The sequence below is a fragment of the Cavia porcellus genome, unplaced genomic scaffold (genome assembly GCF_034190915.1).
Source record: "Cavia porcellus strain 051 isolate PalLab524CR breed Dunkin Hartley unplaced genomic scaffold, mCavPor4.1 scaffold_7, whole genome shotgun sequence".
In the NCBI taxonomy this organism is placed as follows: domain Eukaryota; kingdom Metazoa; phylum Chordata; class Mammalia; order Rodentia; family Caviidae; genus Cavia; species Cavia porcellus.
This window is the reverse complement of record NW_026947490.1, coordinates 53,845,634-53,917,722: the sequence shown is the minus strand read 5'-3', so window position 1 is coordinate 53,917,722 and position 72,089 is coordinate 53,845,634. Positions and strand designations below refer to the sequence as shown.

The window sequence follows — 72,089 nt, the reverse complement described above, 5'->3', positions numbered from 1 at the left end:
TGTTATATAGTACTCGGAGTCGAACTCAGGACCTTGTGTTTATCAGGCAGGCACTTATGCCACTGAGCTATATCCCTGATTTGCCCAATCTCAATTCTTGAGGGACAAGAAATGGAAACTTTAGAGTAAGCCACTTTCTCCAATCCAGTGTGAATGGGAAGTTGTGCACAATAAGGCCAGAGTTATATTTTACTGCTTATTTGTATTCTGTGTATCTCACATGGTTAGAACCAGAAGGTGGGTAGTATAGATTTATATGTCTATATTATAAGGACTTCCACCTCCATAATAGTTGTAAATACATTTTCTCCTTTACTTTTTATATTCTATATTCATTTCATAATGGAGTGAACAGTTCATTTAATTTTGGAATAATTCTGAGCACATGTTTAAGTTTATTAATTATTACAATGTGTCCAGTGATATGATTCATTCTTTTTTATTCTATCTTAAAATTAATGCATATTTGTTATTTTGAAAATCATAAAAAATCTAAAAGAAAAAATAAAATTGTATATTCTGACAATCCAAATCCAGAGATTATTCAGCACATGTAATTTAGAAACTATATCTCTCACTTTGTCTTTGGGCATCTCAGTATGCATATATAAATGTAAGTATATAAAATATAGATAGATACTTGAACATAGTACTTTAGTACATCATCTCTGTCTCTACCTCCCTGTATGTCTATCTATAAGTTGAACATCATATTTATAGTATGTCACTTATTTCATTATCTAATAATTTTTGAGAAGCTCTAAGAAAGAATTTCTGAATTAATTTTAGTGGTTTTGGAATTTTCTATTACATGATTTTCAGTTTCACATTTTAGATTTTTCCACATTTTCTCTACTATAAACAAAGGATACGTCTCAAAATAGGTTTTTCACTGCAAACATAGTTACTTCATTCTGTTTCTAATCAGCTGGACCTTCTTCATTTGCTCCCATCTTTCTGGGGCTATGTCAACACAGGCATCTCTTTTTAAATGATCCCTGGGACATAGTACCTCTTCTGTAAGCAATACATAATGTAAAAACCACAACACAAATATAAAAACTGAAATGGAGTGGGGGCTTTGGTATGAAATATCAAATTCCTGTCTGACTTTTAGATTGTCTCCATACAGTTTTATGTAGTCTTCTCATTTCATTGTCCATGACCCCTGATTTTTCTCATTCCTTAATTTCATGTCTGAAGAAAATTTTGATTCAAAGAACTAATATTAAACAATGATAAGGTGAAGTAGTTGTCAGACACAGAGGTTGTATACAATGAGGAATAAGACTTCATTCTGACATCAAGGAATTTAGTGTCCACCAGGAAAACAAAGGCCAACATTATAATATGTGTGACACACAGAAATAATATAAAAGCTGTGTCTATAATTGCTTCATTTCCTGAATAAAATATTTTCATTCAATAATTAATGTCCAAATCTAGGATATGGGCCATGGATATAGCTTAGTGGCACAGTGCCTGCCTGGCAAGAACAAGGTCCTGAGTTTGGTTTCCCAGTACAAAAAACAAAACAAAAAACAACAACAACAAAAAGCCACCCTTCCAAAAACAAAAACCAAGCAAACAAATAGCCAATTAGTGTTCCAAGTGGTTCAAATCTAGGGCAAAAGATCAAGAAATCCTAACAATTCCAGGATACATTGTTGCTACTGGTTCAACCATTGTAGTAGGAGTTTGGGGAGGAGGCAATGGAAGAAAGCAAAAGATCAATATCCCCAGATTACTAACCACAGTCTTCTTATGTCCTGGAGGAAGGAGTGTCCAACTCACAATCTTCTGAGGGACAGTGGGATACTGCACTTCCTAAATTCACCTCATGTGCAGCTGTGTGGTTGATGTTTCTGTCCTGGCTTTTTTAGGTAGCTTAGGTGCCAAGGGCAAGTGCTGCAGGAGTCCTTGTTCACTCTGCTTGCTGGTCAGTGCTCTGTGTTCTCCCCGGGATGTTCTGTCAACCTCCGGGGAACCTGTGTGCTACTTATATATTATGATCCTTAATCCTCTTTGTAATTACCTAGTCCTTTTATTTCATAGGAGGGCAGGATCTTCAAATCTGTTCCTGGAAGGACCCACCTTTTTTGTTTCCTAGAAATATATAATCATTGTACATAGAGTGTTTCACTTAATTGCTATAAATCACATCTGAGGATATTTGTCTTACAGTTCTCTGCTTGGGGCTCTCAGCACAAGAGAAGCCCTCCTCAAAAATCTTGTCAGGAATCTGCAATTATAAAGCCCTACAGCATCACTTCCGAAGAAATATGTTCCTCACCTCATAGAGTAATCACGGTTCTTCAGAGAAACAAGTTGAGGAGGATGTCAGTCTAAATGGATGATATAGATATATACATACAGATATAGCTATAGATGATGTTGATATAGATAGATGATATAGATATAGATTATAGATGGATGAGATAGAAATCAAAATACAGTTCAATGAGAGGAGATTCATTAGGCAAATTGACTCATGACAGTGGTAGTTGAGAAGTCCTGTTACAGACTCTCTGCAAGCAGAAGACCCTGGGATGCTGGTAGGTTGGCTCAGTCCAGGTCTGGCAGCCTCAGAACCAGGGAAGCTGATGGTGTATTTCTCTGTGTAAAAACCCAGTGATTCATCAGTGTATGTGTTGGAGTTCAAGGATGTGGCAGCCTGGAGTTCTGATGTCCAAGAGCAGAAGTTTGCCCCAGCTCTAGAAAAGAGAGAAATATCTCCCTGTTCTTTGCTGTTTTGCTCTGTTTGTGCCCTGAGCCCACTGGATATGCCTGCCCATATCTAAGGTGAACAGTCCCACTCAATCCACTGAGTCACAGGCCATTTCCCTCTGGAAACACTCTCAGAGACACACCCAATCAGTCTAATCATTCAAAAATGTCACACCACCTGGATTCCCTCCATCAGAAGAGGAGTATGCTTAGTGCTACTGACTTGGGAGAGTAATTAATGCTTAACGAAAACCTCTTAATTGTTTGATTCAAGTTATTACCTGAAATTAATCACAAGTGCACCCTTTATTAGTTAGGCATAGCTGTGCTTTTACTTATCTTACTAATATCCAAATAATGTCTATAAACAGTTAGTAGTTCTATTGTATATAAGAAAGAGACATCTTTCTTATCTATTCATTAGTTGAGGACATTTGGGGTTTTTTTTGAGACTTAGTCAGCACAAACTGTGCCACTATAAAGGTGAGTGTGCATATATCATTGAGGTATGATGCATTTAATTTTTTCAGTACATTACCAAGAAGAGGAACAGCTAGGTCAAATGGAACCTCTCGTCCTAGTTTTCTGAGGAATCTCCACATTGATCTTCACAGTGCTTGTGTCAGCCTATGCTCCCACCAATAATGAAGGGTACCTAAATCATACCAATAAACTTAATTTATTTAAAAAAATTTTACTTGATTTTTAAAAAAGAAACAGTTAATGGTTTTACATAAAGTGATACCACTTCTCTGCACAAAATTGAAAGATCCCTAATCCCTTCCTAAAAGAGGAATTAAAATCTTGTGTGATCATTACACTTTTTCTAATGCCCATGACTTAATCATGTACAATTAACAATGCCCTGAGCTAGCAAATCTGTCTCTGCCTGCCAAATGCCACCACCAGAAGGCCCTCTCCTACAGGCGCACAGCGTGGGCAGAGAGAGTCAGACAGATCCACCTCTGCCTCCCAGGTGCTGCCACCAGAAGACTCTTTCCCAGGGTTGCCAGTGCAGGCAGAGAGAACCAGCAGATCTGTCTCTGCCTGCAGGGAGCTGCCACCAGAAGGCTCCTTCCTGCAGGTGGCCAGCAGGAGCAGGAACACACAGCCAGGTAAGCCCTGGCACTTGTAGGCCACAATTGGAAGCCCTTGGTTCCTTTGGGAAACTATCACCCAGTAGCAGACTCAGACCAATACACTTCTGTGTGTCTGCCACCATTGCAGGAGTCCCAGTGTAGACACGCAGTCTGAGAGAAGCAACCCCACCTCCACACACTCCTGATCACCAGGGAAGCCCCAGTATAGTTGCACAGGTCTGGACAAGCCTGTTCCACACCCTGCAAATCCTTATAAATCTGGGCTTATAGGAATTCAGGCACCTATTCCATCCCCTTACATCATGGAGGGGCAGCCAATGTGGGAAGTGCGTGGGAAGAAACCCAGGAGAATGTCAAGATGAAAGAGCAAAAGGCAATCTCAGACCTCTAGTCCACATAGAATAAGTCTGGGAGATACAGTCATGGAAGAAGATGGAAGTCACACACCTGAAATCTCCAAGAGGATAGCAATTGAAGTAAGGAAACAACTTCATGAGATTGTAAAAGCAGTCAAATCAGAAATAATGTCTCAGGTAAAAGAAGGAATCACAAACATTCTGAAAGAATTGTTTAGCAGGTCAAAAGAAGACATAGACAAAAAAGAGGAGCGTAGGAAAACAATGGAAATCTTGAATGAATATAGAAAGGAATTACAATGCATGAAACAGATTCAAGAAGAGATCCAGGAAATTAAAAATTCAATCAAAAGCTGGCAAAACTGCTTGAAAGAGACTAAGGATAGACTTTCAAACCTTGAAGATAGGAATTGTAGCTAGTGATTGTGAAAGGAACGATCTCTTTAAAAAAACACAGAATCAGGAAATAACAACTCAGTGGATGCAAGATGATGCAAAGAAGCATAATTTAAGTATGATAGGTGTTGGGGAAGAAGCAGGGGTCAACAAAAATGAAATTGAAAGGCTATTTACAGAAGTAATAGGAGAAAACTTCCTAAACATAGGAAGTAGACCTGGCATGCAGATAAGTGAGGTATATATAACTCCCACTAACCATAACCAAAGTAAATCTACACCCAAATGATAGAGTTATTTCCAAAAGATGAAAAATATTAACAAAAGATGAGAAATATAAAATAAAAAGCGGCCTTTATTCTGAGTACACGGAGAGAGATGACCGGCAACCCCCCCGCTGGCGTCCGGCGATCTCTCCGGCCGACACGTGGCGTGGGGGCCTGTAAATAGCCTCGGTTTGGGGTGGAACCTAAGGCGGGCATTAGGGATACACAGGTAGCCCATTGGTCCTAGGTTTGGCGCCATATGTAAATTCCCAGGGGCGGGAAGATGGCGTCACAGGTAACTTCCTAGGGGCAGGGCAAGATGGGGCTTCCTGCTTCTGGTTGTGGCTTTCCTGGCTACAGTGTCCTGTCTGGGCCAAAACCTTTCATATCCTGTCTTATGGTTATTATTATGAAAAGGGGCGAAGATTTCTCTCTTTAACTACTTCCTGCTGGCAAAGGGCGCTGCACTGGAGCCTAGGGGAGTCGACGGGATGAAGGTTGATGCCCAGGTAGACGCTGGTGCCAGGTGTTTTGGCCAGGACAACTTCACTGGTGAATGCACGTATGTCAGACTGGAAAAACAAAGAGACAAGATGTTATGAGGAGCCATGGCACTGTCATATTTAAGGACCCAGGTGAGGTAGAAGGAAAGGTGCCTTTGATTTAGACATGTTCCACAGTAAGGCAGAATTCTGAAAATTAAACGTGGGGTTAGGAGGAGTGGAGTTATGAGAGGTGATTACTCCCCCATCTGAAAGCATAAAAGTTAAGACGGTAGGTTGGTAAGGCTTGTCTCTGGTATGTATGATGTTGGAGTCTGTAGGCAATACTATTAAAAGAGTCCTGCTGTAAAAATGATCATTAATAGAATGTAAGAAATTAGGAACCAAAGTGGATAACAAAACATGACTTAGCCTGTTAACTGTGGCTGCGAGGCCTTTGTGAGACAGAGATGGGTAGGCAACAGAAGATGAGATGACCACTCAGAATGATCAGATTTAGGGCTGGAAGGGCACCTCTTAGCCTGAGCGATGTGAAACCAGAATGGCAGTCTAGCAACTTTGATTTAGGCATGGGTTGCTGTAACCTGGTTGTAGTCCTTGGAATGATTTGCTGTAACAGAACTTTAGCAAGTATGAGAAAGGCTTTTATGTCTCCTGAAAAAGTATAAACAAAGTGAGAGGACAAAATGTATCTGTCAGTCTTGACCAGGGTTACCTGAGAAATTGGTGAATAAAATAGGAGGGGGGTGGTCTATATCACTGAGGAAGGGCCCACCAGCAACAACAGGTGGAAGATGTTGAGACCTCAGTGTGTCTAAGTCAGCCTGTATAAAAGCCATTTTAAGATTTAGGACTGGGACCTGCACAAAATAGGCCCTGTTTGTACATGGCATAGGTTGACCATCAATACCCTGTCATAGAGATTGAAGACTTATTATAGCAGCCTGAATACTCAGGAAGAACTCTGTATATATGGCCTCTATGTCCACAAATATAGAGAATGTCTTACCTGAGAGTTTTGTGCGACTTGGAATCTGAGACGGACACCTTAAAGGGGGCTGTTGTTGCCCTGAACTTCCTCAGTCTTCAGCAGCGATTTTCTGTCGGTGATGAATCTGGCAGTGTCGACATTTCCTGTGAGGGCTATTACTTAGGATGACTTACCCACTCTCTAGTGGCTAGGACAGTCCAGTAGCCCTGGAGTAAGGTCTCAAAGAATGCCAGGATGGGGCATTTTGTTGCCCAATGTCTTCTGCTGCATTTGAGCATGGTCCATGGAGGGGCCAGGCAGCTCCACCTTGTGTAGGTTTACCTGTCTCAGAACTCCAAGTGTCACAAGTGTTAAAAATATGAAAAACCATATTAAGATCTCTCTAAGGTTTGAAGGTCAAGTTTTGCCTTTTTGTTTGGGATTTGGACTATAGTAGAATTAAGTAAGTATGCAGGAATTTAATATTGGCATTTTGGATTAGAGAGCAGGCTTTATCTGGATGGCATATCGCTTTTTTTTATAGGGTGACACGTAGAATTAACAAAGCTTTAGTCTGCCAAACAAGGCTTTAATGGAAACGTTTTGCAGTAAAGGTTTAGCAATCTTATGAATAAATCAAAACTGATCTAATACTGTCAAATTCTGAACACATTTACTTTTAAAGTTGTTATTTGCAGTAGTATGAACCAAGACAAATAAAATAAAACTTTGAAGAAAACCCTTGTCTTGAAATAGAGCTAATGGTTCCCAGCAAAAAGGAATTTATAACCTTAGTTGTTAAACAGGAGATTGGTGAAGGCTTTGATTGATAAACAAGGCTGGTAAAATTATCAGGTGGCCAATACCTTGATTAAATGGTTTGAGAATTGTAATAAAAAAGCATCTTTTGAGCGGAGCCAAATTGTAAAAAAAGCATGGCTGAGCAGAGCCGCTGAGCTGCTGTTTCGCAGCGCTCTGGCAGAGCACGCCCAGTGGGTGGGGCAAGCACTGGGATGTAGCGCGCAGGGGCAGGCTCGGACTGCCCCCGGAAACGTGTAAGGTGGCAGCGGCAACGACGGCGCACAGGGGAGGGAAGGGCTGGGACGGCGCATGGGGGAGGGGCTGGGAGGCGGCCCGACACAGCGCGCGAAGCTGGAACTGCTCGCAGGGCGCGAGGATTAGAAAGCCAATTTAGGAACACAGCTGGATTTTGATTAGCCTCCTGGACCTGTTTTAAAAGTTTGTTATAGTTAGTATGTTTGACCTGCTCTGGCACAGCTATAGGCCCAGAGTCATTATAAACGTCCTTAAAATGTAAATCATAACAATTAGTAATAAATTTAAATTGCCTGATATAATTCTGTGGGTCAACAGAAAAGCTACCTAATTGATGGGTAATCTGGGATAGATCAGAAAGGGAAAAAGGCACATGGATGTTAACAAGTCCCTCGGGGCCAGCTTGCTCCCGAAGTGGTAGCAGAGCCTGAGGAGATTCTGGAGCAGAGGGCCACTGAGCAGCCATCCTTCCGGTAGGCGCATGTGAGCAATCATCTGTAGAGCGGCTACAGAGCTGCTGCCGGTCACCCTGGGAAACACGAGCAGATGGCGTCTCACTGTGTGCCTTGCAGTGAGAGGACTGCTGTTGGCAGCACAATGAAGCATCATGTGCACTGCAACAGGGCGGCTGTTGTAGTTCACAAGAGGAGCCACAAGGAGACGCCTGTTGACAGTGAGGGCCCTGGAAACATGGCGGCACCCTGTCACGTGACCCAAAACATGGCGACACCTGGGAACATGGCGGCGCCCTGTCATGTGACCCGAAACATGGCGGCGCCCTGTCGCCATGTGGCCCTCCTGAACATGGCGGCGCCATGCCACGTGGCAGAGGGTTGCAACATGGCGACTGTTCCCCGCGCAAGCTGGAACAATCACGCGACCTGCTGGAAGGACATAGCGACCGAGACCTAGTATGGTGAGCGGGCGGTGAGAATGCTGTAGGGGATACAGAATTCTCAGGAGAAGAAGAAGTCAGAGACTGCGGGGGAGCGCTAACAGAAGGATCAGAGCCACTGGGAGAGATATGGGTCCCCAGAGACAGAGGGGGAGAGGATCGAACATAGGGAGATAACTGCAACACAGAGGGATTAGAGCTGCTGGGAGAGTTATGGGTCCTGGAAGGTGGAGGGGGAGAAGATCGCACAGTGGGAGGTATCTGCAATGGAGAGGGATTAGAGCTGCTGAGAGAATCAGGCATAGGGGGAGGAGAGAGCAGTCCTGTAGGAGGTAACAGCAGGGAACGAGTTTGGTGGTAGGCAGGCGGTGGCCGGGAAAACAACGGAGGGCAGGACGGAAAAGTTTGCGGCGCAGTAGACTTAGCTAAAAGTATCTCAGCAGGAGCACAAGACTTAATGAGAGATGGGCGTGTTCTCAGAATAAGAAAGGCTTGGACATAAGGGAGTTCTAATAACTTGTTGCCAGCTTGACAAAAATCATACAAGTTCCCGAGAATGCAGGGGTCAAATGTTCCTTGCTGAGGCCAAGGCTTGCCGATAAGCGGGTAGGTTGGCCAGACCTCCTGGCAGTAAAAAGTTAGTTGTTTAGTTTTTATGGTACCTTTAATTTTTAGAGTACGTAAATTGGAAATTAGGCATCGTAAAGGCGTCTTTTGGGAGTTAGAAAATACGTTCCCCATGACTGATTCAGGCAAGAAAAAGAACCGGAGGTCCAGAACAAGTCGTCACTTATTTGTGGTACCACGCGGCGGCTACGGTTCCAAAAACTCGTAAACTCCAGTCGTCACTGAGAGATTTATGAATGGAGTCTACGTGTGGTCAGTAACAGTTTTGCCCGTGAAAGCGCAAGGCTTTAAGGGAAGTGAGGCATTCTTTCAGTGTGGGCGGTCCCAAAAATCTCTGCTTTGGGCTATCCGAACCCAAAGAACGTGAGAGATTTTGTGGGCACAGGTTTGCCCAGAAAGAACCCTGCCCTGGGTGGTCCTAAGGACGTGAAAATGCACAGACCCACGCAGACGGGGAGAACATTCCACTGGGGCTGTCCAGTGTGAAAAGTTCCCCGGGGAGTGCTCACCTGAAATCAGTCTGGCCGATGCGGAGTGCAGGCGGCTGGTGACAGGAACGTCTTGGGAGAGGAAAAAGCTCGGGATTAATCCAGGATATTATCTGGTTATCGGCTAGAAGACTTTGGGTATGTGGCCCAAGAGTCAGTTGCCTGCCGATCGAGTCACGGCACCAAATGATAGAGTTATTTCCAAAAGATGAAAAATATTAACAAAAGATGAGAAATATAAAATAAAAAGCGGCCTTTATTCTGAGAACACGGAGAGAGATGACCGGCAACCCCACCGCTGGCGTCCGGCGATCTGATCCGGCCGACACGTGGCATGGGGGCCTGTAAATAGCCTCGGTTTGGGGTGGAACCTAAGGCGGGCATTAGGGATACACAGGTAGCCCATTGGTCCTAGGTTTGGTGCCATATGTAAATTCCCAGGGGCGGGAAGATGGCGTCACAGGTAACTTCCTAGGGGCAGGGCAAGATGGGGCTTCCTGCTTCTGGTTGTGGCTTTCCTGGCTACAGTGTCCTGTCTGGGCCAAAACCTTTCACCAGACATATAATAATCAAGATCTCAGAAATTCAACACAACAGTAGAATATTAAAAACTGTTAGAGAAAAGAAATAGATCACCTATAAAGGAAAATCAATCAGAATCTCAGCAGACTTATCAACACAAACCATCAAGTCAAGAAGACTTTGAAGTGTTTCAAATCTTGAAAGAAAACAACTTCCAACCCAAATTGATCTACCCAGTAAAACTCTTTCAAAATTGATGGAAAAATAAGACACTTCCATGATAAAGAACAACTGAAGGAATTCATGACCACCAAACCAACCCTCAGAGCACTTAGTGCGAAAGAGAGAGAGAGATAAAGATGACCATGTTTCCAGGAACAGCAGCAGAGGAGGATCACCAAACAAGACAGGCAATTGAATGAAGGGGGAAAGTGGAGGGCTGACAAAAGGAGAACAGCAGGGCAGAGACAAACCAGTATATGCTGGTTGTAACTATTAATGTAGATGGCCTCAGGTCATCAATAAAAAGAAACACAGGGAGCATGGATCAAGAAACAAGATCCATTTACATACTGTATACAAGAAACACATTTACCTGGAAAGAAAATTCATAGACTGAAAATCAAAGGAGAGAAAACAAGTTCCAAGTGATAGGAGACCAGGAAAAAAAGCAAGAGTAACTTTCCCATCAACCACAGAATGGATAAAAAACAGGGTGCTATGGGCGGAAGATGGCAGCTTGATAGGTAGCAGGGTAGAAAACATCTCTGAGAAAAAACAACTCAGATGCTAGAATTTAACAGCATGGAGAAGACCAGATGAAAGGAGAGGGATTCTCATGACCTAGGAAGAAACTGAGGATAAAGAAAGAAAGAAAAGAAAGAAAGAAAGAAAGAAAGAAAGAAAGAAAGAAAGAAAGAAAGAAAGAAAGAACGAACGAACATGGATGAAAGGCTGGAACCAGACATGCTCACTGGGACCGGTCCCATGTTGTGCTGGGTGTGCTATGAAGTCAGACAATTCATGATGGCACTGAAGCCGCGGCTGCCCATATGGGAATTGGTGAATCTGGGACCCTTGGCGGGACCCTTGGCAGCGTAGAGTGTAGCCAAGGTGGAGAGCTGCATTAATTCATGGTGAGTGCTAGAAACTGGGCCCCTCAGTGGGTGTGGCCAGCTGAAGACATATTGGAGCTGGGCAGAACAAGGCCTGAACCCAGAATTGCCATGGTGTCAGTCAGCCACCCCTGGCCCAGAGAGGACTGGTGGGACTGAGTCATGACCCTAGTAGGGGCCCAATAGCCAGGGACGAAACTGTTCTGAACCTGTGACATCTTCACAGCACAGACTAATGCGCTGAAGGCACGCACTGGTTGACTGGCTCAGAGGAGAGGGTCTTTGTCTGCACCTCAGATAATAGTAAATGGGAGAAGGCAGCAAGCCCCCAGCCAGCATGCTTTAGAAAAACCATAAGCAATACAGAAAGGGCCCGAGACCTCCACCATACACCTGTATGAAAGAAACTAGAAACATGACAAGAGAAAGAAATAAGAAAAATCCTCCAGCCACTGACCCTGGGAAAGTAAGTCCAGGAGAGGTATATACAGAAGAGATCCAGGGCAGCAATCATGCAATATCAGCCACAGCATCAGTGGACGTAAAGAAGTACCTTTGTGACCTCACAGATGAACTTAAAACTGAAATCCTAATCCAAGATACAAAAGAAATGCTAAGCACCTCTCAAGAAGACACAGATGGAAGAATGGAGGAACCCAGAAAAAGAAAAAAAACCTTTGATGAAGAATATAAACAAAATCTAGAATACATGAAACAGATCCAAAAAGAAATTACCAGGAAATTAAAAACTCCATTGAAAACTGGCAAAATGCCTTGACAGAACTAAAGTTAGCCTTTCAAAATTTGAAGATAGATTTTCAATGTGTGATTGTGAAAGAAAAGACCTCTTAAAAATAACAAAGGACCAGGAAGTAACAATACGAAGGTTAGAAGATTACAAGAGGATCTGTAACTTAAGAATAAAAAATGTGAGCAAAGAAGCAGGAGTAAGCACAAATTAATTACAAAGACTATTCACAGAAATAATTAAGGAAAACTTCCCAAGCATAGGAAAAAAAGAAATGATATCCAGATAAATGAGGCATACAGAACTCCAGCCAACTACAACCAAACAAAGGTACCCCCAGACATATAATAATCAAGATCACAGAAATTCACCACAAGAACAGAATATTAAAAGCAGTCAGAGAGAAGAAATAGATTGCCTATAAAGGAAGACCCATCAAAATAACGACAGACTTCTCAACACAAACTGTCAAATCAAGAAGAGCTTGGAGTGAAGTAGTTCAAGCCTTGAAAGAAAATAACCTCCAACCCAGATTGATGTACTCTCTCTTTCTCTCAAACTCTCTCTCAAAATTAATGGAGAAACAAGATGTTTCCATGACAAGGAGGAACTGTGGGAGTTTGTGATCACCAATACAACCCTACAAAAAACACTGAAGGACGTTTTAGAGAGAGTGATAGAAATAAAATACCAAGATTCCAGCGACAGTGGCAGAGAGGCCTCAATGAATAGCACAGACAGTGGAATGAAGGAGAAAAGTGGACAAATGATAGCAGAAAAATAGAATATCAGAGATGAGACAGAGAAGGTTGGCTATAATCTCTAATATAGATGGCCTTGATACACTAACAAAAAGAAACACAGACAGAGTAGATCAGAGATAGGATCCATTGAGATGCTCTGAATAGGAAATATACTCAACCTGAAAGAGGGTTAATAAACCAAAAGTCAAAGATCAGAAAATGATGCTCTATGTGACAGGGAACCAGCAGCTGCAGATAGATTGGAAAGTCATGACACTCTTGTGCAGTGGAGAATTACTCAGCTATCAGAAAGGAAAACCTTGAGGCTTTAGTAGATAAAGGAATACAGCTAAAAATCAAGCTCAGGGATAAAAAGGTTCAGCACCACTTAGGTAGATAATGGGTTTCCTCCTAATCTAAAAACTAAAGGAGTTATTAATAACCTTGTACTCTGTTCTACATCATGTGCTATGTCTATCCTTGGTTTTGACTTACAGCTTTGTTTTGCCATATTTGACTTTATTCTCCCCCCCCAAAAAAAGTAATAAGAACTAAGGAGTAATAAAATCCAAAATGTGTAAATTTTGTTGTAAAAAAGAGAGGGAGGAAAAAAAAAGAGCTCTAACGGATATAACAGCAAGTGTGTTTAGGGGTGTTAAATAGCTGACTATATTAATGTTTTTGGATCATTGAACACAGCTGTTTGCAGTCTCTCTGTTTGAATGTCTACTTTGTATTCTTTGATACTGTGATTTGAGCAACTATTTCCAAGATGATAATATGTAATTTATTAACAGGTGATTTCTTACTGTTATGTTTTTTTTTTGTAGTTCTGTATTATGTGTAACCTTACACTGCTTTGTTTTGTTTTGTGTTTTTCTCTTTTTCCTCTTAGATAAAATAAAAAAAACTAAAGGAGTTAGTGGGACCCAAAATATACAAAGCAAAATACAAAATTTGTATATTTGTATACAAAATTTACAAATTCCATTTCCTGAGAAATGGAAAGGGGAGGAACTGTCTAAAGAAGGAAGGCAGAGGACATTGCTAATAGTGTATCAGGATTTAAAAGCCACATTAGTCTTATTGCTCTGTTTAATTTGATTTTATTTTGTTCCAGTCTATCTACTCTTACTAGATTTGAGGGCACAGACAGCTATCCCAAAAATAGCAGGATATACTACAGAAACGATCCTTAATTTCTTATTAGCTTAAATTTAAGCCTTGTATTACTTACATTGTCTTACTATGACTGATCTTATTTGAATCTGGTTTGTTAGACCGCTGTTTTGTCTTGACTGATTTTATTCAAATTTGGTATGCTTGATAGTATCAAATCTAAGAGTAAGGCAACTACTCTGAAGATGACAAAATGTAAAAGATATCCATTCCGGCTTGATTATTAACTGCTTTTGAAGTCCTACAATGTCTCCAATGTTGTGTTTTTATTAAAATTGCTGTGTAATTCTCTGTTCAATTATATTATGCCTGATGATATGGACAATTCTATTGAAAATAACAAGAGACAGCATAGTAACCACTATAGATCACCTAGTTTTATATGTTTTTTCATTTCATGTTTTTCTAGGAATTGGTTTTGTTGTCTTGTTTTGACCTGTTTTTCCCTATAATACAGAAAGGATAGGTATACATGTAGAAATTCATACATGTGTAGAATTTCTAAACAATTTACAGGAACAGATTATATAATGCATGATGCAATGAACAGATACTCTGAAGAAGAGATACTAAGATACCCAGTGCTAACATTATGATATAAAATCTAGCAATGCTATTATCCACCATTCAGGGTGATATTAATCCAGTCTCTTATGTTTAATTTCAACATATGTATAGATATGGACAGCTGTTTTGAAGAGAATGAGAGACATTATGGCAGCCATTGTTGACTTCCCTATTGTCTGGTCTTAAAGACCTAAAAAGCCTTCATCATCCTGTTCTGATTAGTTTAGTACTATAACTTTCAGTATGTATTCACTGTATGTGAAGATGTGGACAACTGTTTGTGAAATAGTTGAAAACAAGATACAATATAATAGACAGTGAAGATCTTCAGTGGTCTTGCTTTGAAATACGTTTTAAAAATTGTTTTCTTATGATCTGTTTTGTTCTGTTTAATTTTACCCTCTTTAAAATTAAAAAAATAGGGTGTTTTTGTGCAGTGCATAGCTATCTGGCTATAAAGTAGAATAATCTCAAGGTTCCTGGAGGTAAATGGACTCAACTGGAGATCATGTTCATGGCTGAAACATTTCGAACTCATAGTCATGAACCCTAGCATAAGAAACAGAAGGAGTTAATGGGATCCAAAAACAAAATAGTTATTGTAAGAGTAATAGGGGAGGAAACACCTGGGAGGAAATGTTGGTAACTACTGTTAATTTCTTATTGTCTTGTCTTGAACTCTTATATTGTTTTCACAATTTTGTTAGGTTTGGCTTTGTTCTGTCTTGTTTTGTTAGATTTTACTCTTTCTGATGATAGAGGTAGCTATTTTGAATAGAATGGGATATAGTATGGTAATCTTGGTTTCCTATTATATTGCCTGAAGTCTTATAACACTTTGATTCATTTGTTTAATTGGTTTTATTGTTTTGTTTGATTTTATTATGTGTGATAGTGTGAACAGCTACTTTGAAGAAAATGAGACATTATAGTAGCCATTGCTGATTTTCTATCATCTTGCTTTGAAGTCCTATCATGCTTTTGTTCTTCTGTTTTGTTTGGTTCTATCCTGTTATGTTTTATTTGATTTTATTATGTGTGATGGCATGGACAATTTTTTTGAGGAAAATGAGATATTATAGTAGCCCTTGTTAATTTCCTGTTATCTGGTTTTGAAGTCCTGTAATACTTTCATTCTTTTGAATGGTTGTATACTGCTTTGCTATGTTTGCTATTATTGTGTGGGACGGTATGGTCAACTATTTTGAAGAAAACAAGAAAAATTATGGTAGCCACTATTGATGCCTTCTTGTCTTGTTGTGAAGTACTGTGTTGCTTACACTGTTTTGTTCTGACTTGCTTTGTTCTGCTTTGTTTTATTTTCTTTTGTTTTATTATCTTTAAAATAAAAAAATTAAAAAACAAAACCAATGCTCCATACTGATATAAAATCAAGAAAACTTATGTTGCATAATAAAGTAATAATAAAAATATATTTACATATATAAATACACAAATACAATAATGTGTTTTAACAATAAGGAGGAAATACTCATGACAATTACAGCATTCTCTTTGTAACTGATCTCATGATCATAGAAGTTTTTTATTACTGCCTTATTCTACTATATTTTTTCCCAGAAGAAAAATTTTTCTAAGTATTCAAGTGAAATAAATCAGATACAGAAACTTAAATATTGTATGATTTCTCTTATATGAGAAACCAAAATATAAATAAAGAGAAAAATAAAAGATAGTTAAGAGGAGTCAGATAGATATTTGGCAAAAGGAAAGGAGACCAAGAAACAGAGGGAAGCAGGAGAAAGGGGAGGAGGTGGAAAAAGAATTGAGGTGTGCTATGTCCATGTAACAACTCCCCACTGCAAATATGTACTAATAAACATAAAAGTAGAATAATAAAAGTCACACTGAGTTCCAGTACCCTGAGCTAACAGCAAGATGGAGAGGACCTAATTATAGAAACCCTCCTTCCTCCACCCTGATACTTCCCTTGTTTGGGGTTCTCCAAAGACAGAAGGAAGAGGCCTTGAAGCTGGGTGTGTCCACTGCCAAGGGTCAGTGGTCAGGAAGTGAGGTTTGGGGTGGAGGTGTCCCCTGAGGCCCCCAGGGTGGAGCCATGGTGATTTTAAACATGACCCAGGTTGAAAGCTGATGGTACTATAGCCTCCTGAGATCCTCCTTGGGTAGAGAATGGGGTCTTTGGTCAGGGGATGAAAGGTGACCCAGCAGTCAGCTATAAGACATTGCTATACTTGACATCTTCAGAGAAATATTGGGGTTTGCGGGGCTGAATTCAGAGAGGGTCTGTGTTAGAGGGGACAGTTTGTGGTTGGGGCGGGGAGGGGGCTGCAGGAGCTGAACCCAGCTTGCAGATGTTTTTTCCTCAAACTGGGTCAGCCCCTGGACACTTACTGGGCAATAAGTGAGGTCATGGCCTCTTTTCCTGGAAGAACCTTCTGGACATCAGTTCAGGCCACTGCTGCCCAGCCCCCAACAGGAGGTCAGGGACAGGAGAGCTGGCTACGAGGAAAGGTGACTGATGAGTGCAGTCGAGAAGCATTAGGAGGGCATGTGTGAGGGCCGAAAGCCAGAGGGCCACTGTGGAGCCAGGAGTCTCCCTCAGGACTTGGCTGGGTCATGATCAGTGTTCTGTTTCAGCGCACTCCGACCAGAGGTCTGGGGGGCCAAGCATGGCTGGCTTAGTGTGTGAACTACTGTGCTTCCCTGTTCACTTCTTTCCGACTCCCATCTTCACCCACTGCCCACTTAGTTGTAGCAAACAGCAACACATCACAAGCTGCTTCTTCCCTGCCGTGTTCCTCTGCCATGTGACCCCGCCTTGGAGCCAACTGACCATGTACTGAAATCTCTACAGACAGGGAACAAAATACAGTTAACTTTTGGGTGCTGGGTGTTTTAGCCCAGCAACAAGAGAAGTAATAAAGGCATAGTTGAATCATTTCCCCCCATCACTTCTGTGTCTCATCCTTTTCCTTAGTTTCACATTTGAGTGAAGATTAATGTGTGTAATGTATTTTGAATCTCTTTATGCCCCTATTATCTGCCCTTATATACCTCTTTTCTTCTCTCCTCCTTTTCTTATCTAATAATAATCTTCTTTCTATTTTTTTGTCAATTTTTTAAGCAACACAATATTTCTGACTCTGGTTTATTTTGCTAGATTGGTGGTTTCCAGATTCATTTATTTTTCTTCAAATGACAAATATTCATTCTTTATAAGGCTGAATGACACTTCCATGTGCATCATACACCTCAATTTATTCACTCATCTGCTGATGATAATATGGAATACTTTCATATTTTGGCTCTTGTATATTGTGCCTCAATACAAATGGGCATACCATATCCATATGGTATGCCAACTTTAATTCCTGGAGGTATATACCAAGGAGAACTATAGCTATATCAAATATCAGTTCAGTCTTAGTTTTTGGAGGGAACTCTATACTGATTTCCACAGTAACAGTAATAAAGTATATTCTCACCAACAACCTAGAAGAGTTCCATCTGCTCTACATCCTTGCCTTCATTTCTTGCACTTTGTTTTCTTGATGATAACCATTCTGACTAGGGTAGAATGGAGTCTCAATGTAGCTTCAATTTGCATGACCCCGAGGCCTACAGACATTGAGCAATTTTTCACATACTTATTTCACATACTTCTTTTCAGAAGTGTTTGCTTGATTCTTTGGCCAATTTATTAATTGCACTATTTGATTTTTTTGGTGTGAAGTTTTTTAGTGCTTTATACACTTTAGATCTTAGTCCTCTGTCAATAGAGTAGCTGGCAAAGATTTTTTTCTTTCTGTAGACTGTCTCTTTCTTCTGATAGGTTTCCCTGTTCAGTAGAAACATTTTTACCATGGCATAGTCCCATTTGTTGATTCTTGCTGTTACTTCCTGTGACATTATTTGGTCAATACGATTTCAGTAATTTCCCCTATGAAGTCATTGCAACTCCCATAAAAATACCAATGACATTCTTTGAAGAGCGAGGGGAAAAATAGTTTTAAAATTCACATGGAAACACAAAAGACCCAAGATAGCCAAGGCAATCCTTACCAAGGCCGGAGGCATCACAATACCCAATTTCAAATTTTACAACAAAGCCATGGAAACAAAAGCCACACGATACTGGCAGGAAATACACATAAAGGCCAGGTGCCCATTGATGAGAAAGGGATGATGATTTTTGTGAAAGTTGTAGCTGGAAGAGTATTTTGTGATTGTTCCTCTCAGACCATGTTGCTTAGGAACACTGCAGGCTAATTGGCATCAATGATTTCCTTTTGATTCTGATGATATACATAGTCTATTAGTTTCCTGCTGCATATGTAATAAATTATCATAAATTTAGTGACTTACACAATGTCAATTTATTATCTTGTAGTTCTGGAGGTCAGATGTCTTTCAGAGTTTAAATCAAGATATCAACAAAGCAGTACATAGTTTTCTTTCTGGAACATCTGAGGATGGAGTTCATCTTTTGCTTTTCCAGTTTCTGTGGTTCTCTACTTGGCTTGACTCAGTTCTCTCCTTGAAGGCTGAAAATGGTGGCCCTCAACCTCTGCTTCATAACATCTCTGACTCTCCTGCCACCCGCTTTCTTTACAAGAGCCTTTGGGATTGCATGTGGACCAGCTGGGTAACCCAGGAAATGATCTCATCTTAAGGTACTTATCTTAATCACATCTGCTAAGTCCCTTTGCTCCCTGGGAAGGAGCACATTGGCAGGTTCCAGAAATTAGCTCCTCATGTATTGAACATAACAGTGTGACCTGAGACAACAATGGGGCTGTCAGTTTGAGACTGTCACATAGGTCCTGTGAAATGGAGTACTCTCCATGCTCCTATGTCTTCAAGTCTAAGCTTCCAGAACATCTTCAAGAGGCTTTAGCAAATGTTTAAATTTCTTTATTGATGTTTCAGGATGTTTTACTGATGTCTCTGCTTGTTGGCACGGCTGCACAGACTGACAAACCCACACCCTTCCTCTCTTCAGTTTCACACTGTCTTTCCATGATGGTTTGGATTTTAACAATGCAGCATGAAAAAAAAAAACTCACTAATAAAGTAGCAGAAGTTGAGTTTCAGAGGATTTTCCATGGTCAGTTGGGGAAAAGGACATTCGGGGGAGCAAACTTTCCTTCTAGTTCCCAAATCACAGCCGTGGGAAAGTCATCTATTCCAGGAGTGAGAGGGATGTTCTGGTGGCCAGCAAGCCAGCATGTAGTTGTGATTGTTACTTAAATATTATTATAGTCTTACTCTTCATATTCCATAGTGATTATTTCTAAATTTGAAAGTTTAGAATGGCTCGTGGAAAGCACAGCACCTTATTCTATGCTTCTTCAAACCCACTGTTTAAGAAAAACATAGAAGAAATACTTCTTCTTTCGAATAAATTGAAATATAATATACTTTACCTTGTAACTCTTAGCTTTTTTATTGTAAAGTGAAACTCTCATGCATGGATGAGCATTACTTCAAAGGAAGAAAAGATAAGATGCAAAATAGAGTCACTGAAAAGTAAAATTTTATTTAGAAATTCTTGTAAGGATAATCTTGCTTTGTGAACACAAAATGGGCACATCGTATGTGGCAAAAATATTCTTATGTTCTACACAGAGTTCCTCTTAATCATAAGCTTTAATCTGAACTCATGATGTTGAATTATATAGAATTTGATATACATCAATGTTTAAAGAAATGTATCTACTGTAACTTGCTTGTAAGCATTTTATATAGTAATTATAATTGTATTAAGTAATATTGACATATATTTCTGAATAAATGCTGGCTTTGTAGTAATTTAGGATGAGTTGAAGTGCATACTTCCCCCTTTCAATGTTCACTTATTCTTTTCCTTTACCATGATGAATACATCTAAAGTATGCTAAGTAAACAGCCAGAAATGCCAGGCCAAATGGTGCCACCTTCATCCAAGACAGCCATGAAGACGAATGACTATCCTCACTTGTAACACGAGTCTTCAGGGGCTTGAGAATCCTCTCTCTCTGGGTCAAGATGGCTCTCCTGGCTCCATCCCATTTCCCTGGCCCCTGCAGGCGGTACTGGTATGGGGTGCAGGGGCCAAAGAAAACCTCAAAGGCCAGTTTTGGATCAGAGAGAAGGAGAAACAGCAAGTTGGGCTTCACCCCCACCAGGGTGGCGATCTCATCCATGTATTCAATGTGATCCACTTGAATTGTGTGGCGGGCTGTCTTCACATACCTGAAACGCAGAAGAGAAGGTGGAACACTCGCAGCAGTGGAGGGACGACAAAGATTTATACCACCCTTGAACTAGAAGAGTGTTAACTACTACCAGCTTTAGAGATGGTGAAACTGAGAAGTAGAAAGCAGACTAACAAATCCAACACCACTCAGAGTAACCAACACCAATGCCAGTGTAGACACTTCATACAGTTCCTTTATTTCAGATTGTACTGGGATGACTGAACTGCTGTTTGGGGTGCTCAGTGATCCCTACTCTGTCAGATGCTTTTCTACAAGGAAGAGTGCTCCTTTTTACAAGGAAGGGTGCTCTTTTTATAAGGTGCTCCTTTTTACAAGGAAAAGATTTATGAGGAAGTTAAATACTTCCTCAAGCATTGTGTAGATAAGATGGAAAATTTAGCCTTTAGACTTCCTACATGTTTGAAATCAACCAGGGGATGGAATATCATGGCTAAATTAGCCCCAGAAACATGATGGCTTCAGGGAGGTAAGGGTTTGGGCAACTGTGGTCTCCTCCTTGACAAAGCAAAATGACTGTGTAGTCCTGATGGGGTGGCAGCTACTGAGTAGACTCCCTTGCTCTGATGCTTCATCCATGATCTTTCAGAATGTGATTCATGTCCAGAGACTGCAGGACCCAAGTGTCCCATTCATAATACAGATATGGTGGAGATGGTCTGCATTATGACAGTTTTACTTTCAACGTTTGGAGATAAGTTGTTTTGAGGAAACAGTACTATTTTCCAATTTACACAAATGTATTTTATGGGATGGTAGCAGCTCTGTGTCTCTGGCTACACAGCACAAGGAAAGGGCAACATGTACTCTTGAAAATGCATACAATGTCCTCTTGAAAATGTACTGGAATGGGTGCCACTGCTGTAAGAACTGACCATGTGTCCCCCGTGGTGCAAACACAGAGTTTGTGGACCTCAGGTCTGGAAACAGCGACTATGTTCAGATGCTGTTCTGTAAGGAGGAATGATAGTGCCAGCTTTGTCCAGTATATGGCTCTCCATCTGCCTTGTGCAGAATCAGGCTAAAAATGCTCAGCTGTGTGCTTTCATAGTAGGCACAAAATAAGTTCTAACAAATGAATTAGAAATCTGTAAGTTTTTCTTTCAAATATTGAATAGTATTTGAATGCTTTGTCAAACTATGCTTTTGCAGTGTTTGCAAAGTTGATTGTAAAATGTGCCATTATGTTCTTCACAGGTGTAATCTGCTCAGACCTAGAAGAGAAAATTCAGAGGGCATCAGGATAATTTCTTAGAAGCTCAAGGAAGAAATAAATTTTATTCTTTTATATGGACACATGCAGAGTACAGTCTTTAGAATTCTGAAATAGTATGGCAAAGAAATTTATTAAACTACTCAATGAATCTATTTTCTGTGTATATTTCTTTACTCTTGAGCCTGCAAAGTAGCCTAGTCATGTGTGTTTCAGAGTCAGTTTTTGTAACATAACCAGAGAAATGCCTTATTTTCAAGGTACCTCCCTTTTTAGCTTTTGTTTCACTAATTTGTTGTCTCATGGATGAGAAAAAAAATACATGTCTTTTAAGGCAACAACATGGGAGGAGAAATTTCATACAACATATGAAATAGAAGTCCTGGCGAAGAGTCTAGGAACTCATGAAAAGATGTCAGAGGGAACCTAGTTGGTTTCTTGGAGAAGCTGAACCTCAAGCTCATCTCAAGCAGAGCCCCACCTTGGCAAAGCTTCCTGCACACTACTCAAAATAGACTAAGGGCATGAGAGCTACTAATTCTATTAGTTCTTAGAAAAGAGCAGTTAGTCTCATATGATTAGATCATTTTTGCATGTCTATATCTGGTAATCTAAGCAACCCTTTTGAAGATAACAATATGCAATATAACAACCATTGTTAAATTCCTATCATTTATTTTGAAAGGCTATATAGTTATTGTTTTGGGTTCGTTGTGTTGTTCATTTGTCTCTTTTGCTTTTGTTTTTCTTTTGTGTGTCTTTTTCCTCTTAAATAAAAAAAAAACAGACTAAGGTTTGAGCAACCCAATCTCTCTGTTTTGTAAGTATGCTTAGATGTAGGCCTTGAGATAGGTAGTATGAGATCAAGTATGAGATAGCCCACCAGTAAGAGGGCTAGGGACTTAGCTCAGTGGCATAAGTGCCTGCCTGGTAAGTGCAAAATTGTGAGTTTGATCCCTGGTATCAAAAGACACACACACACACACACACACACACACACAGACAGAGACAGAGACAGAAACAGAGACAGAGACAGAGACAGAGAGTGACAGAGAGAGACAGAGACAGAGACAGAGAGAGAGAGAGAGAGAGAGACAGAGACAGAGACAGAGACAAAGAGAGAGCACATCAGTAAGGAAAATGATGTGATTAGCTTTCTAGATTCAGGTAAAATTCTAGGGGAGACAGCTAAGATAGAAATAGATGGATAATTTAAGATATACTAGGAGGCAAAGAGAATAAATATATGGTTATTTGCTGGAGAACTGAGTTAGGAGAATAAAATTCACATTTGCTTTGTGCTATATTAAAAAATAGTGCAGGAAATAGAAAATATATGATGAAGTGAGACAAAGTTTGAATTTGGAGCCCCAGATTGGGAATACTATGATATTTCCCCATGAAGATCCTCAAGGTAGCTGTAATTAATTCTTTGGGTACCGTTTCGCCATAGCCCCTCTTCTCTGGGTGATATCAGCCATCATGTTCTTCATTGAGGGTAACGTTCTCAGACCTAGAAGACAAAACCCAGAGTTGACAGAATTCTTTGGAAAGAGAGGAGCACATTTTGATAGAAGGAAGAAACAAGCATCATAATAAACAAAAATCAGCTGTGGGTGAACTGTTTGGCCTTTTTTGCAGCTTGGCTCCACACACCCTTGAACACTTGGACAGCCCAGCGAGACTGAAGCTCTGCGATGGGCAGAATGATGCCCAGGGGTTGGATGAGCCCGATGACTGCGAGTGTTGGCTTCTCCAAGGTGGGAGGGAACACCAGCTTGTATAGGGACACTTCATTGTTGGTGACTTCAATGAGCCCATTGAGGAAAGGAAATGAAAAGCTATATCCTGTAGCAAAGATGACAACATCGATATTCTCTTCCACAGTTTCATCATCAAAAATAGCATCTGTTTCTGTGAACTCCTTCACATTGGATTTCACTTGGACTTTTCCAGAAATGATGTGGTTTGGCAGGTCATCGCTGACAGTTGGGTGCTGACTCAGAGGTCTGTATATAAAAGATACAAGTTCTAAGAAAGCAAATATGCAAAAAGCAAGCCAGGAATTTTCCTTTCCCTGTAAATCTGTGCTGACTCAGTGTCTGTCTCTGAAAGCAGACAATACTTTGTGGTCTGAATCTTTAGGGCCTCCCACAGTGTTACATTTTTTTTCAAGTCTCATATTTTCTACTCTGATCTTTATGAATGCCTTCTTTAAATTAGGTTTGAGTTGGGCCTATTGTTGTTTTTCTAGAAGCTTAAGGTGCATACATTATAACCTTGTTATCTGAGCTCAATCTGTTCTAATGTAAGCATTCACAGCAATAAACTTCCCTCTGAAGGCTGCTTCTGTTGTGTCCCATAGGTTCTGTTATGTTGTATTGACATTATCATTTGATTCTAGGAAATGTTTAATCTCTGCCCTGAATTCTTCTGTGACCTGCTGAGTGTTCATGAGTGTATTAGTTAATGAGATACAGTACAAACCAAAGATTAATATCTAAAATATATAAAGAACTAAAAAGAGCAGATCCCTGCGAAAAATACCTAGTCAAAAATGGGCAATTGAAATGAATAGGCACTTAATGGAGGAATTACAAATGGCTAATAAATGCATGAAAAAAATATTCAGTACATCTGGCCATCAAAGAAATGAAAATTAAAGCAGTCTATCTCACTCCAGATAGAATGGTCATCATCAAAAATCAAATAACAAACACTGGTGGGTTGAGGGGAAAAGAACTTCATCTACATTGTTGATGGGAATATAAACTGGTATAAACACTATGGAAATCAATATGATGATTCCTTGAAAATCCTAACATAGAAATTCCATTTGACCCTGATATTCACCTTCTAGGTACCGTCCCAAAGAAGTTAAAGGCATCTTATTAAATATAGGTGTATGATACATACATATCATGTTTCTAGCAGCACAATTCATAATACTAAATCTGGGTATTGCCCTATATGTTCATGAACAGATAAAAGGATAAAGAAAATGTGGTGTTTATATGCATAGAATACTACTCTGCTATAAAGAATGATATATTTGCATCTCTTGCAGGAAAATATATGCACTTTGAGACCATAATGTTAATTAAAATATATCAAACACATAAGCTTAAATATGACATAGTTTCTCTTACATGAAAAACTTAGCATATAAATAAAAGGAAAAATTTAAATATAAACAGTAGAACTGAGGGATACATATACACACTGCAAATGGGAACACGACCAAGAGATGGAGGGAGAGAGGGAAAGAGAGGGTAGGAAAAAGTAATAAAAAAGAATTGTTATGTGCATGTACCAACTCTCCACAAGGAATATAATCATTATGTCCTGCAAACATATATCCCCTTTTTCTGGATAGCAGATCTAGTGTGGTGAAAATGGACATATTGCCAAAAATTATACACAGATTTAATGCAATTTCAGTCAAAATATTAACAGCGTTTTTCACAGATCTAGAAAAACAATTCTAAAATTTATACAGAACCTTATGAGACACAGAATAGTCAAAGCAGTCCTCAGCAATAAGAGCAAAGCAGGAGGCACCACAATCCTAGACTTCAAGTCACACCATAAAGTTACAGTAATAAAAATAGAATAAAACTGGTACACAAATACATTTGTTAATCTATGGACTAGAATATAAGATGCAGAAACAAATCCAGGAACCTTCATCCACCTGACTTCTCACAGAGGGACTGATAACATATACCAGGGAAAAGTTATCCTCTATAAAAAATTGTGCTGGAAAAACCAGTTATTTTTCTTCAGAACAAAGAATTTAGATTCACTTCTCTCTCTATGTACTAAAATCAAATAAAAACAGATAAAACATGCAACACCTAATTAGAAACACCTAATCTTCTAGAAAAAACGATAGATAAAATTGTAGAAGACAGAAGGAAAAGCAAGTACTTCTTGAACAAAATACCAGTTGCACAAGAAATAACACCCAGAAAAGATAAATGGTATCATATCAAATTAGAAGTCTTACACAAAGCAAAGGCAACAAGTACCAGAGTGAGGAGACAGCCTACAGAATGAGGGAAACATTTTTCCAACTAATCATGAAGCAGTGGGGTAAGGTCTAGAATATTTAAAGAACACAAAAAATTAACCCCTAAAATAAAAGACCAAATCTATAAATCATCAATTCATCTGATTTGAATGGAAATGAACTGAAATGGATGAAGACTTTTTAGAAGAACCTCAAATGGTCAGTAAGTATGGGGGAAAAAAACTTGAGCATCTTTTGCTATAGGAAAAATGCAAATCAAAACAACACTGGGATTCCGTCTTACTCCTGAATAGCTACCATCACAAATTCAACAAACTAAATTCAAAAAACTAAAAATAGAAATCCCACTTGACCCAACTATGCTTTTTGGGGGTATCTTTTTCAGAGTTAAGGCCATCGTGTTACATATAAGCATACTCACATACACACAACTGCACAAGTCACAAAGGTGGATCGTATGACCATCAACAGGTGAATTATAAAAAAATAAATTATGATAAATATACACAATGGAGTATCATTTACCCACCAATAAAGATGAGTTTGAGTCATTTGTAGAAAAATAGAAACTTAAAGTCATAATTCTAAGTGAAACAAATCATACATAGGTTTAAATACTTCCTAGTTTCTCTAATATAGTCAACCTCAAAATACAAACAATTTAAAGAGCAAAATAAAAGAGAAATCACAGGTAACAGGGAATTGAACCTGTGGGTCTGAGGAAAAAGAGAGAGGGGAGGATAGGGCAGGAAAGAAAAAATGATCAACATGTGGTATTAAATTTCCACAAGCACTGCCAAGTATTATGTATCACAAACATATACTAATAAAAATATTAACTTTCAAAAGAGAAATATTCTTAAAAATCGTGTAAGTAACATTGGAGACTAATTATAAGGGAGACTAATTATAAGGAAGATAGTGTCTCCATTTAGGCTAAAACTTGGAAATTATAAGAGAAAAATGAAAATATATGAATTTTGAAAAGGTACAGTTTTTCCATATTAAGATTACACACAAGCCAACTCAGCGGGAAAGTATGATAAGAATAATGTTAACAAACATGACTTTAAAAGTGGGTTGATTTCTTCAATATTTAAAGAATTCTAGAAAACACAAAATCACAAGCTAGAACCCAGTCCAGGCAATTTAGTGACTTAGCAAGACCTTGCCTCCAAATTTAAAAAAAAGGGGGGCTGGCGAGGTAGCCAGTACAAAAGCCTTGTACCAGAAAACAAAACCAAAATCCAACACAAGATGTTATTAACTCAAGGGGATCTCTGACCCTCTGTTTTGAAAATTCCACCAGAGATATTAGTCTTCCACAGTTTAGCTCAAGTCATGATACTTACTTGCTTTCATTTCTTCTCTTATCCTTCTACAGTTTGTTGCAATGTAGCAATGTTTATTACAGTTTCTCTCATACTGTATCCCTTCTGTTTAAGATTACTTTACTGAGCATTCAGATTACACATCCACAGACGGGACCGACCTATTCTCTCTCTTTTTCTTCCTTGCTTTTTTTTACATTCTTGCTTTATATAGATTTAAATACCTTTATATAAATTTAAATATAGAAATTGACCACCTTTCTGCTTTTCTTATTCCCTGCTGATGTACCTTTCTGACTTACTTGAGAACACACACTGAAATAACTTTCTCTCCTTATTTCAAATGAGCCATTTTATCAGGATTGAGGACTTAAGATTTTCAGGTTGAAGGCATTTTATCTGAGAATCTGTAAACTCTATTGCACTGTGTTATGTGTTATAATATGCCAGATACAAAGTTAGATGAGTGTGTGATCACTATTTCTTTGTTCTTTCTGAGTAGAAGCATATTCATGGGCTTTGCCTTTGGTAGTTTGGTTGGCTGAAGCCCAGGCTTGAGTCAGGATAAAATGTCCCATGATGGGACTGGTTGTAATTTCAAGAAAGAAGTATTAAACCCAGGAACAAAATGTTTACTAGGGAAAATTACTATTCTGGTGGTGGTCAGTAAGACAAGGAATGTTCTACCTAAGCTATGTAGGTATGTCCTTAGTGAAGACAGGCTATGGAGATTACAGGAGGGTTTAAGGAATTTGGTTTATGACTGGAATCAGTTTCTTTCAGTGCTTTTGATAACAAGATAGACCTCTTTATAAAAACCCTGTGAATGCTCAAGACTACAGTAAGATTTCAACGGACAAATAAGAAAATATAAAATTACCAGTATTTCTGAGTTAGGACAAAGAAAAAATGTGCAGGAAACTGCAGGATCCTACACGAAGGTGTGCATATGGAAGTGTGTCTATTTGTAAGCCTGTTTTGAATTACTCATCCTGGAACTCAGGAGGCCTTTTCTAATAAGAAATTTTTCTAATATTTATTTAAATCTTGTGTCATCTCTGCCTTTTCCAATTTCTCTTCATCTTGTATCTGTCATTTTTTCTCCCATCTACCTACTGTTTTCTTTAACTTGGAAATGGCATTTTTTCAGTTCCAAAGAATATTTTATGTGCCTCTTGAATCATCTTAAGATCTCTTTGTGTTTTTATGCCACTGACTTCTCTGTCTGACTCCTCTTCCTAGGATGTGTTCTTGTTTTATGGCTCTCTATGCATGTTGGATCATTTATAAAGAAGGGTACTTTACTCTGACAGCCCATGAGGCTGAGTCTGGTTAACCGGTTCCTCCTCATAGTGGGGTTGCTGTCTGTAGGATACCAGGTGATGTAGACCAGCCTTACAGGGTGAGATGCAGCCAGAAAACAGCCATTCTCTTCTGAGGTACCTGGAAATATCTTTCTGTCCCCTCCTCTCTAGGCCTCCTGTGACCTCAGATGACTTGATCTTGTTCACTTCTCAATCTCTTTTTTTTTTCTTGTCTTTTTCCTTTTTATCAGTACTAGGAATAGAACTCACGACTGCCTGCTTGCAAGACAGGCGCTTATGCTGCTGAGCTAAATCCCCAGCCCTCACTTCTCAATCTCATCACTGCTAGGCCAAGTATCCTTCATAAGGACTGATGCTGACCAAATAATTTCTCACAAAACGTTTCCAGGATCTACCACAGTCTCACCTTGGAGGTTCTGGTCCATGAAGAAGAAAGACTGCTAGAGCTCAAAGCCTTAATGGACCCCTGTTGATTTTTTTTCCTCCAGGCATAAAGGTAGAAATGAAAATGGAAGGAAAGGGGATCATATTCATATTATTCTGTTTCCAGAATCTTCCTTTCTGTGTTTTCCTTATAAGTAAACATTTTAAAGAATTGATTGCAATAGTAATAATATTATGTTTAAGTAAAATTAGTGAAGTTATTCATTCAAGCGTGTTGTATCCCTCCTGATTTATTTCTCTAGACCAGGCTTCTCCTTCAAGTTCGAGATCCACACAGTCAACTGCATGTTGTTATTTATCCCCATCTGATTGCCGCATAGGCATTTCAAACCAGATGGAGTTGTCTGTTTTCACCTCCACGCTTGTTTCTTTTTAGGATTGTTCTCACTTCCACCACAGACAATGGCCAAATTATCAGCCCAATTTTTCAAGTAAAACTTCTGAAAATTCCTGATTCCTTCATTTATTTCATTTTCCTTCCATATTCAATCCGTCAGCAAAAATTATGTTTCATTCTCAAAGCCCAGCCTAAGTCTATCCCGTGACTTTTCTCTACTCAGGACAACATAATCGCTTTCCCAGGCCACTATTTTTCCGTTGGGTCCCAGCCCTAATCCTCCAGCTTTCCGTTTTTCACACAGAAGCCTGCAGGGCCCTTCAGAAATGTCCATCACATCATGATCTTCCCATGCTTAAAATTCTTAATAATTTCTCTCACTTCCATGTGAAAGATACTCAAAATCACTAATCACAAGGGGAAATGTAGATTCAGCCTCTGGGAGATACTGTCATACCTATTAGTGTGGCTGTTATCAAACAAATAGGAGATAACACGAAGCAACAAGATTGCAGAGAAGGTTTCTTGTGCATTGCTAATGAAAGTATGGCTTGATATAACCATCATGGAAAATGGTGTGGATGTTTCTTAAGAAAGTAAAATAGAATTACCATATGACCTAGAAATTCCTTTTCTAAGTGTGTACCCAAATGACCTTGAAAAGATTGCACTCCATTTTCACTGAAGCACTATTCATAATAACTAAAATTTGGAAACAATTCTAGAGTCCTATCCATCATCAGGAAAATTAATAAAAACTGTCAAATATATACATATGCTCTCTGTCTCTATATATATAATCAACCTTAATAAAGGTCTTGTCATTTCCTACAACATGGGTGAGTTGGAGGACAACGTACTAAGTGAAATAAGCCAGACATAGAAAAACTACTGAATTATCTCACCTATATGTGGAATCTTTAAAAAAATATTAAGCACACAGAGATAGAAAGTAAAATGGTTTTTATCAGGGATCGAGGGGTAGGGAAGAAAATAGAAAGATTTGGATCAAAGAATGCTAAGTTACATGTATGTAGAATGAATATATTTAGAGGTCTAATATACACATGAGTACCATAGTTAATAAATTATACTGCATTATTTTGTACTGTATTGCATTAGAGATTTTCGCTACCAAAGAAAAATAGTTTTCAGATGCTTTTGCCCCAGATACATACAACGAATGATTATGAAATGGTTAAATATGTTCACTTGCCTGATTAAGCAACCACTTAGATAGAAGCACAGATATATAGATAGATAGATACCAAAACATACTTCACACTCTAAATCTGTACAGTAATAAGAGAGAGAGAGAGAGAGAGAGACAGAGACAGAGAGACAGAGAGACAGAGAGACAGAGAGACAGAGAGACAGAGAGACAGAGACAAACAGAGAAACTCATAAAACTGTCTCAGGGTCCAGGAATATGTGATGAAGTTCACGCCTGCCATGCCCTTCATGCTCTTCTCCACTCACTGATGTTTTTCCTGATCATATTGGCTTCCTTCCTAGCTGAAGGGTTGTGCATTTGCTTATTTTGCCACTTGCACCCTTTCCCCTGACTCTTTTCACTGTGGGCTCCCTCTTGTCCTTTAAATCTTATTTTCAGTCTCAAAGAAAATCATCCTGAGGATCCTGCTCCTAGTTTAACTGGCTACTTCCTCTACTCAGATACTCTTTTTCATTCCCTTCATTCATGTCCTTTGGCATTCTCATAGATTCCTTAACATTTTATCATTCATGTTTCTCTGTAGAATGCAACAATGCTGTGCAACCAAAGCAAAGCAAAACTTTATCAAATGTTTTTAGTGAATTGATCAATGCCCCATTCCTTTGTCTCATTTGCTGAAACATCTGAGGAATTTCATTTTTCAAAGTTACCTTTAGAGACAATTATGTATCCATATAAGAAAAAATGATATTTTTTATCCTAGTCTGTGTTCTAATCCTGTAACAATATCTGAGAGTGTGTAATTTATATGTAAATAAAGGTTTATGTATTCATTTCATGGTTCAGGAGATCCAAGGCGGGGCAGACATAACTGAGAGGGACTTTTGTCAAAGAGGGCATTCTGGAATGCTGGGATGGAATAGGGTACCCCATGTGAGATGGAGACAGGTTGCATTTCTTCTTCTTATAAAGCCACTAACCCCTTTTGTTCTGTCTCCGTAGGTTTATCATGTTGTATCTTATTGGATTTTATTATATGTGATAGTATAAACAAAATTTTTTATAGACAAGGAGATAATATAGAAACCATTGTTCATTTTCTGTTAGTTGGTTCTAAATACCCTGTAATACTTTCATTCCCTTGAATGGTTTTACACTGTCATGTTGTGTTTGATGCTACAAGATATGAAATTATACTCAAATATTTCAGGAAAGAGACACTATGGTAGCTACTGTTATGACAGGTTATCTTGTGGTGAAACACTATGTTGCTTAAATTGTTCTGTTCTGACCTGTGTTATTATGTTGTTATGTCTTCTTTTATCTTAATCTCCTTCTTTCTTTTAATTTTTTAATAAAAAAAATAAAGCCACTAACCCACCTTGGATAGCTTACTCTCAAAATATCTGATCCTAACTACATGCCCCACCTCCAAAAGCATTAATATATGTCTTTGGGGATTATGCTTCTCACAGACAAGAGGACTTTATTAGTTTAAATATTATTTCTTTATTCTGTTTTTAATCTTTTCTCAACTCTGCTTCATATTGATCCCTCTTTTGCCTTTTTACCAAAAGCTACAGAAGATTGCTGAACCAAGAAACTCCCTGAGGCAGAGATAAAGTCACAGGAGAAGGCTTTTGGCTGTCTTCCCCTCTGTGGGGACTCCTCTGACATTTCTGTCCAACCTCAGTTGAACCGTTTCTGTTCTACTGGGCCTTGGTGTACCGCACCCTGGCATGTCATAGCACCTGTCACCTTGCCTTAATTGGACCTGTTTCCTTGTTTTTTATTGCTTTTCTTCTAGAGTTAAAGTCTGCTTGAAGCGAGGGACAGTGTATTATTTAATTTTGTGGTCAGCACATAACAAATTTTAAACAATTGCTGAATGAGTGATGTGTATGTATTGATCAGGAAGCAAACTCACATTTATGCATTGTAATGCATAGTGTATGAATTGTGAGTGTTTTGTATTTGTGAATGTATGAGAGCAGCCGATCAAACTGCATGTCACCTTCTGGAGGTTCAGTTGTTTCTAGGGTGAATTCCTCTGTATATCTGCACACAGCTACACCGAGTTGCGCAGTTCTCACCTGTGCTGTGGCAGCAGCCCATAGTGTGCGTGGTTGAATCTTGAGTTCATTGTCTTCTCAAGGTAGTTATTAATTATGGTTGTGGTTAATACTTTCTGGAGAAAGGAATTAAACCGAGTGAAAAATGAACTATCCACGGGGTAACCATTATCCCAAACACGGTGTAAGATCCAGGCTCCTCGTCTAGTGCTGAGGAATACCTGATGGAGACAGAGCAAAACAGGGAGACGAGGAGGTTTTAGATGATATTATTTTACACATACTTTGCCTGCTACACATTTTTAAGAGTGTTGGCTACTGAGGATCAGAGGTAAAATACTCGTAAGTGTCACAGGCCGTATTTTGCGGTCTACTGATCTCCAGAAAAAGGCTGCTTCTCTGACACCGAATTCATGAATGGAAACCTGAATATTCCACTCATTCTTCTGTATGTTTCTGAAGTAATGGTTTAAGAATATTCATGGAGATCCACAGTAGCCGAGACTCTCAGGAGAAAGGCTCTAGGATGCTGGGGATACCTGCTAGAGATATTTTCTAGGTTCTTCTTGTCCTCAACAAAGAATTGAACAAGCAAGCACAAAAGGTAGCCAGATTTTACATTTACTAAAGGCAAGAAAAGAAACATGCTTTTTTGAGTGAGTATAGTCCAATTAAAAGGAAGAAAAGAAGTATACTCTTCAGAGTGAGACCAGACAACTGTGAAAGAGAACACAGTGTACAATAGCTCAATGGCAGACAAAGTTGTGTTTTTTAATTAATATTGTTATGTACTGCTATATTCAATTACTATGTCTGATGATATAGACAATTCTATTAAAGATAACAAGAGACAATACAGTAACCATGGTAGAACTCCTTGTACAGCAGTTTTATATGTCTTTTTCGTTTCATGTGTTTATAGAAATATGTTTTGTTTTATCCTGCTTTGTTTTGCTTCTCCCTCTAATATAGAAAGGATAGAAATACATGTTAAGACTCATGCATGTTTAGAACCCATGAGCAGGTTATGAGAACTGATCTTATAACTCATGATGAGATGAACAAATACTTTGAAGAACAAGAGACACTAAGGTACCCGGTGCTGATCGCATAGTGTCATGATGTGAAATCCAGCAATATTATTATTCTTTGTTCAGAGTGCTATGGTTTAGCCTGCTATGGTTTGTTTAATCTCAACATAAATGAAGATATGGATAACTGCATGTATGTTTAAGTGTATAAGACTGATAACCATATTACTAGGTTTTTGTTAGATAGTTGAACAGAACCATTTGTAGTCTCACTGTTTGAATCCCCACTTTGTATGTTTCACTTTTGTGTCTTGAACAACTATTTGTAAGAGCACAATATGTAATCATCAACTAGTGATTTCTTACTTTTTATTTTTTCTTTGAAATTATGTATTATTTCTACCTGTTTTATTTAGTCTTTCTTTAAATAAAATTTTTTTAAAAATTTAAAGAAAAGAATATTCATGGATATTGACACGACTTTGTGGCTATCTGAAGTCTATGACTTTGAAGTCTATTTCAGGACATAGGTGCTATTGTGATAGAGAAAAAGTCACATTATCTAATATGTGGCATCATCTATGCTAACAGTTTTATTAGTACATATTTTCAGAATATAATAATTATATTCATTATGGGGAGTTGGTACCTGTACCTAACACGTCTTATATTTTTCCATTCCCCTACATCTCCTGGTCCCTTTTCCATTTACAAAATCTGTTTTTCTATTTTATATTATCTATCTTTAATTTTTGCTCTTTCATTTATTTACACATTGGGTTTATCAAATAAGAGAAACCATGTGATATTTAAGCTTGTATGTCTGATTTATTTCACTTAACATTATGCTCCCAAATTGCATCCATTTTCCTACAAATGAAATTTAACCTTTTTTATAGCAGCCTCCATTATGTGTAAAAATCATATTTTTTTTACCATTCATCTGTTGATAGATATTCAGGCTGCTTCCATGATTCAGTCATTATAAACTGTGTGTTATAAATACAGGCATGCAGATGTCACTATTATATGAAGTCTTTAACTCTTCTGCGAAGATAGCTGAGAGGGAAATAGTTGGGTCTCATAGAATTTCTATTTTTAGTTTTCTGAGGAATTTCATGCTAGCATTTTACTCATTTAGCTCAATTAATGGAAATTTGTTTATCATCGTAAATATGAGGAACCAACTTTGTGTTTACTGTCTTCTCTGTTTTAATTTTAGCCCCTGAGGCCACAAGTTCTCATAGATTTCTCAGTCTTTTTTGCCTTTTTACAATCAAATTCACATTCTGTATGGCACGTAAGATGCAAACGTTTGTATTAGTGAAGTTGTTGAAAGTAAACAAACCTGTTTTGCTACCCGACTGAGCTCCACAGCGATATCCACTCCAGAATTCCCAATGCCAACCACTATGATTCTTTTTCCTACAAAGTCCTCAGGACTTTTGTATTCCCGACTGTGGAAATAACGTCCTTCAAACTTCTCAATGCCTGTGATGCAAGAAGAGAATTTCTCATTATGAGGAGACATTTTAACAGAGGAAAGTTGTGTTTTGAATAATCTGACCAGCAAGATGTGGAATCTCGGTCACCCAATATTACACTTTGTCCTCAAAATGTTATTTTATATTTTACAGATCTTGGGAGAAAGATAAGTAAACTCAGAGTTGGTGCCTGTATTCTAAATATAGACTATTTACCGCATAAATGATTTATTAGATAGTAGATCTACCTGTCTTGAATCTATCCAAAGTGAAAATTTTATAACAATGACTAATTTTTTCCATTATTACATTATACTGTAAATTCTTATGAAAATAATGAAGCTGGAAAGCACTCATTGCATTGTTTCACTGTCCTCCAAATAGACAGAGCTCTTTCTTATTTTGACATCCCCTCTGCCTTCCAAATGCCTGATGCTCCCAATCTGTGTCTGGCATTTGCAGACACTGTTCCAGTTTGAATGTGTTTATGTCACTTTTCTTGCAAATTTATCCAGATACACACATCGTTATGTCTCTGTAGACAGGCTCTCTCAGCCAAGAAGCAAGTGAAGAAGAAGCTGATAAATGTGAAACAGTTTATTATGTAATTTATAGATTACATTTTAACTGTAAATGATTTCAGAATATACTGCATTTTAACATTCAGAAGTTCAAGGACTTCCATTTACATATGTTTGCATTGGTGTGCAGACTCAGAAAGGTTAGGTGTCAGTCATCCATAATTCAATTAGTCAGTTGGACAATCAAAATCCAGGTTTAAATCCCTTGATTTCTATCTGGTGCTATTCTAATTACTGTTTAGTCCTCAATACCTGAAGAGTTTCTCATGGTAGCCTGATAGGTAGGCATCACGGAAGGGCACTGAGATTTCAAATGGTTTCTGATTTGACAGGATTGATGAAAGTAGAGGGCAGTGGAGCAGAGGTACGGGGAAAGGCTTTAGTTGGGTCTGTGGGTCTGTGTCCTCCTCAGAGATGGACACTATTTTGTCTCATAGAATTCAAAGGGAGTAATTATCTGCTAACTTTGTTTTATTAACCAATGAAAATTCATGACAAATAAGCATTAGTAAGATCTTTTCCCATACTCTAAGATTTCTAAGTTTATAGGTTTGCCAGCTCCTTTGTTTGCTTTGCTTATCACTTGTCCTTTATTTTATTAATTTTACTTTCTTTGGAAGGGAGTGAGATCAGACAAGTGTGCATAAAATTTAAACCATCTGAATGTGGGCTAATTTTTGTTATTTATTAGAAGCTGTAGGATGATGGTAGAAATTTTTGCAAGTGGCTGTTTCTATACTGCCATGGATTATATTGTCCTGGTAACATAAATGTTGAGTGTTACTGAGATTTGTTGAGTGTTCCTGAGATTTCAAAAACTTTATGCTCAATCATTTTACCCTGTAAGTTACTAGAGAAACAATTTTTCTCCCCAACAGACTTTTGGTGACACACCTGGGAAGGACTGAAGCGGTAAGAAGGGATCTGTGTGGTGCCCACTGCAGACCAAGACTCCATCAAAGATGAAGGCCTCCTGCTTCTCATCAGTCTCCACAACCACATCCCACTGTCCACTGATGGAGAAATCTGGACGCTTCCTCACGCTTTGCACTTTTGTCTGAGAGCCAGGGCACAAACACAAGTGACTCATTCTTGAAGTCCTTGGTTTAATCTTTACTCCCCCAGACCCCATAAATCCGAATAGTACAAATCATTTGATTGTTTCATACGAGTGTAGATCCAGTTCCACCCTATAGTGATGTTTCTTTGGGGCCATTATCAAGGTATCAAAGACATCTCATTGAGAATTTAATTTCCATACAAATGGAAAAAGTTGAGACATAATTATGAAATAACAAAGGAGTGACTAAAGCCATAGCAATAATAGTCTCCATCCAGGGAGACTTGTATATGGAAAAAAAAAAATAGTATTTCTTAGGTTTCTCGTATCTGAGCACAGGTCTGTCCATTTTCCCCAAGGTTGGTTTTTGAGTTTCAGAGAGCGATGAATGTCCTATTGTGAATATAGAAATGGACCTTGCATCTATGAGTTGTGGGTGGTAGAGGCAGATAGACTACGGATATCAAGTGATCCAAAAATGTCTTCTTTCAGTTGCTTATAGAAGCTTGATTGTTCTACAATCAGTATGACTTGATTCAATTACTACTGTCATTTTCTTAAGTTCTTAAACATTTTGACTATAAGGTCTTGAGAGAGGACTCTTTCCATGCCACATTGAAATATTGTCAATTTAGGTTCTGATGAGCAAAGTTCCCCAAACTTGTACTCAAGTGAAACCTTCAAAGTATTATTTCATTATAAATCCTGAGTTTCTAGATGAAATCTTACTAATGACTTTTTTCTTCTGATTATAGTACATACACACACACACACACACACACACACACACACACACACTGCAATATTTAATTTCTATTGTACCTTAAAGTGAATGTATTTCAGGAGGTCAAAGTGTTTGGCATACATCCTGAGGTAGTCCATAAGTCTGGAGTTGTGCATGTAGTTGGGAAAATGATCTGGAACAGGAAAATCACTGAAGCACATCATCTCCTTAGAAGTATTGATGGTCACAGATTTGTAGATACTAGGCATTTTCTCTGAGGAATTTTTCTGCAGGAGAAAAACTCTCTTAATACGAGAAAACTTATAATTCTAAAAAAAGTCAAAATAAAATTTTTATAGGAGAATTTAAGCTCAGGTATAATAAAACAGTACATTGGATTTTATTTTCTCCATTTGTTAAAGAAAACAGAGTCAATAATAAGACACATCTGCTTTCTCAGTAAGAAGGAGGGAAATCAGTAATGAATGATGTCTTAAAAATGGTAACATAACAATGTTTACTTGGACATCTATACTCAGTAAAGATATGCTTCAAAAGTGGAAGTGAAAGAAGCATATTTTCAGAAAAACAAAAGCTGAGATAATTTGTTGCCAGCAACCCAACATTATGCAAAATGCAAAAGGAAGCATTTCAGGCTGATGGGGAATGACTCAAGAAGGAAGCATGCAAATGCAAGAAGAAACAAAAAACAGATTACTGTAAAAATACTGACCATTTAAATAAAATTAATAATAATAATATCTTGTGGGTTTATAACATAGGAAATCAGTCACATAACACAAACATAGTAATGGAAAAATGGAGTTAAATTTTTGTGAGATTTCTGCTTTTTTCAGAAAGTGGTAAAAGTACAAACATAAAGTAAAAAGTAGTAAGTCATGAATGCTTTGAAATTTTAAGGATGACCATTAATAATAGTTGAAGGACACAATCCATTTATTTAATGCACAAGAAAAAAAGAAAAAAATATATATGCTAGCGAAACTAAAAGAAAATGAGAGGAAGAAAACCACAGAGTCCTGAGTGCACCAATGAGGACCCTGCCGGCCAGGGAGAAACAGGAAGGTGGCCACGCACCCCCTCCTCACCAGACAGTTGGCATGCACAATTGGGAGAGAAGTGCTACCCAGCCCATAAGCAACTGGCTGATTCAGAGGAACACAGGCTGAGGTGATAACAACTGAAGTAAAGAAACAACCTAACCCTTGTATTGTTTGCTTGGCTCTGCAGGCCTAAAATCAGTAGCTTGAGCAACTATTTAGAGGAAAACAATAAGCAATATAGTAACTATTGTGGATGTGCTACTGTCTTATCACTGTTTCGTTTTGTTTCATTTGTATTCTGTTTTATTCCCTTTAAAATAAAAAAGAAAATGAGTATAATAAAGGTTTGAAACAAAAATATAAAACATCATCCATTAAAGCTTCATATATTTATGTATCATGTATAAATACTCCAGTTAATATAATGAATAAGCAAAAAACCAAAAATACTAAGCAAATATTATCTTTATGCTAGTTATAAGAAACAAAGTTAGAATAAAAGATACCTATAACATGAAAACACCAACCCAAGGGCCACTGAAGTTACTCTATTAATAACAAACAAGCATCATGGCAGAATTAGAGCTAATGAAGGAGAAATCATAATGATATAAAGATCAAGTCTACAGTAATATATAAAAATCTTAAATTGAAAGATAGCTAGTAACATAGTTTCAAAATATTTAAGTAAAAAGGATCAGAATTACAAGGATAAACTGACCAACTCATTCACAATGGAAGAACTTAACTCTTTAATGGAAGAATGTAACTGATAGGACCACAGAACAAGAGTTGGTAAGGACATAGAATATTAAAGAACTCAAACAATTGAGTTTAATTGACATGTATAGATAAATAAATCCTGCAATTTTAGATTGTGCATTGCTTGAGATATATTTCCAGTATAGGCATTACTGTGTCCCATTAAAAAGTCTAAGAAATTCTAAAGGACTAAAACAGAGTATTTTTTCCAATCATAGTAGAATTAAATTGCAAATTAATAAGACATACATACTCCTAAACTCTTCAATTTTTTAGAAATTAGTCAACATAAGTAAAAAAATCTTTGTATTAAGAATTATATTATGGGAACAAAACAGTTAGAAGAGGCAGATGCATAGTGTAAGAGCGTAGTTCAGGAAGGAAGAAAAAATTTCAAGCCCACTTGTCCGGCACCGCGTCTGTCCCACAGAATGAGGCACACGAACACTTTGTCTCTGCAGGCTCCTTTATTGACTGGGCTACAACCTCAATACACGTCCGTCCTTGACGGCTTCCTACGTGTTGTGCGTCGGGCACTTCCTATACTTGGGCTTATATAGCTAATGTTATCCAATCATGGGATTACACGTGGGGACAGGCGATTGGGTGGCAACAAGGAAGCAATCAATCATTACCATATATGGCGGGGACAGTAAGCCGAGCAAGAACCAGGAAGCAGGATGTGTGCGCCATCTTGGGCACACGATGGGCGGGGGAGCAGCGAGGTGGTAGGCGGACGCCATCTTGTGGCTATATTCTCATGGGTAATACGGCAGGCTCCCAATACCCATTAAGTCCCAAATCAACAATAGCATAAATAGGTGAACAGCATAAATGCAAAATAATGTAGAACAGAAAATAATCAATACAAACAGAAATAATGACATACAAATAAAAATACACAATGGGAAAGAAGATACTCCAACTTTGATTTTTAGAAAATTAATAAAGTTGATAAACTTTTAGCAAAATTGACAAGAAGAAGGAGGAGGAAGATAAGAATGAGGAAGAAGAAGAGAAAGAGAAGAATAAGAAAGAGGAGACATAAATCATCAGTATCAGGAATAAAAATGGAGCACCACTATAGATTATCTACAATAAAAAGACTATGATAATGTTATGAATAGTACTCACAAACTATCAATTTGGATAAAGACAAATTCCTTGAAAACAATACACAACCATTTTAACAGAAGAAAGAATTTTGAAAGCCTAAAATCTATGCAAGTTAAAATTTAAAAATTTATGTCTGTTGAATTTGTCATTAAAAACTTTACAAAGAAAACTTTGGGTTCAGACAACCTCACAGATGAATTCTTCTGAAGATTTAAAGAAAGAAGAATGTAATCTCACATTAATTCTTTAAGAAAATGGAAAATCAAGAAGTATTTTTTAATTCATTTCATAACATTAAGTTAGAAAACTGACATAAATATTATATTAAGGAAAAACTTGTGCTACAATGTGTGCGATAAACATATTCCATAATATCAGCAAATTGTACCTATTAGCAATATAGAAATATCTGCAAAAATATGGGTCAAATGTAGCAGAAAATAAAAATATTTTAAAGTGACCACATATGAATTTCTCTAGGAACAAAACTTGGCTTTATCATTTTAATAATACTGAAATACACTGAATTAACAGAATAAACAGAAAAAGCATCTGACAAGATTAGGTAATGTAGAAAATCACTTGTTAAAATAACCTACGTTCATGCGTTAAAAGAAGTTCTACACAAATTATACATTGATGATAACTTTTCTTAATCTATAAAAAACATTGAAAAATTATGTTTATTGGTAAAATATCAATCTGTTTCTCTCCAAGACTGGGAAGGAGAACTAATATTCTTCTATACTTTTAATAGAAGAAAAAAGAATTACTTTCTATCACTACTTTTATTCAGCATTATTTAGAAGCTCTGGCTAATGCAGTAAAGAAGAAAAATAAGCAAGATACATAAATATTGGAAAGAAAGGAGAGTTATTAAGAATTTACCATTATGTACATAGTAAATCAAAGTGAATTTACATATAAAGCATTAGTGAAATTAACAAGATGTCTGGGCACAAGGATAATATTAAAAATAACTGTTTCATACACTAGCAACAAATTAAAAATGAAACCCTTGTGATTGCCACCAGTTATAGCAGCATAAAATCATCAAATATCTGGAAACACTTAACGAAAGACATATAGAACTTTGACACTAAAAATTATGTGACGAAGTGAGAGTTCCACAGTTTTGCATAATATGAGACTACTCAGTATTAAGATTTTAATCTTTCTAAAGTTTATCCACAGGTCAGTGCAATAGTAAATTATGCTCTACTGGATTTTTTGATGGAAATTGACAAGATAATTTTAAAATTTATAGGGAAATGCAATTTTCCTTGAAAGGTCAAGACAATGCTTAAGAAAAATGAAAATATCAATTTTGTTACAAAGATGAAGCGATTAAGAGAGTAATGGAAAAACAGACCAATGGAAAAGAATTAAGAAGTAAGCACAAATAAATAGTTACCTGATTCCCAAAAGAGAAAAAAATAATCAAAAGGCACTGTTGCAATTTAAGGGAATGGATGAACCTTTCAGTAATGGTACTGTATCATTTGGTTATCCGTATAAGAAACAAAGGAACTGATTCTCTGTATCTCACTGTACACAAAAGGAAATTCAAATTGGATCAGAGACATAAACATTAACAGTACATAAGTAAAGGTTTTGGAAGAAAATATGAGAATATGTACAGCACTCTTCTGTGAATATGTTTCTTAAATATCCAACAAAAAATAAGAATCATAAAAATCTTTATAACCTGGATTCCTTTAAAATTAGCCTCTCCGGCTTCACTTGGAGAACTGCTGAGCTGCCGACGGATGGGCGGGCCCACACTATCAGCCTAGCCCAGCCTGTTTAGCTGCCGCACCTGGCCATAGGCCTGCAGAGGAGGAGCTGGGCAGATCTGGGGTGCCCTCACCGGCCTCTCTGCATGTCTGGAGGACTCTGGATATCTCCGCCCAGACTGCTGGAGTTCCCCCAGGCTTCCAGGTGCAGTGAAGGGGAGAGGTGGGTTTGAGGCTTCCACATCAGCCTCCCCATTCTGGCTTCACTTGGAGAATTGCTGAGCTACCGACGGGTGGGCTGGCACACACTATCACACTAGCCCAGCCTGTTTAGCTGCCGCGCCTGGCCATTGGTCTGCAGAGGAGGAACTGGGCAGATTTGGGGTGCCTTAATCGGCCTCTCCATGTGTCTGGAGGACTGTGGATATCTCTGCAACCAGGGAGGGTCCACAGGTTCCTGAAGCACTGCAGCCTGTGGTGAGTACCCTAACCCGGCTGAGATTGAAGAACTGTGGAGCTTCCAAGGGGTAGGTGGGCGCACAGTGTCCCTGAGGCCCAGCTTGTCTGGAACTGTGGAGTTCTGAGCAAGCAGAGGAGGACCACTGGTTCTGTAGGCCCAATGGCTTGGGGTAGCACGGTGCCATAGTCTCAGTAGCTCCAAACATAGAAGGGGATTTTCAACAGATCCTGAGGAAGCTTTCAAATAACACTTGAAACACAGAAATATAGGAAAATGACAAAACGAAAGACCAAATTACAACCTCAAACCTCCAGCCCATCTCAAGAAACCCTAGGAGTGATGGATATAGAAGAAAATATATCCCATCCACCTCATATATCGGACACAATAGCCACTGAAATAGACAAGCACTCCAGGAAGCTTTAAAGAAATTCAAACTCGAAATAATCTCCCAGATAAAAGAAGAAATGATAAAAGAAATGAAAGAGAGTCTAAATATATCTAAAGAAAACACAGATAAAAAATTGGAGGAACTAAACAAAAAGATAGAATCCCTAGACGAGCAATATAAGAAACAAACAGAATACATAATGCAGATGCACAGAGATATACAGGAAATAAAAAACTCCACTGAAAGTTGTAAAAACCGCCTTAATGAAAGTGAAGATAGAATTTCAGACCTTGAAGACAGGATTGCAGCTAGTGAACAGGAAAGCAAAGATCTTTTGAAAATAACAAGGAATCAGGAAACAACAATTCAACAACTGCAAGATGATGCAAAGAAGAATAACATAAGAATGATAGGGATTAATGAAAGAGAGGGAGACAACATGAAGGATGTCAGGAGGATATTTAGAGAAGTAATAGCTGAAAATTTCCCAAGCATGAGATCAGAAACTGACATCAGGATCAGTGAAGCATATAGAACTCCAAACAGTCATAACCAAAATAAAACTACACCCAGACATATAATAATCACCATCCCAGAAATCCAACACAAAAATAGATTATTAAAAGCTGTCAGAGAGAAAAGACAGATCACTTATAAAGGAAAACCTATCAGAATCACAGCATACTTCTCAGCACAAACGATAAAGTCAAGAAGAGCATGGAGTGAAGTATTCCAGATCCTAAAGCAAAATGATTTCCAACCAAGACTGATATATCCTGCAAAACTATCATTCAAAATAGATGGTGCAATATGATACATCCATGACAAAGAACAGCTGAAGAACTTCATGAACACCAAACCAACCCTGCAAAAAATATTGAAAGACAGTTTAGATACACAAAGGAAAAAACCACTAAGCAAAGCAAATAATTAAACAGAACAGAAAGATAAAGATGCAACAGCAGAGAGATAACATTCCTACAATTAACCAGCATTTAACAGTAATAACCATTAATGTAAATGGTCTCAATGCACCAATCAAAAGAAACAGACTAGCAGAATGGATCAAGAAACAAAATCCAACCATATGCTGTTTACAGGAAACCCATCTAACCCAGAAGGATACTCACAGACTGAAAGTCAAAGGATGGAAAACAATTCTTCATGCAGCAGGAATCCAAAAAAAGGCAGGAGTAGCCATTCTGTTTGCAGACAATGTGAACTTTAAACCAACAATGACCATAAAGGACAAAGAAGGTCACTACATACTCGTAAGGGGAAAACTCCAAGAGGAAGAGATAACTATCTTAAATATATACGCACCAAACTCCAGAGCACCCAGTTATATAAAACAATTATTAACAGAAATGAAAACTCAAATTATCAGTAACACAATTGTAACAGGAGACCTTAATACACCACTGACACCAAGGGACAGATCAACCAGACAGAAAATGAGCAAAGAAATAACAGAACTGAATCACACCTGTGAACAAATGGGTTTGATAGACATATACAGAATGTTCCACCCAACAACATCAGAATACACATTCTTCTCAGCAGTACATGGATCATTTTCTAAAATAGACCATATATTAGCTCACAAAACATATTTAAGCAAACGCAAATGAGTTGAAACCATCCCTTGCATATTATCGGATCATAGCGCTCTGAAATTAGAAATTAATGACAAAGGATACTGCAAAAATTCCGCAAACACATGGAAACTAAATAACACACTCTTGAGTAATCAGTGGGCCACAGAAGAAATTAAACAATACCTAAAAGGAAATGAAAATGCAGATACAACTTACCGGAATTTGTGGGATGCAATGAAAGCCATCCTGAGAGGAAAATTTATTGCACTGAGTTCCCACATCAGGAAAACAGAACGAATACAAATAAATAACTTGATGCTACACCTCAAACAGCTAGAAAAAGAAGAGCAAGTCAAGCCCAAAGCCAAAAGAAGAGAGGAAATTATAAAAATCAGAGCAGAAATCAATGCAATAGAGACTAAGAAAACAATCCAAAGAATCAACGAATCAAAGAGTTGGTTCTTTGAAAGAATAAATAAAATCGATAAGCCCCTAGCCAACCTTATTTAAAAAAAGGGAAGAAAAAGCTCAAATTCATGCAATAAGAAATGAAAAAGGAGAAATCACTACAGACCCCATAGAAATACAGAGGATCATCAACACCTATTTCGAAAACCTCTACTCTCAAAAGTTTGATAACACAGAAGAAATAGACAGATTCTTAGAAGCATATGAAGTACCAAAGCTAGATCAAGAGGATATAAAACTGTTGAATAACCCAATCTCTGCTAATGAAATTGAAAATGTAATTAAGTCCTTACCCACCAAGAAGAGCCCAGGCCCAGATGGATTCACTGCAGAATTCTACAAGAAATATAAAGAAGACCTAATGCCGACACTCCTCAAACTATTCAATGAAATTGAAAGGGAAGCAATCCTTCCTAAGTCATTCCTGGAAGCAAATATTACTCTAGTACCAAAACCTGAGAAAGACCCAACTATAAAAGAGAACTATAGACCGATCTCCCTAATGAACAGAGATGCAAAAATCCTCAATAAAATATTGGCAAATAGGATCCAGCAAATCATCAAGAAGATTATACACCATGACCAAGTGGGATTCATCCCAGGAATGCAAGAATGGTTCAACATACGCAAATCAATAAATGTAATCCACCATATCAATAAAGCCAAAAATAAGAATCACATGATCATTTCTATAGATGCAGAAAAAGCCTTCGATAAGGTCCAACACTTATTCATGATAAGAACTTTACAGAAAATTGGAATAAATGGTCTTTACCTCAATATAATAAAGGCCATTTATGACAAACCAACAGCCAGCATCATACTAAATGGCCAAAAATTGAAAGCCTTTACTTTAAAATCGGGCACAAGACAAGGATGTCCTTTATCACTGCTCCTATTTAATATAGTACTGGAAGTACTAGCCAGAGCAATTAGGCAAGAAAGAGAAATAAAGGGTAAAGATAGGAAAAGAAGAAGTTAAACTATCATTGTTTGCAGATGACATGATACTCTACATAGAAGACCCCCTAAACTCCATTGAAATACTCTTAGATACAATAAATAAATTCAGTAATGTGGCTGGATACAAAATCAATACTCAGAAATCAATAGCATTCCTATACACGAACAACAAAATTACAGAGAGGGAAATAAGAGAAACTGGACTATTCACATTAGCAAGCAAAAAAATGAAATATTTAGGAATTACTCTTACGAAAGAAGTGAAAGACTTATACAGTGAAAATTATAATACACTGAAAAAGGAAACTGAAGATGATCTCAGAAAATGGAAAGACATCCCTTGCTCATGGATAGGAAGAACAAACATTGTGAAAATGGCCATTCTACCAAAACTGTTATACAGATTCAATGCAATCCCAATAGAAATACCATCAACATACCTTATAGATCTAGAGAAATCACTCCTAAATTTCATCTGGAACCAGAAGAGACCTAGAATCGCAAAGGCAATTCTAAGCAGCAAAGACAAAGCAGGAGGCATCACAATCCCTGACTTGAAGTTATACTACAAAGCAACAGTAGTAAAATCAACATGGTATTGGAATCAAAACAGAGCCGAAGATCAGTGGAATAGATTAGAAGGTACAACCACAACTACGAACACACTCAACCACCTTATCTTTGATAAAGGAGCCAAGCAGGTTCACTGGAAGAACGACAGTCTCTTTAATAAATGGTGCTGGAAAAACTGGCTCTCCATTTGACGAAAACTAAAGCTAGACCCATGTCTATCACCATGTACTAAATTAAAATCTAAATGGGTCAAAGATCTGAATATTAAAACAGAAACACTAAATCTATTGGAAGACAAATTAGGTAGAAACCTTGGAGACATAGGAGTAGGTAAAGAATTCATGAACAGGACTCAAACCGCACGGGAAATACTTCCCAGAATCAATAACTGGGACCACTTCTTATTAAAAAGTTTCTGCATGTCAAAAGAAATCTCCAGCATAGTGAAAAGAAAACCCACAAACTGGGAAAAGATTTTAGTGAACTCTCTCTCAGACAAGGGCCTCTTGTCTAAAACATATAAAGAATTAAAGAAACTCAGACCTCCAAAATTCAAAGATCCAATCCAAAAATGGGCATCTGAGATGAATACGCAATTCTCAGAAGAAGAAATGCAAATGGGAAATAAATACATGAAAAAATGCTCATCATCATTGGTCATTAGAGAAATGCAAATTAAAACCACACTGAGATACCATCTCATTCCTGAAAGAATGGCCAGGATCAAGAAAACCAACAACAAATGCTGGAGAGGCTGTGGGGAAAAAGGAACTCTCTTGCACTCCTGGTGGGAGTGTAGACTGGTACAGCCTTTGTGGAGATCTGTCTGGAGATTTCTCAAAAAGTTGGGACTGGAAATCCCATTTATTCCAGCTATTCCACTTCTAGGCATATTCCCAGAAGAACTGAAAGCATCATACCACAGTGATATATGTGCACCTATGTTTATAGTAGCATAATTTGTAATCGCCAGATCTTGGAAACAACCCAAGTGTCCATCAACTGAGGAATGGATAAAAAAGTTGTGGTATTTCTATACAATGGAGTATTATTCAGCTATAAAGAAGGATCACATTGAGATATTTATCAATAAATGGGCGCAGCTTGAGACCATACTCATAAGTGAAATAAATCAATCTCGCATGTGTGAATACCGAATAGTTTCCCTAATGTAAGTAATGATTCAAATATATAAAAATATGTGGTAATCATGATTCCCCATTAGGTGGCCTTGAAGCCTTATAAAGTTTTCACTCATTAATTAGAAAGGCTTTATTCTGGGCTTCTTGATATGAAAATATTTGAAGCTAGAGTATATGAAGTTTTATCCAAATATTTCAAGGAAAAAGACACTATGGTAACTACTATTAAGTCGGGTATATGGTGGTGAAGTACTAGGTTGTTGAAACAGTCATGCTGTGACCTCTATTGTTATATTGTTATGTCCTGTTTTATCTCAATCTCCCCCTTATTGTTTTAAAAAAATTATTTAGTCATTTCTTATGTTTGTCTTAATTAAAGAAAAAATTCAAAAAATTAGGATATATAAATAGTAACTCTTTTTGATTTCCTATTAACTTGTTTTGAAGTCCTGTAGTACTCCCACGATCTTGTTTTGACTGATTAGACTCTGTTCCATTCTATATGGTAGTATCAAGTTTGAAGACATAGGCAACTACTTTGAAGACAATAAGATTCACTAAGATACCCATTCTGGTTTGACTATTGTCTTCTTTGGAAGTCCTGTAATGCTTACAATGCCTAAGTTTTATTGGTCTTGTTCTCTACTGTTTTGTCCAACTTTATAATATCTAATGAGATAGACAATTCTTTTTAAGGAAACAAGGGACAACGTTGATAACCATTGTTGATAAACTTGTACTCTGTTCTACATCATGTGCTATGTCTATCCTTGGTATTGACTGACAGCTTTGTTTTGCCATATTTGACTGTATTCTCCCCCCCCCAAAAAAAAGTCATAAGCACTAAGGAGTAATGAAATCCAAAGTGTGTGAATTTTGTTGTAAAAAAGAGAGGAAAAAAAAAAAAAGAAAAAGAGCTCTAACGGATATAACAGCAAGTGTGTTTAGGGGTGTTAAATAGCTGACTGTATCAATGTTTTTGGATCATTGAACACAGCTGTTTGCAGTCTACCTGTTTGAATGTCCACCTTGTTTCTTTGATACTGTGATTTGAGGAACTATTTTCAAGATGATAATATGTAATCTACTAACAGGTGATTTCTTACTGTTATGTTTTTGTTTTGTTTTATTTTGTTTTTGTAGTTCTGTATTACGTGTACCCTTGCACCGCTTTGTTTTGTTTTGTGTTTTTCTCTTTTTCCTCTTAAATAAAAAAAATAAAATAAAATTAAAAGCCTCTGTCAAAGATGACATTGTAGTAGTAAAATGATATTCCACAGAGTAGAAGGAGATAGTCATAACAAATTGTGTACAATGAAAGACACATATACAGTGTAAGAGAAATTTTATGACATAAGAAAATATAGACAATCAGATTAGAAATAGACAAAAGACTTGAACAAGTTTTTCACAGAAGAGTATTACCAAACTGCCAGCAAGCATAGCAAAGAATGTTCAACATTTATACTCACAAGGGAAATGCAATATACGAGGTACAAGAGACACCACTAACCTAGCCTTCAGAATAGCCCAAACGAAGAGCTAGCAGGACTAAATGCTTGGAAAGGTATGATGCTCTCGTGTTATTGATGCACGTGAAGATCATTATGCTCATGTTAGAGTACTGCCTGACATTAGCCACTGTGCCTGTACTTTGAACCAGGATTTTACACAAGATAAACAAGTACATATCTAACAAACCTCTGTGCAACAATGTCATAGTACCTTCACCAGTAATTATCAAATCCAAAGTCTATTGACAAAATAATGAATGAATTACTCATATATTCAGTGTCATGCCACATGGAAATAAGCTTTTAAATGAATTACTTTTATTCTCATATAGTAAGTGGATTTGCCATACACAAATGGTGCATAAAGGAAATCAGACACAAAGACACACTGCATAAATAACCCAAAAATAATAAACAGGAAAATGAATGAATTGTGGCATATTGTTATACCAGAACACTACATAGCAATAGAAAACACAACAGGAACTATTGTTGCAATCCCGATTTAAATGAATCTCAAGAATATAAATGGGGATGCTGGGGATTTAGCTCAGCAGCCTAAGCACCTGCTTTGCAAGGGCGTGCTCGTGAGTTTGATCCCTGGTACCAAAAAAATAAAAATAAAAATAAAAAAGAACATAAATGGTAAGTGAGAGATCCAATACAAAGAAAGGCATAAATACAAAATTACGAGTATCATTAAGAGCATTTTAAAGAGGTCCAGGAATACAGTTTAGCAGCACAGCGCCTGCCTGGCAAGTGTGAGGTTGTGAGTTCAGTCCCAGTACCACTAAATCAAAACAAAACAACACAAAAAGTGCATTTTAAGGCATTAGAAACGAAACTAGTTGTTATCTCTGAGTTTGGCCGAGTACTGACTTTATGCAATACACAAGAATCTTATAAAGTTCTAGAAATATTCTTCATTTTGATCAGGTTGAACAGATGGATAAATATGCAATAATTATCAAGTTGTACATTTAAGATTAGCGTGCTTATGCACAATGAATATATTCAACATAATTTTTACATGAATGACTGCACAGCTCACATTAGACAAAAGAGTGAAATTAGCTTTTACATGAAGACAAACCTAAAGACAAATATCACAATAAGATGGAAACTAAGTTACATGATGAAAGATGTGCATATCAAGTTCTAACAAAAAGATAGTTTAGCAATATTGATACTAATGCCATATGCTTTATGGTAAAAATAAAAAGGTGTTTCATATTAATGAAAGGAAGATCAGAGAAGATCTTTGTGAGCCACTCACCCCAGATCCTCTTTCAGCCTTCTTACTTCTGAATTCTTTTTTTTTCTTTTTTTCTACTGGGGATTGATTCAAGACCTCATGCTTGCCAGGCAGGCATTTGTATCACTGAACTAAATTCCTGGCCACTTCTCAATTCTTTGTCCCAAAAAACTACTTCTTACTGAGATTTTCTATGATCCTTTATTTAAATTTTACATATTTTTCCTATTATCTGTATTTTGTTTCATAACATATATGAAGCATTGTATATTATATGTACATATATATGAAGTTTTTCATATAAGAGAAGCTATGTGGTTTTAAAGCTTGTGTGTCAGAATTACTTCACTAAACACTAGAATTTTTATATTCAAATTTATTAATCTATTCCCTGGCATCTTAAAAATGCCTGGCATATAGGAAGTGTTCAAAAATATTTGTTGAATAAATGAATGAACTCTTGAATTAAAGAAGAAACAAAATGAATACTTAGAATAAAATGTCAAAACCAGTAGATTGCAGAGAGAAAGCTGAATGATAACAAAACCATGTTAGAGTGTCTGAGGATAATGGGGATGCTCTTTGGGCACTAGTTGCCACCAGGATCACCAAGAAGATGTCCCTGTGGGAAAGTTAGGCCAATTATCTTGCCAGCAGGGCCAGATGCCATAAGGGTGAAGAGGTCTCACATTCTAGCTGTTGACACATGATTTGGGTTAAGATAAAAGCCAGGAGCAACAGAAGAATATTGGCCTATCGACACACGTGTAGAATGCCATCCAACACTGGTGGGTAGAGTGGCCCTCTATGATTGTCAGAACTGGAAAATGTTAATAAGAAATCCTAGACTTCAAGGGTATTTCAGAGTATAGTAGAATGAAACACTGGAAGAAGATGGAGCGACCTAGGAGTTTGAACATATTTAACATTCAGCACCAAGCTCAACATTCTTAAGGCAATAGGTCTCTTGCAAGCAAGAGCTGAAAGGGGTGAAAAAGTCATTGCCCTGTGGCAGCTGAGAAAGGGAGACCTGCAGAAGTGACCACAAAGAGAATATAAAATTGCATGGTAAAAGTCCAGCAATGGAAGATCCTACTCTACTACCAAAATCTGTGAACTCTTTAACCTTGGACACAAACTAATCTGAGCAACTGAAATGATCTTCAAACACTATCCTTTTCTGATATTTCTGAGGATCATATGCAATTTATGATATTTTGAGTAGTATCTCATCAATTTCATGCCTAAATTGAAATTGACATATTTCCTCAATCATTAACACAAGCAAGAAGATTAGGGTCGTTAAACAATTCTTTAAACATGATGTGCTCTACGTTGCAGTACAGAAACCTTTATCCAAATTGTTACAACAAACTAGGATGGGTGTAGGGGAGCGAAAATGGGGAAAAGGGAAAAAGTGCAAGTCAGTGACAGTGTTGTCTTTTAGTTCATTAAAAAAGGAGGTTTGTGCTAATATTGATTAGAGAAATGTTTATGCCCATATCCTGTACCCTGAGCAACTACTTTAAAGATAACAACATGTATTTATTGTTATTCTTCTATTATATTGTTACAAAATACTGTTTCACCTTTTTCATAAAATAAGAAAATAAATCATTACAACTACTTTAAGAAATTGCATGCTTAAAATTAAATAAAATCCAAACTTACTTGAAATCGCCACAGTCCTCCAATATCGTTATTTCTTTCAAAGCAGGTGGGCTCCAAATCTTCATCTAAGCAGCATTTGATGGCACCAAGGCCACTAATTCCAGCTCCAATCACAGCAATCTTCTTTTTGACCATGGTGCTTGGCTGGTTGGTAGAAACTGAGAATTCTATCACCACATGTAACAAAAATTACTTTACCACAAGATGTAGAGTTTGCTATCCTTAATTTTTATTGTGATTAGCAATGAGAATACCAATATGTTGATTACCTGTGAAAGACTGATAGATATAAGGGATACCAAAATGCACAAAACCCAATCATCCTTGATTTTGTTTGTAGTCAGGAAGAAAAACATAATCACTCAATTCCAGATTATAAGATAAACTCAATATTATACTATACCAAGGAACAAGGGCAGGCAGCACAGAAGAGGAATACTTGACCTACTAGAGACAGAGTCCTGGGTGTAGAATTTAAGGGTAAATGAATTGGAGTTAGCTAGGTATAAGGCCCAGAGAAGTGGAGGTGGTGGTGGTGGTGTGTCTGTGTCTGTGTCTGTGTGTCTGTGTGTGTATCTGTCTCTGTGTGTGCTGACATTCTAGACAGCAGATGCAACATAAATGAAGTCAGAAGTTGAATTTAGTAAGTCAGAGCCTAACATAGGTGCATTATATATCCAGGATGTGGTCATCTATGATCTAAGACAGAGGAGTTTCAGTGGTTTAGTGGGTAGAAGCCATTTTATAAGAAGAGAACATAAAACTAGACACTATAACTTGTTCATCACACTCCGCAAAGCCTATAAAAAGAAAATAAATCCCACATGTTGATTTCTCATGTTGTTTTCTCTCTTATTTAACGACATAATAAAAGTTAACTGAAGTTACTGGGAAATGTTTAGAAATAATATTTTTAGAATTATTAAGTATCAACACTTAGTACATCTAAGATTTAGACTGTAGATCTATTCATTTATTTTCTCCCTCTATTTGTTCAACAAACACAGATTTCCAGCTATGGACCATGTACTGTGCTTGTTGCTGAAGCCACAAAGAAAGATATGACACAAGTTTGATCTCAGGGGCTCAATCTACAGAAGAAAGTGCAGATAAACACATTACACAGTGACTGTTTAGGTCAAGATGCTTCAGTGTTACTGAGCCACTTGCAGTGACTGTGTAGACCCATGCTTGTATTTGATGCAAACTGCTTAGTAAAAATTCAATTTTCATGGCAAAAATGCCTTTCTTAGAGCTAGAGGTATGATACTCTAGTGACACACACACATCAGTGTTTTAACAGGGCAACCAATAATAGCTAAATCCTGGAAGCAGCCGTATACTCATCAAAAGGAGATTGGTTAGAGAAAAAGTATTATCTATACAAAATTGGATAGTACTCAGCTGAAAAAGAAAAATAAATTTGAGACATTTGTGAGGAAATGGGTGCACTTGGAAAATACTATGTTGAGTGAAATAAATTAGACTTAACTACCATGTTGTAATTCTCTTTTGAGTAAGGTGGAGTACAGAGAGCACAATAAAAGATGGATAGAAGGCAAGAGGGTGGATCCCTTGCAAATAGGAAGGGGTCCAAGAGAATGTGGGTGGGAAATGAATGGGAGGGGAAGAAAAAAGAAGTAGAATAAAGATATGCCATGCACAGGAATCTAATAACATCAATGAATGTAAACATTATAAACATAGATGTAAACGTTATACGTTATAAACATGAGATAAAATTAATACAAAAAAGTATTAAAATCGAGAAAGGGAATTTAAAAGGGGAGAGAAGAAGGCAGGAGGGAAGAGATAGGGGCTTTTAAAAAGTAACCAAACTATATTACGTTACCCGTATCCACTCCCTAAAATGATTGTAAACTGGATGTACTATGAACATATACCAATAAAAGATTTAAAAAGAAAAAGGAAAATACAAGGAATGCCTTGTTTTTCTCCCAGTTACATCCCTGGATTTCTCAGCCATAATTAAGTCCACTTTTTTGATGATCACAGTGACTTGCATAGCTCTCGATTACTGTATTGACCAACACTTTTATTGGTTATAATTTTACCTCATTTTGACCAAATAGGAACATCCAGTATAATTTGAGACTTGTAATTGACACTCAATATTTGTGGATTGAAGTGAGTAAATAATTCCAACTTTCTAAATTTTAGTCTTAACTTGTCATTGAATAGTATATAATACACCACAGAATTATAACCAGATAGCATATATATTTTTACTCTAAAAAGAAAAAATGCAGAAAAATCAAGAAGAAAACAAACAAAAAGCAATAAAAGCAGAACAATGACAACAACTACCAAAAAATAATAGCAATATAAGATTTCAAACCAAGATGGTAGGAGTTTAACAATGGTTGTTACGCTGCACATTGTTATCTTCAAAATAGTTTCTCAAGTTATAAGATATAGGCATGCAACATTGATTAAACAATATAATTTCCCTTTGAGTAGTTTCTTTCCCTTTTACTATATCTATTGTCTTATTTCCTCTTTCAAAAAGTTTCTTATACTAGTGAGACAATACAGTGTTTACAAAATGCAAGGCTGATTTATTTCACTTACGAATACGGTTTCTAGTTGCATCCCTTTACCTATAAAAGCCTTGCAAATAAGATATATTAATGATGATTCTAAACTGTTTCCATACAGAACAATATTTATAGTAGGGGAAAAAAATAACCAACCTTTGCAAAGAACAAAATTGAAGTTTACTTTCGGCTTCTCAATAAAACTAGATGTATTGCTCCTCCCGTCTTCTTGAAAATAGCTATTCCATGGAAATGTGAACAGTTTTATAGGTTAGTGGATTAGATAATGCACAGTCTCTTCCCATGACTTCTCTAATGTGGATTTAAAAAAATCCCTTAAGCCTTTTAGGCAACAGACCATGGCAAATTGGTGGTATTTACAACTCACTGTTGAAACTGTCTGCAATAAATTTTAATGCTAATTGGCACATTATAAATACCATCCCAGTGAAATCATTTTCATTGAGTGGGAAAAGCATAACAAAAATTTTCAGAATTAAGCAATGCTCTTTTTTTTATTTAAGAGGAAAAAGAGAAAAACACAAAACAAAACAAAGCGGTGTAAGGGTACACGTAATACAGAACCACAAAAAAAAAAAAACATAACAGTAAGAAATCACCTGTTAATAGATTACATATTATCATCTTGAAAATAGTAGCTCAAATCACAGTATCAAAGAATACAAAGTGGACAAACAGCGAGACTGCAAACAGCTGTGTTCAATGATCCAAAAACATTAATATAGTCAGCTATTTAACACCCCTAAACACACTTGCTGTTATATCCGTTAGAGCTCTTTTTTTTTCCCCTCTCTTTTTTACAACAAAATTTACACATTTTGGATTTTATTACTCCTTAGTTCTTATTACTTTTTCATGTGCTATGTCTATCCTTGGTTTTGACTGTCAGCTTTGTTTTGCCATATTTGACTGTATTCTCTCCCCCCAAAAAAAGTAAGCAATGCTCTTAATTCACTGGTTACAAGTACAAACATTTTTTACCAGTGTGGATAGTTTTACATGAAGAAAACTGCAGATAAAGGAAATAATGCTCAGTTAATGCTTGTAACACCAGTTTTAACAAAGATCAAAATGGGTTACAAGTTAAAAAAGAAATATACCAAATAATAAATCAAAAAAAAATGTATCAAATAACAAATTACAAGAAGAAACAATTATTCTCAATACAAGTGACATAGATCCTATTTTTAGTGCTAATTAAATAGTTTTTGAAGACAGATCTAATCTTGTTTACTGGTCCTGCCACTTTTCAGGAAAGAGAATTCTTTCTTCAAAGGGAATGTCATCTTAAAATTATGCCATTTCAATTATTTTTTCTTCCCATTTCATCGCTGCTTCAGTACAAAGGCATTTCATAGCAGTATCACATAAACAGGATAAAACAGGTGATGTTTTATAACAACTAATAGCAGAATGGAAAACTTATAATGGGAAATATTCTCAATATATGACTAATGAATAAAATAAGCAATGCAATAGAAAAAGATACAAATTCATAGAAAGTCTTTAAAACTGGACTGTGGGGAAGAAAAACAATAAGCCAATAAGAAGCCAAGACCTCCCTGTAAGTCAGCGCCCTGAGCAGGTCACTGAGGGAGAATCCAGATTCCAGCTTTTTCCTGTGAGTTGACACCATTTACAGACTGTAGGGGAAGAGAACAAGAAGCCAGGCCCTTCCTGTGAGTTGGCACCATGCGTAGGCCACTGTGGGAAGAACCAGATGCCAGCCCCTTTCACTGCATGGGCAGGAAGACAAAAAGAGCCAGTGTTTCTCCTCTCCCTGCTGCCCCTTAAGTGTCTAGCTGATCTGGAGAAACACAGTCTATGATGATAGCTATTGAGGTAAAATACAATTTAATGCTTGTAGCGTTTAATGTTTCACTAACTTTGCAGTTCTAATTCCAGTAGTCTGATCATCTGTAGAAAGGATAGCACTACACAGTGTAGTGTGTATGGAGGGTCTCCTATTGAGAGTGGAGGCCTTTGTTGGTTCCCTATTATCTTGTTTTGAAGTCCAGTATCATTTTCATTGTTTTGTTGGGTTGTGTTTTATTCTTTTGTGTTTTTTTTAATTTTGTTATATCCAATGGCATGGGCAGCTATTTAAAAGATAGCAAGATAATATAATAGCTATTTTGGATTTACTATAGGCTTGTCTTGAAGTCCTTATTGAATTAATTATTTTGGTTTTATTAGTTCTATTCTGGTTTATTTTTACTATGTCTGAAATTATGGGCAGCTATTTTGAAGACAACAAGAAGCATTATGGTAACCATTGTTGATTTCCTATTATCTTGTTTTGAAGTCCCTTATCACTTATCCTATTTTATTTTGGTTGGCTTTATTCTGCTTGGTTTTATTCTCTTTAAAACAAAAAATTACCCCCAAAAAGTCTTTAAAATTATATTCTAATTTTACTAAGTAATGTGATATTTGACATTCCATTGTTGCAATCATCCAATTTAGTGATTTCCTTTATTATCTTTCTATTTCAGAAGTTGTAAAAGGTGGAAGTCATTACAAATTTCATTCAGTAAAACCTTCAAATGACAGTTTCTTGTTCATTTGAAGCATCTCTTATTTTCTTGTTTTCTCAGAATTTTGTTTTTCTCCTTCCAAAAAGATTCATGGGTCAAGGTCTCTTTTTCTGTCTTTGATGGACAATATCCACTCCTGATTTATAAGTCATGTAAAGATTTCTCCTCCATTCTCTAGCCTATCAAAAGCAAGCAGCATCTCTCACAACTTCTTTTTTCCTCATATTTAACACTAGTCTAGGTTGCAGCTATGAGGGATGAAAAAGAAGTAACTCTAAAGTTGTAACTGAGGAACATTTTTTCTTAAAGCTTTTACAAAGCCTTTGTTTCAGAAATATAAAATGCAATGAAGTGTAATTGAAAAGAAAGGTAAATTTGACTCTCAAGTCCTTGGTAAAGCAGAGAAAGGAATTTCTATATCCTTGAAATATGATGAATGGTTATCTAGTGTGCTGTCACAGGGATTAAGTTTATCTTTTCACGACAGGCAAACAGTGATCCTTGAGTTTTTCCCCTCTCAGGCTGGCTTTCGTAAATCTGATGTGGTTGTAGAAATGTGTATACTGCAAGTGTTTTCTAAAATAATTTGATAGTGCAGATGTGTTGGAGAAGTGTCACCTGTGCTGCTAATCTGACTTCTCTGGTTCCAGTTCATCTCTACCATCACCTGGTGCCTCCCTGGTTGGAGAAGTCTGCTCTGAGCTCACCTGTTCTCCATGCTACCTGTGTTATCCTTGTGCCCAGGAAACATTTTATTTTTTCTTTCATGTAGAAACCCCGATAGTTACTGTATAATTGTACACATATATACATATAATTGCATATATATATATATATATAATTTTGCTATATGCCTTTTATTTCCTTTAAGGTGTAGAAATTTCTTGATACATTATATAGACGATAGATAGATGATTGATTGATCATAGGTAGACAGATTGCTAAAAAATGCATACACATTTCAGGCAAAGAAAAAGATAATTTTTCAACAGATAGTATTACCCTCATGCTAGAGACCTTAAAAAACATCATGTCTTTCAGAAAACTCATATACTGCTGTCTCATAGAGAACAAGTTGAAAATGCATGTGTAGCAATCTCAATGATCAAGATTACCCGAGCAACAGTTTGCCATACTAATAAATATTAATAAATGTCTAGAAGCTAATGGGCATGAATTTGAGCACCTCTTGTAACTTTAGAGGTCAAAGGTAACATGTATTAATCTCATGATGTCTCAATAAATTTAATATTAAAATATTGATACAAGTTTTTTCCTGAAATGTGTAAACATTTTTGTAGAATATATATTTTGTAAAATGCATGCATATATTCATATTCATATATATTAATATATATTTTAATGAGCATATATATATTTGTAGAATGTATATATACCCAATAGTATATACTGTATTGTGTACTATCTCATCCTCAAGGTAGAGTTTGCATCATTCTCCTATTTTAAGGATAGAGGGACAAAAGGAAAAGAGAAAAAGGCATTGCATGCAGATGGCTTCTGATTTTTAAAAGAGTGGGCCTGTATTTAGTGCCTCCAAATTCAAATAGGAGGGTTTCTTTTCAGATTTCCTCATGCCATTAACACCATGAACTGCTTTGTGTTCTGATGAAAATAAACTCCACTGAAGAAGTTAAAGATGCACCAAAGTGACAGAGCTAGCTCTCAAGTCTTGCATGCAGAACTCAGGCATTTCAGGTTTTTAAACTCTTACCCATTCTGTCTTCCCCCCTGTGGCCCTCTCCGTAGTCACAGGTCACCACAGCAAGACTTCCCTGCAGACTTAGCCCATCATACACGCTTCTGCTGTGAAGGCTTAACAGGGCAGAAACTGCAGTTTTAGCTTCATCTTGCTCAGAAAAAAATTGTCACCCTGCATCTGCTGACCTATTTTATTGAGTGTATTCTGTTGAAAACTGCGAGAAACCTATCTTCTTTCCTGCTTAGCTGTTTAGTAGCTCAAGCACAGAGAAAGTATTGTAAGGCAAAGTTTCCCTATGGTGTGCAGAAGAAAATGGGTCATAGATGTGCTGACCTATCATGAATCTCTTCAATCTTGGATGACAGTAAAGATACTTTAGTAAGTTACAGCTTTTGGAAAATGACTTGGGAAGTTGATAGTAATAAAACATAAAATAAAACAAAAATCCTTCCCGGATTGTCCATACGGTATATATCAGCATGTGCTAACCCAAATACTCATGTAAATTTTTCATTTGAAACCATGAATTCCATCAGAAGTTGTACTGTAGTAAGCTTTCATGGGCCTCAAATTAAAAGTGCTTCTACACCGGCCAATTTTGCCTGCTAGCATACACATGATCAAATCAAAAAAAGGCTAATCTAAGTTTTCAAGTTTTCTTAGGCAATTTCCTGAAGATCCAAAACATACTACCACTTTCTGACATTGAGCAAATATTTAGTCTGAAAGATAAAATTGTACTTAATGATAACAGTATTGTACTCATGTTACTGATGTTCTGTCTAATGAGTGAACTATGGCAGTTGGTGGCCCCCTCGACGTGTCCAGTGCAGTGCTAACTCTACCTTTTTGTGCCCACCACACTGTTTATAAAAACCTGTATATATCAAAACTTACATGCACACATCTACAAGCCCAGAACTTGGAGAGACTGAGGTATAAGAAGCACAAATTCAAGCCCAAACTGGGTGTTAGTGACTTAGCAAGACCTTATCTCAAAATGGAAATTAAAACTTAGAAGTGGGCTGGGAACATAGCTCAGTGATGATGGCCCTGATGTTGAATGAATATGTTACTTGCCAAGCAACACTGCAGATGGACCACAGAAATCTGTGCAAGCTCCAACATCCAGGGAAGTGGCTTTACTCTCTAATACTTAAGATGGGGGATGAGGGGATGGAGATTGATTTGAGTCTTAAAGATTTCTTCTAAATGGAATTTGCAAAAGAGCAGGACTCAGAGAGATTCATACATCTCCATCATCTAACTGACCTCAAGCATGGTACAGACCTTGGAGAATAGACCTAGAAGAGTGTGCAAATGAGCAGACTTTGGCAAGTCCAAAATGCGCAAATGTCACATACTAGAGACAACAACCAAGTATGGCAGGGGAACTTCGTACATCCCCCTCCTATCAGAGCATGCTAAAAATCTGAAGACAGTTTAGGAGGGTTGGGTTATACAGATTTGCAGAACTACTATTCTGGCTCTCCAAAAATGAAACTTCATAAATAGGACATGTAGCTTTAAAACTATTATTACCATGGCATCCCGTATAGAATATAGTATTATAATATTAATACTGTGAAAAAAAGTTAAGAACATTGAACTAACATTTGCCTGATGCCCAGTGAGAGCTCCTTATGTGGCTCATTAAGAAATAGAAAAATAGAAGAATGGCGGCTTGCCAGGGGATCGAGCGAAGAGTCTCTCCGGAGAATTCATACTAGAAGCTAAAAAATGACAACATGGAGAGGGCCAGACAAATCGATAGCGATTCTTATTAACCAAGACAGTACAGCTGGAGGATTTAAAGTCGTGCTGATACCCTGAACGCTGATAACGGGAGGCTGCAAATTCCGCACCTTTAAATCAACAAACTGACCTGTGGACCCAGCAGGAAAAGCTGAGTTGCTTTCGGTGACTGTGGGAAACTGAGACCCGAGCCGGGACTCCGAGTAGCAGCCAGGGCTGCACTCCTGCACCAGAGGGCATGTACAAAGCTCTGGCGTTTCAAATCTAAATGGTGCACAGATATCTGACCGTTCAGCGCTGTGCCGGAACGCAGGCTGTGCACCGTTCCGCGCTGTGCCTGGAGTGCGGGAAAGGTGGGCAGCTTGGTGTGCAGTGGTCCCGGAATGAGGACCTGCACCGGACTCTGGTGAGTACTGGGAACTCCGCGGCTGCTGGGGTTGGCCAGAGAACAGCTGGCCCGCCACCACGGGGAAATCAATAACACAGAGTCTGGTGGCAGACATTTTAGCCTGGCGGCAGAAACTGCAACGTGGTGACATCACCAGGTCCCCCTGTAGGGAGGGCTGGTGGAAGACATCTTGAATCCTGGCAGAGCCTGATACTTGCTGGCTTCAGCTCCACACAGAGAACTTAGTGGGAGACATCTTGGTTTTGGGCGGATCTGCTATTCTGGTGCTCCTGTCACAGAGAGGTTTGGAAGGGAACGGCTGGGACTTGCACAGAACCCTGTGCCAGAGTGACATTACTCAGCTGCTTCTGGTACAAAGAGAACTGGCAGGAGCTACTGGGGCTAAACCAAGCCTCTGCTTGGGGCCCAATAAGCGGATACAAAATAGTCACAACTCAGTGACAACCAGAAAGAACAGCCTAATTTATGAACTAACTGGCACAGAGGCTAGAGACTAGCCTGTACCGCCCCTGCATCCCAGCCTACCCCAGATAACAGCAAATTGGGGAGGACAGCAAAAACTCAAGCCAGCACACCTCTGAAAGGCCCTAAGCAATTTGGAGAGGGCCAGAGAACTCCAGGACAGTCTGAAAGAAACCAGAAACATGACAAGAGATAAAAATAAAAAAAAATCTCCAGCTGCCCAACAGGAGAAAATAAGCCCAGGAGAACTAAACACTGAAGAGAACAAGCACAGTAACCATCCACTACTCAACACAGCATCAGCCGAAATTAAAAAGTACCTACATGATCTCATAGAGGAATTTAAAGCTGTACTCCTGATCCAAGTGAAGCAAGATATAAAGAGATTAATTAAAGAAATGACAAGCCCCGCCCAAGAGAACACAGATGGAAGAACTGAGGAAATCAGAAAAGAAAGAGAAGCATCTGAAGAAGAATTTAAGCATAACTTAGAATACATGAAACAGATCCAAAGAGAATATCAGGAAACTAAAAACTCCATTGAACATTGGCAAAATGCCTTGACAGAAACTAAAGTCAGCCTTTTAAAACTTCAAGAGAGATTTATCACATATGATCATGAAAGAAAAGACCTCTTAAAAATAACAAGGAACCAGAAAGAAGCAATTCTAAAACTGGAAGATAACAAAAAGATACATAACCTAAGAATAAAGAATGTGAGTGAGGAAGCAGGAACATCCAAAAATGAAATACAAAAAATATTCACAGATATATTAAAGCAAAATTTCCCATGTATAGCAAAAAGAAATGATATCCAGATAAAAGAAGCATACAGAACACCAGCTACCTACAACCAAAACAGATCTACGCCTAGATATATAATAATCGAGATCCCAGAAATCCACCAAAAAAACAGAATATTAAAAGCAGCCAGAGAAAAGATGCAGGTTACCTATAATGGGAAATCTATCAAAATAACAGCAGACTTATCAACACAAACTCTTAAGTCAAGAAGGGAGTGGGGAGAAATATTCCAAGTCCTGAAAGAAGAAAATATGCAACCAAAGTTCATATATCTATCAAAACTCTCTCTAAAAATTAATGAAGAAATAAGATACTTTCAAGACAAGGAGGAACTGTGGGAGTTCGTGGCCACCAATCCAACCCTACAGAGAACACTGAAGGACATTACAGAGAAAGAGAGGAAGAGATATCAGGATTCCAGCAACAGTGGCAGAGAGGCCTCAGTGAATGGGGCAGACAATGGAATGAGGGAATAAGGTGGACAAATTATAGCAGAAAAGTGGAGTAGCAGACATGAGACAGAAACGGTAAGCTAGTCTTTAGTATAGACAGCTCTGAAACTATATTTAAAAAAAAACAGAGGTCATTGCTAATGGTGTATAACGATTTAAAAGACACAGTAGTCCTAGTGCCATATTTAGATTGAATTTAATTTGTTCTGGTTTGTCCACTCATGTCAGATTTGAGGACACAGACCTCTAGAACCAAAAATAGCAGGTTATACCATGGTAACTATCCCTACTTTCCTATTAACTTAAACTGAAATCCTGTATTACTTACATTGTCTTACTATGACTGATCTTAATTGTATCTGAATCATAAGACTATTGGTTGGCCTTGACTGATTCTATTTGAAATTGGTATGCTTGTTAGAATCAACCCTAAAAGTAGAGGAAACTACTCTGAGCATGACAAGATGTAAAGGATATCCATACTGATATGAATCAGTAACAGCTCTCAAATCCTACAATGCAGTCAAACTTAAGTTTTTATAAAAATAGGTGATAGTATGTTTAACTATAATAAGCCAGTGTTGTGGACAAATCTATTGAAAATAACAAGAGAAAACATAGTAGCTACGGAAGATCATTTATATTGTAGTTTTATATGTCTTATCCATTGCATGTTTTTCTAGGAAATTGATTTGCTGTCTTGCTATGACTTGGTTTTCCCTATAATACAGAGAGGATAGATATATAGGTAGAAATTCACACATGGGTTTTTTTTTTCTCTTAAATTATCTACGGGAACAGATTATATAATCCAAGATGTAAGGAACAAATACTCTGAGGAAGAGACGCTGAGAAACCCGAGGCTTATTTTGTAGCATTATAATATAAATTCTAGCAATCTATTGTGTGCTGATTAGAATGACATTGGACTGGTTTCTTCAGTTCAACTTCAGCATATGCAGAGATGAGGATGGCTATCACAAAGAGAATGAGAGATGCGATGGTAGTTGCTATTGTCTTCCCTAATTTGGAACTTGAGGACCTAAAAAGACTTCATCATCCTGTAATGATTTGATTAGTTCTATAATATGCAATAAGTATATAAAGTGGGTGAAGATAGGGACAACTATTTGTAAGAAGCTAGAGACAGTTAGATAATGAAGATCTCCAGTGGACTTGCTTTGAAATCTGTATTTCTTTAAATTGTTTTTTATTTTTTTAAATGTTCTATTCTGTTTTGATATGGTTAATCTTACCCTCTTTTAGATGTAAAACAAATGTGTAGGACTGATAATCATATTACTGAGCTTTTGTTCAATCATAGAGCAGAATGGTTTGTAGGGTCACTTTTTGAATGTCATTCTAAATACTTTAATTCTATAACCTGAACAGCTATTTCAAAGATGACAATATGTAACTTATCAACCGGCAATTTCTTACCTTTTGTTTATCTGTAATTTTGTATTATTTCTACCCTTTTTTTAATCTCCATGTATTTTTTTTGTTTCCTTTTCTTTAAATAAATAAATAAAAAAAGAAATAGAAAAATAATGATGAGTTTCTCAGATTTGACAGCTTTTCCTCTCCAGTCAATGTGACAAGACATTGGGTACTACACATCAGGACACCATACCCTCAACAAAACCCTCCTAAGCCCCATAAGTGAAGTCCATTTTTCCCCCCATGGTATGAGATCATGTCTGAAAGGTGGTTTATAAGATTGTCAAACTGTCGCTCATGGGCCAAATCTGGCCCACAAGCTAAAAATAGCTTTCACATTCTAAATAGCTGGAGGAAAATGCTTATTTCATGACATCTCACCATTACAAAGTTGCATTGGAATGAATCAATTCCTTTCCCTTTTTAAAAGTTTAATTAAGCTCATTGGAACAATTTAGGTACATATAATGAGCACATTCATCCTAGGAAATTTGTACCTGTTCAAGATATATCTTGATTTATTTTTTTCCCTTCCATCCCATCCCTCCCTTCAACTCCTCTTCCCCCTTTCTGTTTCCATTTTATCCTTCTCTTCTCACTTTTTCTTTTTCTGTTCTTTCCTTTCTGCCTTTCCCCTACCTAGTTATCTTTTACCTTTTAACAACTTCTTCCTGTTTCATCATATCTCTTGTACAATTTAGTTCTTATTTACACTTTTAACTTCTTATGTTGGCTCAAAAATTTTATTTTCTATGATTGCTTTTGCACTAGAACAGTCAAATTCAATATTTGTTACTGAGACATTATGACTTGCAAATTCTAAAATATTTATTGTCTGGTCCTTTACAGAAAAATCTGTGCATGCATAGTTCATGGACACAGATTGTAGAATTCATCTATTATGTAAAATAAAATTTCAAAATAAAAGTGTTTCATTGTCATGGCAGAATTGTTATATGAAGCTGAGTCATAAGTAAATGATGGGCATTGATGTATGCATCTGCAGCATTTCAGCAAAGAAAACAAAGATGCCCACCCTTGTGGAGCTCAGATTGTAGCTCAATCAATCAACACAATCATTAATGTACTCTACATAGCATGTTGGGAGAAGAAAAGGGCTATGGAGAAAAACTAAAATACTTATTGCAATTTGTAATCTCCAAATTTGCAAGCACATAGCCAACCATCTATCCAAAGTATTTATGAATCAAGGTACATTATACAAAAATATTGTTTTATAAATTTATCTTCCTTTAAGTTATCTGAGGAAAACAGAGAAGGTGCAGACAGGATATTCTTGGCACACCTCCCCACAGAAACCGAAGCTGAATTCTAAAGATGCCCAAAGAAGCTTCTTGACACATAGTACAGATAATCCTTGGAAATAGACCATGGCAGCAATTTCCCAACAGGACTTAAGATAAGTGAGTACCAGTTTTCATAATATGCAATTATGTTGTCACATCAATATCAGCTGCTGATCCAATACCTAAAACTACTTCTCTGGCTCTTAGTCATTAGCAAATCTTTCTACCTCATTTTAATTATGTGGACCATGCACTTAAGAATATTCCTTGGGAGTCATTCTGACCTTTCTATTAGGAAACCCATGATTGTGACACTACCATGCACATTTCTGTCCAACCCCAGGGTGAGGCTCAAAAGGGCTGCTCTTCACCACTACACCTTTGGGAAGTTGGCTTCTTTCCTCATTTTGGTGACTTTCTCATTCAGAGTTTAATGAGCGCTTTCTGATGTGTGGAATGGCAACCTACAAGAAAATACAAATGAACAGAATAAAGTACAGTATAGGATAGAAAAAACCTACAGGTATAATAAGTATTATACCATAGTATTATAGAACTGCCAGATTTTATGGTCCAGAAATTCTTTTAATTTGGGTCTCTTTGATTTGAAGACATGTTATACATCTTTCCAAGAAAAATACATTAAAAGTATCCAATAACAATTTTTATCAGGATGATCCTTAGATAAAACTATCACTTTCAATTTCATTTCTTTTTGTATTTAATTTCTATTAATGTATTACTTATCTGTGTAGTTTGAGTACTGTGCTTAGTTACAAGCCATATACCATAACGTGATACAGGTCAGAGTCTCTTCAGGGACATTTAAGGAAGTTTTTCTCTCTGCTGAATTTTCCTTTACGCTCTTTACTACTTAGATAATAGCATAAAAAGGCACTCAAGTATCCTAATTAAACAATATTAAGGGAATGGTTATGGGGTGAATTTTCAGAATTAAACATAAAAGAACTATTTTATGATTTAAATAGTTTAATGTGCTAAGTGCATTGTTTGGGACATAATCAGTCATGTATGCCAATTTTACATTTGTATGTTATGTAGCCTGGTTATATATTTTGATAACTCAGAAATTTTGAAGGAACAAGTTTCTACTAAGGCAAGAATAATTTGGTTTCCGGCTTATAATCCCATGGAGAATTTCTTTTCAAGTAGAGGAGAATCTCCCAGGCACTTTAAGAGAAGACATATATTGCATAAACGTGAGTACAGTATATTCAGATTGCAGTTTAAAGAGCTTAAAGCAATCTAAGATTAAAGTGAAGGGAAAACAAATAGAAAATCAATAAATATCTAATTTAAAAAGCATTCATTGAAAGCATCTTGCTTAATAAAGTGCTTAGAATTCAAATTAGACTTCTCATTGTGTTGTGTTCTCATGCTTTACATTACTTCCCAGAGTTCGGCCTATGTTTAAAAGTCATCTCTGCATTGTCAGAAATTGTGTCCTTTGAGTTGTAGGCTTCCTGTGAGTAACATTCTGTAAAAAAAGAAGGTAGTTTAGAAGTTGGAGAATTGGTTTGAATAGAAAGAAAATTCCTCTTCTATTGGTTGTAAAACAAATTATGATTGGGGTAATCAAATAAGCTTTACCTTAAAGATTTTATAGTACAGATTAAAGTGACATTGAAAAATGTGAGTTGCTATATTCTGAGCTTATATTCCCCTTCCTTAGCACTCAGGAATTTTAAAGTTATTTAGCTTACCATCATCTCCTTTATTATCTGACCTTCAATAAGCAGTTTTTGTAAAAGGACAGATAAAAATATTATGGCTATTGTGGAACATATAGTCCTAGTTGTAACTGCTCACCTCGGCTGGTACAGGGTGAAACTAGCCACTGAAAATATGTGAATGATGGGTAAGGCTGTGTTCCCATGAAACTTGATTTACAAAAGCTGGCAGTAGGCTGGACTGTATTTGATATAGAGACCATAGTTTTCCAATCCCTAGTAACTTCATGTCACTTTTTTTCTTATCCATAGACCTTATTCAATTGATTTGAGAGTTTAATTCATTTACATTTATTCTTCTAAGTGATGAGTTTGGATTTTATTTGTCATTATGCAGTGGTTTCCATATTTTATTATATCCATATTTTTCCATAATTATGTGAACAATGCTTTCTTTGTTTATCTTTTATCTGTCATTTGGAAAGTTTCGTATCTTGGGGGATTTTTGTTTATTTTCTTGTTTAAAACTTTGTGGAATATTCTTTACCTTAATCTTGTACCATAATCAAGAGGGAAGTTCAAAATATTCCTGGGCACATTGTAGAATTCCAAGGTAAGAAGCTAAATGTGGTCCTGAACTAAAGTGAACTAAGGACACCTGATTGGTGATGACACCTGGCACATTTGGGAGGTTGAGGAAGACCAATTGCACAATTTAAAATGTTCACTTGCCCATGTCTCAGTAGTCTTGCAAGAGTGTGTAGAGATGAAACTCCCAACAGCCAAAGCCTCTGACTGACTGGGACATGAGATGCAATTCCTGCTGACCTACCATGAGTAGAAATAAAGCTTTGTTCTTTAGAACTAGTGAGACCTGAGGCCTGTTTGGAACTGGAACAAAATTGAGCCTTTCCCTATGACAGAGAAATTGTACCTAATGTAGGAGGCTTCCATGGCAAAGATGTGGTGAAGTGTTGATGACCTAGGTCATCAAGAATGAGAAACAGCTTGTAAAACAAATAAGAGAGTAACTACTAACTGTAGAACAAGGATTAGCACACTATGACCCCTGTGTCAAATCTGGCCAGCTGTTTCCAGATGGCCTGCCACCTAACAATAGGTTTTACCGTTTTAAATGGTTGATAAAAATTTGTGAATTTCTACTTCATAACATGAACAAACTCTATAAATTGAAATTTTAATATTCAGAAATAAAAATGTTATTGGAACTCAAATGCATTTTTTAAAATGTGGATTTTTTGGGTTAATTAACTGGCTTTGTTATTAATGTCATTTACTTATTTATTTATTTTAAACAGAAAAAAATAAAAACACTAATGCAGAATTTCAAAACAAGATAATAGGAAATTAACAATGGTTAATATACTGCATATTATTATCTTGAAAGTAGTTGCTCAGATTACAAGACACGGGCATGCATAATTGATCAAATAATAAGCACAAATATTTTTTCAATGAATTAAAAAAGTAGTATAACTATCTCAGCTATCTTTTGTATATATTTTTTTCTTTTCCCTTCTTTTCTCCTTTCCCCCATCTAAGTTGTTCTTTCTTTTTGAGCAGTTTCTTTCCACTTTATAATACCTACTGTAGATTTTGGAACTTATATACTTTTTCAGTTTTATACACTTGGAAGACAGTATGATGTTTGCATGTGCAAGTTTGATTTATTTCACTTATAAGTATGATCTCTAATTGCACCCACTTGCCTATAACAGCTTCAAGTTTATCTTTCTTTATAACTGAGCAGTACCCCATTATATAAAACTACCACACCTTTTTTATCCATTCCTCAGTTGATGGGCATTTGGGTTATTGCTAAGACCTGGCTGTTACAAATGTGCTGCTATAAACACAGATGCCCATATACTGCTGAGGTATAATGTTTTTAATTCTTCTGAGAAAATATCCATAAGGCAAATAGCTGTGTCCAATGGGGCCTCTATAGCTTCTTTTGTGTTAAATTGGCAAAGCTGAGCAGTAGTAGAAAAATACATGGCCTACAAAACTAAAATATTTACCATCTTGAACTTAATATTACATTAATGTTTGTTCATCCATGCTCTAGGAAAAACTGTTTGTATGCAATGTTAAAAGCATACATTTTTTGCTGTTAGTTTATTCAGTACTGTCAGAAAGAAATAAGAACAGAAGAAAGAGTTGACCAGTTAGTAAGTAAAAATAAAAAGAATAAAGGCAATTTAAGCAGTTTAGAACTTGCAGGATTGAAAGAAGCAATCATTTCTTGATGCTTTAAGGAAAATACAAAATTGGGAAGAACTTTGAATGACAAAGATTGATTAAAATTTAACCCTAGGACCAGGGTCACAATCTGGGCACAATCAGTACACCTTAATTCTGAGTGAATTAAGGTGACGAGGTCCTGCCAGTACTCCAGCAACAATGAAATCCTTGCAGTAGAGCCAAAATTTACAAGGAGTTGCTGTCTCATTGATTTCTGAAAGAGCCAAGAAACAGCAATGAACTCAAAATTGGAGAAGAGACTGAAAGAAAAAGACAGAAGAGGCAGAGAAGGAGGGGTAGAAGAAGGAAGAGAGGGAGGGAAGGCTGGAGAGAGACCATGAGGGAGAGAGAGGAAAAAAGTACAGGTCAAAGAAAGCCAAGGAAAACAGTAAATTTAGAAAGTATATATTGTGAAGGTTGTGGTTATGGCTATTAGTACTTGAATTATCACAGCCAAATGTATAAGAAGCTAAAATTTTAAGAGAGCTGTATGAACAAAAAAGCCATTTACCTAGACTAAAATGCATTGTAATTATTAGACACTAAAAATGACCACTGAATTACCAAGCATCTGTGGATGTTGACTACAGACAGGAAGAGCTGCTCAGTCATGAAGTAGGTTCTGAATCCCTAAAATCCATATAAGAACACTGAAAAACACAATCACATCCAAGTCCTGGAACACAAAGAACCTTGCATCTCAAAAAAGCGGAACCATGACCAAATCAGAAGCCCTCCCATTCTTAATGGTGTCTGAAGTCCATGGTATGTTTTGAGTATCCCTTTAAGAATTTAGAATGACTCATCTCTCTCTCCCTCTCCATCCCCATTTCAACTTGTCTTAGCATAATTTGATATTTTAAATCTCAATTTCCCATAATTATTTTTAAAATTATCATCACTGTATAACTTTTTTTGTCTCCCAAAAGACACACTGACTTTTACGTTCAGTCCTGTTCTCTGAGCTAAAATACTTGTTAGACATTTTCACATTTGCATGGTTTTATAGAATAATTCCAGTTGTGTATCATAAATCTTTTATTTTTAAGCTCTTGTCTTAATTTCTTTTAATAATTTTTAAAAGGTGCATAAAGAGATAATGATGAGGTCATTGTGTTGTTTTTGCATAAGATACAACTCTTAAAAGAATTTCAGAATTTTCATCTTCACACCTAGTGACTCAGAGTGCAGCCTTGGGCCAGATGCCTGAACAGATCTGTTTTGGCACTCAAGATGAAACAATATTAAGAATTTGTTACTTCTGAAAGATCTTGTACAATGTATTATCTGATGTAAAAAAATTATAACACACATGAAGTTATCATGTCTTTGATAGAGACTTCCTCAAAAATTCAGGATAAGCATATGACAAGAAATATAATCAGAAAATGCTTTCCATTTGTGTAGAACCTTTCTTGAGTTCAGTGGAACTCTGTCACTCAAGAATTAGCACTTGTTGTGAACTCTTGCTTGGAAGAACTGAGTGCAGGTGTAATGAGGGTCGAAGTTGAAAGAGAAGGAATTTTGCTGCCATTCACTGACCCTCGAACTGGGACACACTTAGGCAGAACTAGTAGTGACTAAGGAAGCCTCCCCCTTTCGGTAGCTGGCTTATCTGAAGAACGTGCTGCTGTAGGTCTACCAGCAAACCAGAAGGGTTTGGTATCTACCATTTACCCCATGATCCCTCCAGAGTGGCAGAATAGAATCTGTCACTTTTCTAAAACCATAAGGATTCCACATTCTTGACTGAATTCATTTCCCATGAATATATAAAATGAACTGAGAAAATGTCATTGCCACATGGCCCTAGTTGCTGTAGAACAGTGTTTCTCAAAGCATGACCCCTAAAAAGCAGAGCCACATATTCAGAACTTATTAGAAATGCTTTCTCGGCTGTTACTGCAGACCTACAACATAGTCATGAGGTGGGTGCAGCAATCTTCTAACGAGTTCCTAGGGAATTATGACATATGTTGAAATTTAAGAATCATTGCTGGAGTAAAGATCGTTTGTCACTTAGAGCCCAGGTCAAAACTATGAAAACAAAACAAAACTGTAAAAGCCTCCTATATATAATCACCCTTATGTGATTATATCAGTGACAACATTAGAGAAAGCACAGTAAAGATGCAACTTCTCAGAAGGATTAAGTCTGCTGATTGAGGAGAGACCTGCTGTGGACTATCAAAACATGCGTCAGACTCTAATTCAAATTCCAATATCACCTGTTTAGATAAAGTAAATTCAATTTAAAGTATAAAATTTCACTTCATTTTCAATGTACAAAAAGAACCTCTATGTGCAAGGTCTGAGGAGCTTGAAAGTGGTTGGATAAATAGCAAAGAGCAAATTAGGTTTTAAGCAGGGCATTATGTGGCTAGGTTTGGTTTCCACAAAGTCAACTCTGTGGATCTTGAGACCTACAATACCAGGTGAAAGATTAAATATAGCACATTCTGTTTACTGTGAGAGCCCCAAGTTATAAATAATTTAAAAATCAAAATAAAAGAACTGGTAGGAAACAGGGAGGTAGACTTTATGAACATGAAAAGGGGATGTAAGGAAAGCTGGAGAGAGAAAAATGATCAAGATGGGATTTTTGCATTTATCCCTTCCCCAAGATGAATGTAATCATTGTACATCACA

General features: G+C 37.2%; 1 protein-coding gene across 1 annotated transcript; it reads right to left on the bottom strand.

Annotated features, from left to right (window-relative positions):
• Positions 1-19,831: 19,831 nt before the first annotated feature.
• On the bottom strand, positions 19,832-52,183 carry LOC100733122 (flavin-containing monooxygenase 5-like). Its single transcript, XM_063252415.1, has 8 exons — positions 52,020-52,183; positions 37,405-37,593; positions 36,417-36,579; positions 34,806-34,948; positions 32,448-32,647; positions 23,367-23,719; positions 23,151-23,223; positions 19,832-20,474 (listed from the first exon to the last, which is right to left on the bottom strand). The coding sequence occupies exons 1-8, from the start codon at positions 52,152-52,154 to the stop codon at positions 20,096-20,098; spliced, it is 1,635 nt and encodes a 544-aa protein (XP_063108485.1). The 5' UTR covers positions 52,155-52,183; the 3' UTR covers positions 19,832-20,095.
• Positions 52,184-72,089: the final 19,906 nt, after the last annotated feature.

Coding starts and splice junctions, on each gene's coding strand:
- LOC100733122 (XM_063252415.1), bottom strand. CDS start 52,154: ATGGTCAAAAAGAAGATTGCTGTGATTGGAGCTGGAATTAGTGGCCTT. Junction 36,580..37,404: donor TGAAATACATTCACTTTAAG/GTACAATAGAAA, acceptor CCTGGCTCTCAG/ACAAAAGTGCAAAGCGTGAG. Junction 23,720..32,447: donor GGGCTGCTGCCACAGCACAG/GTGAGAACTGCG, acceptor TTTTATATACAG/ACCTCTGAGTCAGCACCCAA.